The sequence below is a fragment of the Haliotis rubra genome, unplaced genomic scaffold, assembly GCF_003918875.1.
Source record: "Haliotis rubra isolate DU_JTF1 unplaced genomic scaffold, ASM391887v1 Scf309, whole genome shotgun sequence".
NCBI lineage: Eukaryota > Metazoa > Mollusca > Gastropoda > Lepetellida > Haliotidae > Haliotis > Haliotis rubra.
In genome coordinates, this window is record NW_025766979.1 from 1 (window position 1) to 72,089 (window position 72,089).

At 39.5% G+C, this 72,089-nt stretch overlaps 1 long non-coding RNA gene across 1 annotated transcript; it reads left to right on the top strand.

Annotated features, from left to right (window-relative positions):
* The first annotated feature begins 15,996 nt into the window (after positions 1-15,996).
* On the top strand, positions 15,997-33,064 carry LOC124283065. The gene is made up of 3 exons (XR_006900296.1): positions 15,997-16,007; positions 25,331-25,455; positions 33,053-33,064. It is a non-coding gene; the product is annotated as an uncharacterized LOC124283065 (long non-coding RNA).
* The last annotated feature ends 39,025 nt before the right edge of the window (positions 33,065-72,089 follow it).

Here is a 72,089-nt window from a genome sequence, read left to right on the forward strand (position 1 = left end):
GAGAACGATGTGAACCATATAACAAAACCAGTGGAGTATTGGCTACGATTCTTGGTGATAGGAAGCACCTAATCAGACACCAATCAAATTGAACCATTTGCGGTTGCAAAGTTATTTATGGAAGGATTGCGGGTGCTTGATGTCAAAACTATCAAACGTTTGAGGGACTGGTTCTATTTTAATTGAATGTACTTGAAAGCGACATCAAAGCCACAAACCTAATGTCAGTAGAGGAATTTGTTGGAATTTCTGTGTCCGGTATCTCCTCACAGATCCTTGAACACCAGCAAAGGCATCATAAGAGATCGTGATCGACTGCTTTGATGACATGTCAGAGTTGGATATAGTTTCAGAAATGCATGATCAAGGGGTTACATTTGTGAAAAGATTTACCAGGCGACAAGGCATTGAAACGTTCGAAACAAACACATATTTATTTTCCTTTTCATCTCAACGGCACCAAAATCCAGTTAAAGGCAGGGTATTTACAGCGGCGTACATGTTACGAATGTACATACCTAACCCATTGAGATGCTTTAAATAATCTGAAGTTTGGTCATGGATCTAATTCCTGCAAAATAGAGATCACGTGTGGTACATCAGTGAAGCTAAACTTCTCACGTTACAGAAGATTGTAACGAGCTGATGTTAAAAAAGTGCCAGAATTGTTCCGGAGCACACTCGTCATCCAGTAAAGAGCCTGCCCAGTATGGAAAAAGAAATGGAAATAAGTAAAAATAAAATGGTACAAAAGAATGGTTTCTTTTACTGGAAACTTAAAGAAATTGTGGTATCTACAGATCAGACTGAAACGTATGCTTCTGTTACCAAAACTCCGACAGTTTCCTCAGCAACAGTTCAGTGTCAAACAGATTTGACATGGATTAATTCTGTTAATCCTGAACCCCACTGTCCATCTGATTCTTTTACTCAGACTGCGGATCCCTTCCCAGCTGAACAGATTTCTTCACAAACTACTTCTGTGACACCATCTCAAAGGTCAGGATCACAATATGACTCCTCAACAAAATTACAATCTAGGAAAGAAAGGAATAGTTGAGCAAGGCAAAACTAGACTCATTGTCTCATCAAAAGGATTCCTAAAGGATCAAATGATCTATACAACTTCACAAGAAGTTTGGATCACTGGAAGAGATGGACGTTTCGGAAAGCATCCATCGCAGGACAACAAGTTTATCGCCTAAAAGAAATGGGCGAACCAGATCTCAGTCAATCCGCCAAAGAGATGAATAGTTCACAACGTTTGATTCAGTGGAATTGCAGAGGGATTTAAAACGAATTTTTAATGATTTTACAATTGCTGACCTAAGACTACAAACCATCAGCTTTCTGTCTCCAGGAAACATATCTAAAGCAGACAGACAAACTTAACTTACCTCAGTACAACTCCATATCATTGTTTTCTCCTCCCTGGCGATAAGGCCACTGGAGGTTCTTCTATCTTGGTGAGGGAGGGGAGTGATACACAGCCCTGTCAAACTGAACAGTAATCTTCAGGCTGTTGCCATTCGAATTACATTAAATATGGTGTTTACATTGCATTGCTCTTTGTATGTTCCACCTTCTTTTCCTTCTTCGGCAGTCTGATCTTCAGTCATTATATGATCAATTACCTAAACCATGTGTCATCATGGGTGATCTGAATGGCCACAATCCGCTCTGGGGTGGTCTCCACACAAACTCTAAGGGCAAGGTCCTAGAGGATTTTATTACCAATAATGATTTATGTATTTCTAATGATGATTCACATACATATTTACACCCTGCAACAGGCACATACTCCTCACTTGATTTGTCGCTGACAGATTCTGGACTGCTCAATGAGTTCGAATGGTCAGTTCATCATGACCTTTGTGGAAGTGACCATTTTCCAACTTTACTTTCACTCGTTCATCCAGCTGATACCCCACCCCACCTTCATCCAGATATTATTTTACAAAGGCAAATTGGTCTTTATGTGAGACATTATTTCAACGGACAATTACACCTGAATTAATTTTAATACTTCTGACCCGGATTCAGATCTTTTCAGAAGGATTACTGAAAATTACAAATGAAACTATTCCTAAATCCTCTACAAATCCACATATACGAAAACCATGGTATACTGACGTATGTAAACAAGCTTTTAGAAAAGCAAGGAAGAAAGGCAGAAAAATATTTTCGCAATCACCCACCGTCCACAACTGAAACAAATTTAAGATATCAAATTCTAAAGCCCGACGCACCTTCAAACAATCTAAACGCCAATCCTGGGACAAATATGTATCTAAAATCAATTCCAGAACTCCAATGTCCAAGGTTTGGAATATGATACAAAAATTAAAGGAAAAGGTTCCGGATCTCGTGTTCACCATCTAAAGGAGGGTAACACATTACTTACAGATACAGCAGATATCGCAAAACAAACTTTGGAATCTTTAGCCAAACATTCCTCCTCATCAAATTACACACCATAATTTCAGAAATTTAAAGACCAGGAAGAAAGAAAGAAACTTAATTTTAATTCTGCTAACGGTGAGGACTATAATGAGCCTTTCTCCTTACATGAATTGCACACTGCTTTAGGGCAAGCACACACGATACAGCAACAGGGGGTGATACTATTCATTATCAACTGTTAAAACATTTACCTGATACTCATGTCTTGAAGTGCTACTTCATGTATGTTTGACAATATATGGACTACTGGGAATTTCCTTCTTCATGGCGGAATGCTGTCGTCATTCTATATACCTAAACTCCGGCCGGGATCAATACAGATCCTTCTAATTATATAGGCCAATATCTCTTACCAGCCTGTTTATGTAAACCATGGAGAGAATGGTCAATAACCGACTGGTATGGTACCTGGAAACAAATAATCATATAACAAATATTCAGTGTGGTTTTGAAAAATCGAAATTACCATAGACCATTTAGTTAGACTGGAAACGTTCGTAAAGGGATGCTATCATCCAAAAATAACATGCTGTATCAATATTTTTCGATTTAGAAAGCGTATGATACGACCTGGAAGTATGGAATTTTAAAAGATCTTCATGAAATGGGATTGAGAGGCCGTTTGTCTCTTAATTTATATCTCAGTTTTTAACAGATCGGCAGTTCCAGGTACGTGTGGGTTCCACCATGTCTGATATGTATGATCAAGACCAAGGTGTACCACAAGGTAGCATATTATCTGTAACGTTATTCAGTATCGAAAATAAACGACAACTTTATCTAAGAGTTTTAAATGAATCCATTGATGGTTCATTATTTGTTGATGATTTTAATGTGTCATCGGTCGAGGTAAAATATGACACGATTGAGAGAGACAATTGCGAGTTATGCCTTAATAAAAATTAATGATTGGTCAGGAACAGAAATGGTTTTAAGTTTTCAAAACTAAAACTAATTGCATTCATTTCTGTCCGGAAATATAAGCTGCACAGAGACCAGAATTGCATCTAGCAGGCTCTCAACCAAAAATTGTAAAGGAGGCTAAATTTCTGGGAATAATATTTGACCAACATCTTACTTTCTTACCACATATTAAATCTCTGAGAGCCAAATGTCTGAGGGCACCTCGATTTACAATAAGAAGGTAGTTTCAAACTCCAAGTGGGGAGGGGACCAGTCAACCCTTCTTCACTTATACAGATAACTCGTCCGTTCTAGAAACTCGATTATGGTTCCATCATTTATGGTGGGCGCTTGCAAAGCTTCAATCTTAAATTATTAGATTCTGTTCATCACCAAGGTCTCAGACTTTCTTGTGTTGGATCTTTCCGAACTTCTCCTAATGGGGAAAGCAGTCTTTCCGTAGAGGCTGATGAGCCATCTCAAACAACGCCGTATAAAATTATCGTTACAATATATCACAAAACTATATTCTAGTGAGTCTAACCCGGCATATAACTGTGTTTTTAATCCTCTTTATGAGGATCTGTATAACAAAAAGTCTTCGCTAGTTCCGCCTCTTGGGCACAGAATTAAGCCATTTATTTCTGCTGCCGGCATTGCGCTGGAAAATATAGCTCCTTCGCGTCTTCTTTCTTCTCCTCCTTGGCAACTGGTGAGGCCTGAAGTTGACCTAACTCTGACAAATTTTAAGAAATCAGAAACTAATGAATTACAATATAAACAGGAATATATTCAAATAAAAAGTAAATATAATACATACAAGTCCTTATTTACAGATGGGTCCAAGGATGGTGGCGCAGTGGCTTGTGCCACTGTTATTGGATCAAAAACAATATCTTCTAGATTACCTGACAACAGCTCTATTTTCACAGCGGAAGCTAATGCAATACTAACAGCTCTTAAATATATGAATAAAAAACGTCAATATAAACAATACATAATATTTTCAGATTCTCTTTCTTGCCTTCAGGCTATTAAAAATGTGTCTTCTCAACATCCACTTTTAATTGAAATCGTTGAATTATATAATGATCTTGCTACTGGCCAATGCGACATTGTCTTTTGTTGGTTACCCAGTCATGTAGGAATCTCTGGTAACACAATGGCCGATTTTGCTGCTAAGGCAGCACTCAAGAGTGAGTTAAGATTTAACGTCACATCGGCAATATTTCAGCCATATCGTGACGAGAACATTTGATATTGAAACAAAATATATCTATATCATAAAAACCTGCCGACGAAGGACAGTAAAACAACTAGAATATCACAGTTAGACATGTAAAACTAGTAATTAAATCTAAAATATTTGAACTATAGGTGACAACACAATATAAAAATAGGCTATATATCGCCAACAGCTGAAGGTAGATCACCATACTAGAGACCATGGGGACTTACAGTACATTTGCTTCCTGCATGGACCCTAGCTGGATTTACACCATCCCTTCAGCTATTAGCAATTTTAGAAAATCTAGCCACAAATTAAACGAACAGACATTCTACGATTAAAATGGTAGTAGGTTTAAATCCACTTCGAATGTATTGGGACTTACGTACCCTCTCCGGAGGACAATAATTTTACAATACTTTAACCCCCTTTGAGGGTACAGCCACTGACAATCTAAGTTGCTAATCTAAACTACGTAGCTTTAAAATACATCTATCTACAGAACATATTAATCAAAATTCATTAATAAAATCAATTTCTTTTAAAAAACCAAGAATTAAATGAACATGAACAGTGTTAAAAAGATCCTTAACAGTTTTAACATTGAAATAGGTATCCCTTTATGATGGAGATTTCGACACAGTCAAGCAGGATATGCTTGACTGTGACTCTCTCATCACAAGGGATACAAAACGGAGGATCTTCACCTTCAACAAGTATTTGTGAGTATACCTTTGTATGGCCAATGCGACATCGTCGCATAATGACCTCCTCAAATCTGGACTGACAACCCAAATGAGTGTAACCAATATAAGGTTTTATTTCATGTAATTTGTTAATACCTACTTGGGTGTCCCACTTCTTCTGCATCAGATCACGGATGTAAGTTCTAATGCTAGCTTTGTAATCAGAGTAGGGAATAAGAAGTGGTGTCACAGATTTGTTGAGTGCTGCCTTAGCAGCAAGATCAGCCATAGTATTCCCAGAAATGCCAACGTGGCTTGGTAACCAACAAAAGACGATGTCGCATTGGCCAGTAGCAAGCTCATTGTACAATTCAATAATTTCTAATAAAAGTGGATGTTTACAAGAAAGATTTTAATAGCCTGAAGACACGAAAGAGAATCAGAAAAGATGATGTATTGTTTATATTTACGGTGGTTATTGATATATCTAAGAGCTGTTAATATAGCGTGAGCTTCTGCTGTGAAAATTGAACTGTTATTTGGTAATCGAGAAGATATTGTTCTGGATCCAATGACAGTGGCACAAGCAACCGCGCCACCATCCTTGGACCCATCTGTAAATAAGGATTTGTAGGTATTATATTTAGCTTTTAATTGATTATATTCTTGATTATATTGTAATTCGTTTGTTTCCGATTTTTAAATGTTGTTAGTGTAAGGTCAACTTCTGGTCTAACTAACTGCCAAGGAGGAGAAGAAAACAGACGGGAAGAAGATATCTTGTCTAGCTCAATACCAGCAGCAGAAATGAAAGGTTTGACTCTTAGTCCCAGAGGCGGAACAAGAGAAGTCTTTTATTGTAGAGATCCTCATAAAGAGGATGAAAACACAGTTAAATGCAGGGTTAGACTCGTGAGAATATAATTTGGTTATATACTGTAAGGATAATTTTATACGGCGTTGGCTAAGAGATGGTTCATCAGCCTCAACGTACAGACTGTCAATAGGAGAAGTTCTGAAAGACCCAAGACATAGTCTCAGACCCTGGTGATGAATTGAATCAAGTATTTTGAGATTAAAGCTTTTACAGGCTCCACCATAAACGATGGAGCCATAATCAAGTTTCGACCGGATGAGAGATCTGTATAGGTGCAGTAGGGTAGTTTGATCCCCACCCCCACTTACAATTTGAAACGACTTTTAACAGATCAAGTGCCTTTAGGCATTTGGCTTTAAGTGATTTAATGTGTGGCAGAAAAGAATGTGAGTCGAAAATGAGACCCAAGAACTTGGCCTCCTTTACGACTTTGATAGGGGTGCCATTTAAAAATAATTCTGGATCTTTATGCGGTTTATATTTTCTGCAGAAATGTATACAATTAGTTTTTGCTATAGAAAATTTAAACCCGTTTTCAAGTGACCATTTGTCGATTTTATTGAGACAAAGTTGTAATTGTCTCTATTGTATGCATATTTCTACCTCTACAAGAAACATTAAAATCATCCACAAATAGTGATCCATCAACTGAATCACTTAAAACCTGTGAAAGGCTATTTATCTTAATGCTAAATAAAGTCACAGACAAAATACTGCCCTGTGGAACACCTTGGTCTTGATTAAAGAAGTCTGACAAGGTTGATCCCACACGAACTTGAAACTGTCTGTCGGATAAAAAATTAGTTATAAATTGAGGCAAGCGACCTCTCAACCCAAAAGCATGTAAATCTTGTAAAATACCATGCTTCCAAGTGGTGTCATAAGCTTTTTCCAGATCAAAAAAGATGGATACAGCATGTTGTTTTTTAATAAAAGAATTTTTAACAAATGATTCCAAACGAACCAAGTGGTCAACAGTACTTCGGTTTCTACGGAAACCACATTGTATATCAGTGATTAGATTGTTGGTTTCTAAAAACCAAACTAAGCGATTATTGACCATTCGCTCCATGGTTTTACAAACACAGCTAGTTAAGGAAATAGGTCGATAATTAGATGGATCTGTATGATCCCTGCCAGGCTTTGGGATAGGAACAACTATGGCGTTTCGCCATGAAGGAGGAAAATTTTCCGTTGTCCAAATATGGTCAAAAATGTTAAGTAAAGTTTCAAGACAAGATTCAGGCAAGTGTTTTAAGAGTTGGTAGTGGATATTATCAGGTCCTGTTGCAGTATCATGAGCTTGTGATAAAGCAGTGTGAAGTTCATGTAGTGAAAATACCTCATTATAATCTTCACCATTATCAGATTGAAAATTTATTTTTTTCTTTTCTTGTTGTGTTTGATAAACCTGAAATTTTGGATTATAATTTGAGGAGGACGAATGTTTAGCCAAAGTTTCACCTAACATGTTTGCAATATCAGATTTTTCAGTTAGTATGTCAGTATCATCTTTGAGATGCTGAATACTACTAGATTTGGAACCCTTGCCTTTGATTTTGGATCATATTCCATACCCTTGACATAGGAGTACGGGAATTTATTTTGGAAACGTATTTTTCCAAGTATGACGCTTAATGTGCTTGAACGTTCGGCGAGCCTTAGCATAACTGATTTTTACATTTATTTAAGTTATGTACTGTAGGATGGCTGCGAAAATATTTCTCGGCTTTCTTCCTACTTTTCCTAGCCTGTTTGCATTCGTCATTAAACCATGGCTTACGTATGTGTGGGTTTACAGAGGACTTAGGAATAGTATCATCAGCTATATGTCTTAGTTTGTCAGAGAACAATTGAATTGGATCAAAACATCCATGAAAAGGTCTGATTTCAGTTCTTCGAGGCAGGTGGCCTGAAATAAGGGCCAATTGGCCTTAGAAAAGTTCCATCTTGTGAAAGGTGGATCATCGGTAGGGTTAATTGCTGTAAGTACTGTGGGAAAATGGTCACTCCCACAAAGATCATCATGGACTGACCATTCGAATTCATTATAAACGTTTGAATCAGTGAGTGACAGATCTAAAGAGGAATATCTTCCAGTTGCAGGATGTAGATATGTTTTAGAGCCGTCATTGAATATGCATAAATGATTACTAGAGATAAAATCTTCAAGAATTTTCCCTTTAGCATTGGTATCAGTACTTCCCCATAATGGGTTATGTCCATTGAGATCACCCATTATGATACAGGGTTTGGGAAGTTGATCAAATACATCTTGAAGATCAGACTGGTGAAGTGTTGAAGATGGCGATATATATAAAGAACAGAGGGTAATGGTTATTTGTAAAGAAAGACGAACAGCAACAGCCTGAAGATTGGTTTTGAGAGGAACAGGGCTATGTATAATGCCGTGTCTCACCAAAATGGAAGATCCACCAGTGGCTTTGTCACCAGGATGTGAAAAAGAATGATAAGAATGGAACTGACGCAACTCAAATTTATCATTTTGTTTCAAATATGTTTCTTGTAAACTGAATGCTGATGGTTGAAAGTCTTGAGCTAGTAATTGTAATTCATTAAAATTCTTCCTAAGTCCCTCTGCAATTCCATTGAATTAGGGAGGTAGAATTCATGTTATAGCGGGTGGAAGTACGGGAGATCTACTTTTCCCTTCCGGGGCGAACTGCTCCTAGTACGAGCACGGGGATGAGGGAGACGTCCATGTCTTCCAGAAGTTGAAATTTATTGTACATCTGTACAGGGTCACGTGAGCCCTTTGATACTCTATCAGATTTTTGCTGTGATCTATCTTATGGCATGGATTTTTCACTGCAGGCGATATTGATTGTGGTATGTCAGTCTGACAGCTTGATGATTGATTTAGTCTGGTCAACAGTTGAGCTGATGTGATGACTGTATGTTTGTCTGTTTTAGTCCAGGTGATATCCGTTTGACATGCAACAGACGTAACAGAGTGAGCAGGAGGTCGAGAAACCACTGAAGAGTATAACCCACCCGATGTTTGAGGGGAGGTTGCATTTAATATAAGTTTGGCTTCATGGTATGATATATTTTTTGAAGTTTGATTTTGATTATTTCGTATTCGCGTTTCCAGATGGGACATGTCTTAGATGAAGACATATGCTCTCCAAGACAATTGACACATTTTGGAGTAGACTGACAGTCTGAACCTTCGTGAGCTGTTTCACCACATCTGTAGCAGGTAGTGCGATTTCTGCAAGATTGGGCTCCATGGCCAAACTTTTGACATTTGTAACACCGAAGCGGATTTGGAATATACTGTTCCACTTCGATATTACAATATCCTGCTTTGATGGATTTTGGGTGTTGTGGCTGCGAAAACGAAATCAAGTACGTGTTTGTTTTAAGCGTTTCACCATTTCTTTGAATGTAAATCGTTTCACATGAGTGACACCTTGATTGTGTAATTCTTCCTCTATCTCAGATTCACTCATATCAGCAAGCCAGCGATCTCTGTCTCTCAGGATTCCTTTACTACTGTTGAGACTTGTGTGGCGAAACTGAAACTGCAGTATTTACAAGCTGTGTTGTAGCCAAGAGGGTAGCCGATTGTTTGGCTGTTTTACAGTCAATGAGTAGAAAGCCAGATCGAATTTTCTTGACGGCTTTAACATCACCAACAATGCCATAAATAGCCTTTGATGTCGCAAACGGATTTAATTTCAACGGTTCACCATCAGTTGAAGATACAACCAAAAATCTGCTCCATGTATCCGAAGATCTAATTGTGATGCTATCCTCATCAGAGGACAAACACTCATCCAATGCTCGTTTGTGTTTTTTGTGTTGTGCCATGGTTAATTAGAAAAGGTTCGCCATCTCAGCTCCCCACCCTCCACGGAGTATCACAAGGACAATGCTATATACCAGTGGGTCTCCGACTGGCAGCACCGGGGATACTGAAATGGTATACTCCAGCAGACGACTAATTGAAATTAATCGATCAATCCACCAGATTGGCCCATGAGCCACCGCCTTCTGGGCATAGGACTCTAGGCATATTTAACATATGTTGACATTTTAAACAAATATATATTTTTTGAAATTATTTTACCAATACCCAAAACAAGATCATTTACAAAATTCAAATTTGTGCAATATCAAATACAAAGCACAGGGCATGGCATGACCAGCCGATTGGTTGAACTGGGCCCATTCAACCACCCGTCTAGGTGAAGTAAGGGTCGAAGTGGTGTATTGGGCAAAGGAACACTGTTCCTGGAACCAGTGCCCTCAACCACCAGAATCCCGTCCTCCACCGACACAGGGGCGCAACCCACGGCCAACAGGTTGGTGGACCAAAATATCCCCCCCGGGTCCACAACGGGGGGTTGAAGGGCGCTTAGCGTGACCCAGCACCCACCACGAGGAGGTGGCCCTTCATGGGTGCCGGCTGAAATATTGCCGATGTGACTTAAAATGTTAACTCACTCACTCACTCATTAGAACTGCCTATAGTACCTTCCTACATTAATAAACTATCAAGTTCTGATAAGGGTAGTAAGTTGTTTTCCATTACTCTTCTCCCATCAATATTTAAGAACTCAGCCTCGAATTTAAAATGCGAAACCATACTTGAATCCAACATTGATGAATCGGATTGGAAAACTTACAACATTATACCATTTAGATGTACACTGAGTTCAGAATTAAGATGGTTGCAAATGAAAATGATTAACCATATTTTAGGCACAAATTATTTCTGACATAAAATAAAAGTCAGTGACTCATCACTGTGTAGCTATTGTAATAATTCTAGTGAAACCACTTTTTAGCTATTTTGGGATTTTAATGTGATTTTTTGGAGAAAAATTGAAGAGTAGCTCATGTCTGATGCTGGAATAAGGATTAAACTTACTCCTCAAATTATGCTATTTGGATCCAAGGAAAAGCGAAATAATCCTTTGAATATAATGTTCCTTCTGATTAAACAAACAATCTTTCACAACCGAAGATATGGGTGAGTGAGTGAGTGAGTTAAAATTTATCGTCACATCGGCAGTATTTCAGCCATATCGTGACGAGAACAATTAATTTTATACATATTAAATAATGGTAAATTGTAAAAACCTGTTAACGAAGGACAGTAAAATAACTAGATTATCACAGATTCGAAATTAAAACTAGTAATTAAATCTAAAACAGTTTAACTATAGATGACAATACAAGGTAAAACAGGCTATGTATTGCCAACAACTGAAGGAAGATCACCATACTGGGGACCATGGGGACTTACAGTACATTTACTTCCTGCATGGACCCTACCTGGATTTACCTCATCCCTACAGCATTTAGCAATTTAAGATAATCTAGCCACAAATTAGACGAACATATATTCTACGATTAAAATGGTAGTAGGTTTACATTTACTTTGAGTGTTTTAGGACTTACGTACCCTCTCAGGAGGACAATTATTTTACAGTACTTTAACCCCCTTTGTGGGCACAGCAACTGACAATCTAAGTTACTAATCTAATCTACATATCATTAAAATACATCTATCTACAGAACATATTCATCTAATTTCTTTAATTAAATCAATTTCTTTTCAAAAAGCAAGAATTTAATGAAAATGAACAGTATTAAAAGATCCACAGTTTTAACATTGAAATATTTATCCCTTATGATGGAGAATTCAACACAGTCAAGCAGGAGATGCCTGACTGTGACTCTCTCTCATCACAATTGATACAAAACGGAGGATCTTCACCTTTTAACAGGTCGCATAATGACCTCCTCAAATCTGACAACCCAAGTAGGTGAAACCAATATAAGGTTTTATTTCATGTAATTTGTTAATCAGTCATTCCACAAAAATGGTGCCAATTGATGTGTATCCATATCGCCAGCATACACACGGTTATAGACATCTAAAAAATAAACAAGAAACTGTATTGGGGGGACTCTAACTTTTGCTAGAAAACAAATACAATCTGCTTCACTACTGTTTGCTATCGGTGCCAGACAGTAGTCGTAATATGTTCAAGACACTAAAATGCAATGTCGCCAGTCAATTTCTATATGTAAATAAGGTGTGGTGCAATGCTGTTGTTGGAATTGTCAAAAATTAATGTTATTTCTTGGAGATAAATATGTTAAATTTCTTCGAGAAAAAGTTTAACCACATTGTACCAAATCAAAATTTTCTCGATGTTTTCATGTCGCCAAAACTCGTCTAACCTACGTAACGTTTTGATTATCACTAATGACTTCAACATACAACCAGAAATAATTGCATTTTTCATTCAGAAGGGTCAATAAATAGTCACTGAATAGACATTGTTACCATTAATGTCAACATCACAAATTATATATCTTTAGCATCGTGTTAGAACTGGATTTTGTGAATGTCGCATTTAAGGACCTATCCTCCATAACATGTATTTCTTCCTGTAAACATTCATCAGGGTTCCCACAGGCATGGCAGACCAAAATTCCCTGACAAGTATAGATTTTTCCCTGACCATTTAAATGTAAAAACTGGCTTCCTTCCTCCCCTTCAGCCAGTCTGAACCACCCCTTTTAAGATATTTCCTTCACACATATCATAAATACATGCATTTGTTTTGTAAATATATCACACTTACCAAAACATTTATGTTTGTAACAAAGAAATTTTTCTTTGACTCTCCTGCCACAATGCCACATAACACTAGGAGATACATTTGAGTATAACCATCATATATTCTTAGACAATGTCAGTAATGTATTATCTTAAAACTTTGTGTTTTATATTAAAGGCTTTTGACAAAGAGCATAGATTTGAAAGTAATGATTTAACTGAATTGTTTCATTTAGGAACACACTTCTTCATTATCACAAAATCACGTAATATTACCACTTCAATTTTGTATTTTGGACTCAAAGTAACCTTTTCTTAACAAAACCTCTTTTCAAACAACTGTAACTTAAACACATAATACACACGAAATGCAGCAAATATGATTTAAAGAAAAAGGCATCCAATACAACTTTATAAACAATAACTGCAGCAATTACAGCCTTGTGACATTACCAGGTATGCTGACACTGTAAGTTTGGACAATAAAAGGTAAATGCTGCAGCAGACAGATTTGAAATATCACATTAGTATTCTTCTTTCAACTTTTTTTTTCTAGGTTCTCAATATCCTCACGAAGATGAATAATTTCTGTTTTGATCTACCCAACCTTTGTTCTGTAAGCATTTGATTTGGTTCAAGTTTATTTTTCTTTTCAGCATTCAATGCCAGTTCATCAGCATCTTTCAGCAACAGAATCACTTCATTTTCAAGGGGGTGTTTTCTTTTCTTTTTCGCCACAGCTTCTTCCTTTTTCTGTTTCAGCTCTGTTTGCTTTCTGAGCATCCAAGTATGTTTAGTAACGATGCCTGGCTTGCCTGCAGTACTGCATCATTTTCTTTGGTATAGGCATGTCATGTAAGTTGACCTTGAATTCACTTAAAGCATCAAAAACTCTGCGCATGGCTATGATTGACATTTCACTCCTATTTGTCTCCATGATATCCTGGTTGACAGAGAATCCTCTTTCAATACATGCCTGCCCATGTGATAAAGCAAGAAGCATGACTACTACATTCCACAACTCCAAAAAAGTCTTTGTCTTCTCCAATATGTTTATAGAAGAATGTATCAAGTCAGTCAGACTTGGGCTTGAAAGACAGAAAACTTTCTTTGTCATGATTTGCCATCTCAGTAAGCCATCTTCTGTACTTTCTCAGAACATCATCACACTTGACTGCTTCCAGCCATTTCAGCTGAAGCAACTTCTGTAGCACTGCTTCAAACTTCTTGCATGCCCTCTCAGGATTATTCACCATTAACCGTGGGTCGAGAGATGAAAGTGCACGGACCAGAGAATATTTTAAGGGACTTCCCTCCATGAGTTTTACTGACAATCCCTGCAGGAACAGAACACATTCATTGAAGAAAGTAAATATCTGAAGTTCACTTGCTTTCTTGGAAGTTTCGAGTTCAGTAATCGCTTGCTTTGCAGCGAATCCAGTTTCAACCTTCGTGGCTTGAACCAAGTTTTCCTTCTTCCTAACATCAATTTGAGTCAGCTCATAGTTAGTTTTCTCCCCAAGAACAGATTTCTTAATAAATTTGGAGAGAATAGACAGAAGAATGTTTTTCAGTTCTTGAGAGATAAATGGCATCATTGGTTTGTCAGTTTGGAAATCTTGTAGAAAAGGCTTTAAGATCCTGGCTATGGAAATGAAGAAATGTAGTTTTGCATCAATAAGAGGATCTTGTAAATATTTTATCATGTTGTGGAATGACTGACACTTTGGGATCTGGCTCTTTGGTAACATTTTCACTTTTTGAAAGTACTTTCTCAGATGTGGACTGATATCAAGAGCTCTCTCAGCTACATCTATGTCCTCCAGCCAGCGTGTGCTGCAAAATTTCTTGGGAAATTAGGCAGATCCAGTCAGTGTCTGGTAGTCCTCGCGCCTTGCAGGGCTCTCATTGAAGCAATAATACATGGATCTTAAAAGACTGTCAAGGTTCCAACTTGTCTGTTGCGCACCACATTTGAATGCTCCATGAACTACATGCAGTCCACAGGTACCAAATGACAGAAGTGATGGTATGTCTGGTGATGAGCTTTCACGTTGCTTCATCAAAGTTTCATAGAACTTCCAATTGGTGTTAGGACCATCCATTGACACCTGTAGCATTTGGGACATATCAAGTTTTGAAATCCCCTTCAAGAAGTTGTCCAACTAGTTATCTGCTCTAGTGTGTCTTAGGAATTCAGAGTCAAAATATCTGGTTACTATCATCTTCTTATCACTGTCCCAAAACCTTAGCAGCAAATCCATTTGTTCTTTCTGTAGTTGTCTATTAATACAAAGGATACAACAAATTATAAGCGATGTTCTTGCATTTTCTCCAGTAGATTATCATAGTAGTAAGGAGCAAGGCCAAAATTTTATCAAGTAGGACACCTTTGTAGAGCCACAAGAAAATATCTCCGCAATTTTGCTGTCTGGGAACATGTTTCGAAACAGTTTATCCATGTTGTTACTGGAGGAGAAAGAGTAATGGTTTACTACAGTTTTAGCAGACCAAAGGATTTCTGACCTTAGAACCTGGTCATTTGTCAAGAATGTTGATATTGCACATTTGGAAGTTCCTGAAGTTGCCTTGTCCATTGCCGCAGGTCCAGTATCTGGTGGTGGAGGTATATGAAGTGTTTCAGCAGTGTTTGTGTCTATGGCTGCTGCTGTTGATGCTGCACTTCCTGTGTCATCCTGCATCAAACATGGTCCCCAGTGCATACTTAAAGGACGGATTTCCTGTTTAATTTTTGATTCAATACCCATTTTCACTGTGTGTTTCTTTCCGGAAGCATGACTAATAAGAGCTCTTTTCCCCATGGTCCCTAATTCAAAACTCACACCACACATCATACACCGAGCCTTGTAATGATTACTTTTGTCTTTTCCAATCCAGTCATTGAACTTTGGATCTGTGAGCCAGTCTGAATTGAATTTTGTTTTCTTGCTATTCATGATTGTTTATCTTCTGTTTATCTGTTGTAGTTAAAGAGTCTATCACCAGACCAAAAGCATGCCATCGACGATCTACTGTCTCTAAAGAGAATACCATGCAATACCCAACCCGAGACTTGAGGTAATTTTGTTAGCTTCAAGAGAGCAACAAAACTCATCGATCCAGATATTAGTATCTGGTGACAGAATGAGCCTGTAAAAGGAAATACAGAAAATAAAAAAGCAGATATAGCAGATATATCTCCACCACCACATACAGCTGTAAGAGAGAGAAAGAGTACTCTTAATGGTTTCTCTGGATGCAAGAGGTGCAAATCCCTTTAAGCAGTCTTGCTTTGTGACTTTAAAAACATGAAATTCATTTTTAACAGCAAATGTCAGAACATAGTCATATTTTATAAACATAAACTGTACTTTACCAATCAAAATTATATGGGTAAGTTGACCAAAATGGGCATTCACAATTTGCAAGAAAACCACCATAGCCATCATACTACCATACCTAATTAGTGACATTCTGAGTTTTGATTTTTCTCTGACCATAACCCTACATTTCCCTGACTTAAACCCAAAATTTCCTGACTTTTCCCTGACTTCTGGAGGAAAGCTAAAAATTCCCTGACTTTTCCCTGACCTGTGGGAGTCCTGATTCATTTAACAAAGACTGAATTTACTCAATAAATAATTGATGAAAGAGGACTTAAAATATGTAACTTAAACGCGCACATGATGACAGGTTTTGTAATTAGATTTCTGTGATGAACAAAATCCTAACCTCCATAACTTATAACTTCCGTAACGGTAATCTATATCGCAAAGCGGACATTGTTTCACAGGGTTCTAGACGTGCTACACGTGTTCTATGGATACGTGGTGGATGTTACGTTTGTTTGGTTTTGATAAAACAGACAGTTTTAATATATGTTTCAAATTCAAATTCTAGTATAACCTCCGTAACGTTTTGCAAGTTACAGCATATATTGCTTTGTTGCTTTTATAAACACAGTGATATTGCATTTTCTGAATTATTACATTGGTATTAATGGTATTGTTTCATGTTTATGCTTATATTTGAAAACTTCATGTCAAATTTTAACTTCCATAACAGGGAGACATCTATGTAAATTTGGCATTACTGATCATGTCGTTTGTTTGGCAGTTAAATAAACTGTGGTCTTCTTAAAGTTCAAAAGTGAAATATTGATAAAGTTTTTGTTTTGACTGATTATGGTGTATGTTTTATATAAACACATTTGGAATGAAACATTTAATTTCCGTGTAAGTTTTTCATCAGACACGAATGTTTTCACTTAACAGTATCAGATTATAAAAGCTCGAGGTAAACAAAGTTTATTGTGCTTCAACAGAATACGTATTCCTCTTTAATTTGACAAATATGTAACTTGCTTGTCGTAATTGGGAGAGATTCAATCTGAAGTAAATAATAATTCTCACCTCCATAACAGAAGTATAAGAAGGTACATTTGAAGGTGGTATATCTCGAAAACCAAAAATATCTTGTGAGTGAAAGTTTTGATTTGAATAGGTTGGATGTTTGTTTTTAAGAAATAAATGTCATTTCATTAACAATAGATATTTCATTTTTTGGTGTATGTATAATCACAAGTGAGTCAATTTTGCTGGAATGACTGTAAAACCTACTTGGGTGTCCCACTTCTTTTGCATTAGATCACGGATGTAGGTTCTAATGCTAGCTTTGTAATCAGAGTATGGAATAAGAAGTGGTGTCACAGATTTATTGAGTGCTGCCTTGGCAGCAAAATCAGCCATTGTATTCCAATAAATGCCAACGTGGCTGGGTAACCAGCAAAAGACGATGTCGCATTGTTCAGTAGCAAGCTCATTTTACAATTCAATAATTTCTAATAAAAGTGGATGTTTACAAGAAAGATTTTTAATAGCCTGAAGACACGAAAGAGAATCGGAAAAGATTATGTATTGTTTATATGTACGGTGTTTATTAATATATTTCAGAGCTGTTAATATGGCATTAGCTTCTGCTGTGAAAATAGAGCTGTTATTTGGTAGTCGAGAAGATATTGTTCTGGATCCAACGACAGTGGCACAAGCAACAGCGCCACCATCCTTTGACCCATCTGTAAATAAGGATGTGTATGTATTATATTTACTTTTTAATTGATTAAATTCTTGTCTGTAGTGCCATTCATTAGTTTCTTACTTTTTAAAAGTTGTCAGTGTCAGGACAACTTCAGGCCTCACTAACTGCCAAGGAGGAGAAGAGAGAAGGCGGGAAGGAGAAATATTTGTAACACAATGCTAGCTGCAGAAAGGAGTTGAGTTGAGTTGGGCTTTACGTCACATCGGCATTATTCCAGCCATATAGTGACGAGAACAAGTTTCCATTCATAAACATTGACGGTAGTCTTGATGTTTTAATCCTGATACGGGAAAAAGCTGCATCTTTTGGGAATGACTGATAAAGCAAATATATATACCTACCTGTCTGCAAAGAACAGTAAAATAACTGTCTATCACAGATCTACACCTAAAACTAGCATCTGATCATAAAACGCTTTTTCTATCTTTAACAATACAACATAATAATGGGCTATAAGTCGCCAACAATTGTAGATTTCATCAGCTCACGTAGTGAGCGCCATGAAATCATAATTTTATGAGTAACCCAAGGCAAGATATGAAAGTGTTATCTCCCCGCCACCAGGTGGCGCAAACGAGCTTTTTCAAAGTCCCGCGAAAATTCGCCTTTCTCCATTACCAGCTTTCAGCTAGCAGGAGAACAGCGAGAAAACAGGGTCCAAGCTCATCAACAATAATTTTGATGCTCAACAATAGCAAAACAATGCATACATGGCATCTGGACGGAATTGAATTAGAGTATTAAAGTCACTATCAAGCCACAAAGGGCTCCACACTATCAGGCTGTCCGGACACACTGGAGATCGTCAGAACACAGGACTCCATCTTTGGCTAGGTCCTACCTGCAACAAAGGTGAAATATTTTAGTACCGAAGGCAAGCAAACGGGATGGGTGGGTGGGAACACTTTCATATCTTGCCTTCGGTTACTCATACAATTATGATTTCATGGCGCTAACTACGTGAGCTGATGAAATCTACAATTTCATTTCGCAGCCATAATCTACTTCTTGACAAATATACTTCAGTACATTCAACTACACACAAGGACCTGTCCTCCTCAAACCTAAAGATTTCTAACACATTATGTGTTTTCCCTGGCCTACAAGTTTTTGTTCTTTTTGTCAAATGAAAGGTTACCCTATCCTCTTTGATACACATATATCTTGTGTCTGACTGCTGAAGCTCTGACGCCCTTCCAGCGGAGGTTAACGCTAACAGCATAGCCAGTTTTCCTGTGAGAAGCTTATCTGAGAGATTCACATTATCCCCCCCAACCCTTGATGGCACCCAAAACCTTCTCAACATCCCAAGTTTTGGTATATCTAGGGGTTTGTATCATTGCATTAAGGATTGTCCGCATATGCTCGCAGACCACAGGCAACTGACCCACCTTAACACCCCCTAAGTGAGCATGCTTTTTGGAGATTGCTGACCGATGAGCATTAATTGTCAGGTACTTTAATCCCTTATCGTAAGGGAAAGTCAGATAATCTATAACAGCGGAAATAGGTGACTGAACGGGATCAATTTCCCGTTCGTGACACCAGCAAACCCACTGTCCCCAGGCGCTTTTGTAAGCTGCCCTTGTTCCTGACCGCCATGCTCTAGCATGAAGGTCTGCAGATCCCTCTGATATTCCAGCTGTTGAGTGGGATTCCCTGAAACCTTCCAAACTGCTAGATGCAGTGTCTTCAGCTCCACTAACGGGTGGACCTGAGCCGAAGGCGAGGTTAAGAGATCCCGAGTTAGTGGTAGCCTGATTGGGTTCGGCACTGCCATCTCCAGCAAGAGAGGGAACCAATCCTGAGCCTGCCACTGGGGTGTCACACACACACACACACACACACACACACACCTCACTTTGGCCAGACATCTCCCCACCAAAATGAACGGAGGGAACGCATATGCAGTGTTCTGATAATGTTTCCAGTTCTGGAGGAAAGCGTCCGTCGCCGAGGCACCTGGGTCTGGTTTCCAACTGACATACTGGCTCAGCTGTTTGTTCAACCGGGACGCAATCAGGTCCACTGGTAATGGTCCAAAGAGCGACAGAATCTGCTTGAACATGACTCTGTTCAACAACATCCAATCGCTGCTGTCTTGGTAATTCCGAGACTGCCAGTCTGCCACAGAATTCAGAATTCCCGGCAGATGTTCCGCTGTCAGGTTTATTGATCTTGCAGCACACCATTTCCATATGGCCTTGGAGAAGCCGTTTAACAAACGGGATTTCGCCACACACACACCACCCCTCCCCCACCTCTGACTAAGCGTGCAACTGCCGTTTGGTTGTCCAGCCTCATGTGAACACGCATTTTTTTCTTGTTCTTTGTGAATGATTTTATAGCGGCAAGGAGCTCTTTCACATTAATGTGATATGATAGCTCTATGGAACTCTACACACCCTGAGTTGTCTGACCCTGACATACTGCCCCCAGCCCTTGTTGGAGGCGTCCGAGCCCACTGTCAGATCCGGTGTGGGGGAGATAATGGCTCTACCACTGAACTGTTCCATTTGACTGATCCACCATGCAACTTCCTCTCTCGCCTCATGATCCAAAGTCAATGGGAGTTTCGAAAGACTTCCCCTGAAACAACGTTCATATTTGTATCATAGGAGGTATCTGCACTGCAAAGTTGCAGGAAGAATGGCTTGAACAGATGATAGCAGTTTTCCCCCCAGCTGAGACACCTGACGCACTGTTACAGAGAGATTGTAGTACATCTCTGCACTGATTCTTCATCTGATCCACCTTCCCCTCCGGTAGGTAGAACGTCATTTCAGTGGAGTCCATACAAAACCCCAGGAATTCTATCCTTCTTGTCGGCACTAACTGAGATTTCTCCCATTTTATTGTGAAACCGAGGGATTGGAGGAGGAAAAGAAGGGAATCCCTACACTTGAGAAGACCCTGACGACTGGTGCTCACCAGCCACACATCGTCGAGATAAATAATCATCCTCATTCCCAGGCATCCGAGAAACGCTACCACCGGTCTCAGCAAGTTTGTGAAATGGCGCGGCGCAGAGGCCAGACCGAAAGGAAGGCAATTGAATTAAAAAATCATACCATTCCATTTGAACCAGAGGTACCTTTTGTCTTTTTCTCCATTGGAACAGCAAAGTATGGGTCTTTTAGATCTACTTTGCACATGAAGTCTCCTATTCTGAGAAGATCTCGAACCATGAACAAACCCTCCATCTTGAAATGCTGGTATTTCAGATGACGGTTTAGCCTTTTTACGTTTATTACAGGACAAAAGCCTGCACCCTTCTTTGGGACCAAGAAAAGGTGGCTTAGAAACTGAGGCGGTGTCCCTTCCACCTGTGATATGGCCCCCTTCTGAAGGAGTTCTTGTATCTCCTGGTCTATTAGATTCCTTTTCTTTATTGAGAAGGATGGAGTGTTTGATGGGGATTTCTGAAAGGGAGTGGAGACCCAATCCAACTTTGCTCCCCCCACCAGTGTAAGAACTGACTGGTCGCAAGTTATCTTCTCCCAATTTTCTAGAAAGAAATGAATTCTCCCTGCCAAAGGAACGTTTGGAGCCAGCTTGGTCAAATTCAAACCTAGCACTGGGGCCACCAGATTTCCGTTTTTGTGCAGGGTATCTAAATCTAAGAACAGGTGTTCTAACTGATTTTTTGAGGGGTAAGGAACTTGCTGATACATACCTTTTGCCTCTCTTGTACTGGGACAAACCTCCACTGCTGACATGTCCACCGGTATATCCGCCCCCGGAAACCTGTGTGCCTCCCGAGAGCATAGGCCGAAAGGGCTGCTTGAACATGGGTCTGGACCCATAAACTAGCAGACTGTGGAGGGTTAGGTTGTGCTTTTGGCTTATGCACAAATTTCAGTTTCTTTTTAGGGGGCTGAAGTGCATCAGGCACTTCTCTAGCCTCCCTACGATTTTTTCCAATGTCTTTCAAGACTTGCCGAAAACCGTCGCAAAACAATTGGGCATCGGTGTCACTGAAGACGTTGGCATGTTTTCTCATCAAGGATTTACTCTTCTTGAGATCCTTTGTAAATTTGCACAAAGTAGCTAGCCTCTTTTTGTAGAGTTCAAGGCTACATTAACTTGGCCTGTGCAACATATCGTTTTCTCAACTAACTCAATCACACTCGAAGTCTAACTAAGTAGACTGATCATTACGGGCCTGTTCAAGTAGAGCATATAAAGCCCCTAAAGGACCCATAACTCTCATGAGCCTGGACTGAATGGATCTTAGACCCTTGTCAGCTCCCTTCTCATTACTTATCCCATTTTGTTCCATAAGGGATTCAATAATGCCATCCATCTGAGGGACTTCAAAAACCTTACCCTCCGGTATAGGACATTCCTCTAACACACCCTCCATAGTCTTGTCATCTATGAAAGTGGTGAAATGCTTGGTAATGTAGTCCACTTTTCCCTTAGGGAGCCTACAGCGAGGGACATTAGATGCCCCATGAGGGTCAAAACGTCTAGGTTCTGTCAGGGTGTCCCCCATATTCGAGGTACCCTGCACAGACCACGTGCTATCACCCCTTCAGGATCTCGTATCGCTCAAAAACGAACGTTTCGAGACAGCATCGTCGTCTGAGTCAGATATGTTTTGATCGACCCGAATCTACCGCGTCCGAAACCAACAGTTTCATACTCGGCAGTATTACCTGCCGGTACATTGACCACGTGTTGCCCATCGTTATTTTCCTTATTTTGACACAGCAATGGCGAACTAGACATGTTTTATAATGTCTTATGTTCGTAGAAACAATACATTAAACCAATTATGCAAGAAAAGTACTAACCTCCAGCTAAAAAGCGAAATGCAACTGTAACCTTCACGAGTCGACTTCTAGCTGAAAGCTGGTAATGGAGAAAGGCGAATTTTCGCGGGAAAAAGCTGGTTTGCGCCACCTGGTGGCGGGGAGATAACACTTGAGTATCTTGCCGAAGGTTGCGAAATGAAATTGAAGGTAGAACATCATACCATGGGGACTTACAGTGCTTTAGCTACCTGCAAGGACCACAACTTAATTTACACCATCCCTTCAGAAGCTAGCGACAGGAGACAAAACCAGCCATAAATTAAAATCACACATATTCTAAGATTAAAAAAACATCATAGGTCTAAATTGTCTTTGAATGTTTTGGTATTGATGTGCATGTACATGTATCCTCTCAAGAGGACAATAATTTTCCAATACTTTAACCCCCTTTGAGTGAGTTGAGTTAACATTTGAAGTCACAGCGGCAATATTTCAGCCAAACTGTGACTAAATCGAGTTATAGAATTGTAATCATTAAAAGTAAATTAAAGACACCTGTCAATGAATGACAGTAAAACAACTAGACTGTCACAGATATAAATTCAAAACTAGTAATTAAACCAAAAAAAGATTCATAAAACAATATCAAACCAGGCTGTAGATCGCCAACAACTGTATGTGGAGTAAAATACTAGGGACCATGGGGGTTACAGTGCCTTTGCTACCTGCATGGCCCTTAGCTGGATTTATACGATCCCTTCAGCCGCTGGCGATTGTAGGAAATATTTCGCCAAACTTTAAAAGAACAAAAATATCACGTTTTAAAAAATATTGTAAGTTTAAATTAAGCTGTGCACAACACACATTTAGCTTTGAAACGTTTGGGACTTACGTATCCTCTCAGGAGGACAATAATTTTACGATACTTTAAAGGAGAATAGGAACAAAAACAAAACTTTTGATATATTGTGAAGGATATTCTAAAAGTCACCTTCCGTGATTAAATTGAACAAAACGTCTGTAAAATAGCAATACAAATTTTTAAAAAACCGTTTTATTTCTGCCTTTTACGGAAACACCCGACAGTTAATGAGCATGACGTCATATGTGCCTGTTGCTGATGGCTTCCTCTTTGTTTCTACCCAACAACTTAACACTGTCCATGGATTCTGAAGCAGTAAAAGATGTTCATGATGTCATTTCTGAAATGAATGTTAGACCATATCAATACCATCCGAGTTTACATCTTGCAAGACAATCTTCCAGTGAAGATGAAGAAGAAGAATCAAGCGAAACGGAGGGACCGCTTGAGGTCAAAATAAATTTAAAAACAGACCATATCATTTAACAGAATACTATTTGTCAGCAAAATGTGATACAATTCTAACTAGCAGACCCACCCCTATAAATATATGACCAGTCCTAAAGAACTTTTTTAAAATGTAATTGCAGTTCTTTTGTGTCAAATGGGTGACTGTAGGGTGTCTGGGATTTCAAAACAAAATAATTATGCTTCAGACGGGGGAAATATAAATTATCTGCTACAAAAAATACACTGAAATTATTTTGTTGAAAAAAATTAGGATCCTAGTTCTCATTAATAACGTATCAAGTCTCCATACAAGATCCCAGCCTGGTAGAGCAGAGATAATATTTGCGACGCAGATAAGTTATTCCCCGAAAACTGGTGAATTATAGAATACTAGTCAGGACAATGTATGTTTTCCCAGTTGAAATAGTTATGGTACTCGGTCAAAGCCTTAGAATGAAATCTTGTCAGCCAATGAGAATACAAAACAACTTTCACGGCACACACAACTGACAAATAGCAAGTCTGATGCCGACGTGCGTAACTGGACAAAATGGAAAACAATGCAAGCAACAAGTACTTCATGATTTGCCCTGGTATTCGGCAATGTTTCGGGTAGACTGCAGCATTTAGGGCTCAAAACCGATAAGAAGGTTATAGCGAAACAACAAGCTCATGTGAAATCTCTTACTGATTTTGATAATATATATCTCATGGGGACCAGTCGAACTGCCCCAGCAAATTTGGTCATTCATTCTAATTTGGTCAAATTTATCTAAAATTATTAAATATATACCGTACATGCATAGTTTTTGTCAACTTTGATATTATGTTTAACTTTGATATTATGTTTTTCATATAAACGTTATTAGGAAGTGGGGCGGTGGGGTAGTCTAGTGGTTAAAGCGTTGGCTCGTCACGCCGAAGACCCGGGTTCGAATCCCCACATGGGTACAATGAGTGAAGCCCATTTCTGGTGTCCCCAGCCGTGATATTGCTGGAATATTGCAAAAGGCGGCGTAAAACCACTTACTCAGTCAGTATTAGGAAGTAATATTTCTGATCAATGTCGTACTGGCCATAGTCGGTTTACTCATGACTATCTGCTGAAAACGGATGGGGATGGACCTTCCATATGCGTCTCTTGCGATGAAGTGTTCACCATCAAGCATATTCTGCTTGACTGTGTGGACTTATCGACTGCAAGGGACTCACATTATGATGCGAGACATCTGAAAGATCTGTTTTCCCGCGTGAGCGGGCATCTGATTGTAAACTACCTGAGGGAAGTTGACCTGTATCATAAATTGTAACTTTGTAAATTTGAATACACAAATTGCTTGCTATTGTATTTGGTGCTATGACATTTTGTGTTTTGAAATAGAAATGTAATAAATATACAGTATATATATGTTTTTAAAATATAACACTTTTGGACCTTGGACTTAAAGTGGTAATGCATGGAAACTTGATCTCGTCATTATATGGCTGGAATAATGCCGATGTGACGTAAAGCACAACTCAACTCGTACATTTTCCATTAGTAAACTCATAACTATGTATATACTTTTAATTGAAGAACAAAACTATGCATTTATGGCCAATATTTAATCATTTTAAATAAATTGGGGCATTTTGACACACACATACACAAACACCCCGGGCAATTTGACCAACTTTGTTGGGGCAATTTGTAGCGGGGGGCAAAATCGACTGGCAATCGGACTTGATTTAATTTATGTTATAAGTAGCACTGACAGTAAGTTGTAACAGGGACTGAGGGAGTCTAAATGAATCTCGTGGGTACTTCTTCCTTCTTCAGCCTAGCTTTGGGATTTTCATACCCCATGTGTGCATGTCTCTTTCATATGCGTCCGACTCGGAATGATCGGAGCATTTTCCCCTGCCTAAATCTGCCTCTTTACTTGGAAAACGGAAGAAATGGTGGCTCTTTCCATTGTTCGATGATTCAGTGCATCCCCAGGCAATGTAATACACCATCGTACCATTTACAAAAATGACAGAAACAACACGATTTGTATTACTGTAGCGCTTGTTCTTTGGTAATATGGCAGACTCTAGTTACGTATCACGTCACGAGCGGAAAGGTCACGTGAGTTCCAGCGGATTATGCATAATGGCCGAAGCTAAGATAACAGAAACTGTTTTCGCGATAAAAACATAATAAACTGTATTTTTGAAATAAAAATTGGGTTACATGTTTCTGATGGCTTTATCGTTTACCCGGGAAATAATTGCAATTGTCTAGTATTCTCCTTTAACCCCCTTAGAGGATACAGCCACTAGCAATCACGGTTACTAATTTATGCTACCATGTATAAAATATCATTTAGCCATTTACAAAACATATTACTCAATATTTATCAAGTAATGTTATTTCCTTTAAAATTCAATTATTAAATGATAATTAACATTACATAAAAGATCCTTCAATGTTTTGACATTGAAATATTTATCCCTTGTGATGGAAAAATCAATACAGTCAAGCAGGACATGCTCGACCATGATTCTTTCATCACAAAAATGCAAAATGGAGGATCTTCGCCTTTAAACAAATACCCATGAGTATATCTGGACTCACGGTCCAAGTAGGTGTAACCGATGTGGGTTTTATGTATAGCAGAGAACACTTCCCCTCGCTTTTGGTAGAGAATGGAAGACCGAGGGAGGGGAAATCCCAAGGGACTTTAGATTTCCCTCCTCCCTCGGTTTTACATTCTCTACCAAAACCGAGGGGAAGTGTTTTCCCTAACATATCAACCGTCAATGATGGATAATTATAATGTAGATGATCATTTAATGAAGCTACAGAACAATAACAATAACTGAAGCGCAAGTGAAATCAATTTAATGACAGTAACTATAAATAGATAATTCAAGCCCAACGTCTTCTTTGGCGCGGCAGCCTTCAGGTAGAGCGTCCGCTTATTAGCCTGATAGATGCGGTTCAAATCCTGCAGTTTGAAATTGATCTCGGACGATATTTTTCAATTGATTTCAAACACTCATATATCATTTGAAAGATGATGTTCATATAGAGTTAGGGAAAAAAACCTGGGAAGAGGTCTTACTTACAAAAAGTAAAACCTTTTTTCTTTTTCCTTTTATGTATTTTTATTTCCCATCAATATGTTGTACATCATATTTCAAGATGAAATGTAATTTTTACATGTTATAATATACAGTTTTTGCATGTGTGTTACAAACCACTTTCAAGAGAGATATACATGTCACATTTTACAGTATTGGAGTCCTGCTGTAGAAGAAACATGTTATACAGCATTTGTCAGTTATATGGACAATGTATTATGTATTATAAGAATTCTACACAGTTGCAATGATCATGAGTCATATTCATTACTTAGCTGATACATAATAGGAGACGCTGTACATTGCTTGTATTAAGTTTCATTTCAATATTAAGTATACATTTCAATATACATGCACGTACCTCATATATATACCTCATGTACATATACATACGCATACATACATACTTACACATACAAAAAGTATAAAATTGTGTTTGCCTCGCATTTGAAAAGGCAATATATTTTGTGGCTTTATAATAATTTAGTATTTCCTGCTGAAAATATTGAAAGTTTGGCTTCATGTTTTTCAAACTCATTTTATATAATGTATACTTCACAATAAGAAAAACTACATGAAGTGGATTATTGTTTTTGCCTTTCAAGCCGAATAAAATATTTTCATGAAAGAGATTGATATTTCCTTCGGATAATATATCAAGCCAACTGGACACTTCCTTCCATATTTTCACAGTATATGGACGTTCACATAATAGATGTATTATTGTTTCAGGAGTGGATTCACAGAAAGAGCACAGGGGAGGATCAGTATATTTCATTAATTGTAATTTGTACTTAGTCATTAAAATATTATGAGTAATCTTAAAGTGAAACCACCTTAGCTGTACGCTCTCTGTGCATCTGTTTGCCATTAGATAAATATTAGTCCACTCATCTTTGTTGTAATGTTGTTTCAGAATATCCTCCCATTGATTTTGGCCACTAGGACTGACGTGACTTTGTGGCAAGAGAGTATTATAGAAGGCTTTACTCCTTTGTTTTTTCCAAGATATATTAAACGGTAATATTGGGTTTTGAAATTCTGAACCGGATTTTCCTATATCAGTTATGTTTGCAAAAAGTAAAACCTGGGAAGAGGTCTTACTTACAAAAAGTAAATCCTGAGAGCAAACAAAAGCTTTAAATGCGGTTATTCCGGGAAAAGAAGAGATGCTTAATATATAGTGAGAAGCATCCTTCAGGTTTATATTGTCTGTAAATAATTGATACCTACCTGGGTGTCCCACTTCTTCTGCATCGGATCTCGGATGTACGATCTAATGATAGCTTTGTAATCGGAGTATAGAATGAGAAGCGGTGTCACAGATTTGTTGAGTGTTGCTTTAGCAGCAAAATCGGCCATTTTGTTTCCAGAAATGCCAACGTGGCTAGGGTAACCATAAGAGAACGATGCCAGTAGCAAGATCATTATATAATTCAATAATGTCAATTAAAAGTGGATGTTTACAAGATATATTTCTAAGAGCTTGAAGACACGAAGGGGAATATGAAAATATTTTTCCGAGTTTGCTGGTACGGCAACACTCAACAAATCTCAGACACCACTTCTTATCCCATACTCTGATTACAAAAGCATCCGTCATCTAATGCAGAAGAAGTGGGGCACTCAAGTAGGTATCAATAAATTACATACAATTAAAACAAATATCGGTTTCACCTACTTGGGTTGTCAGTCGAGATTTGAAGAGGTCATTATGCGATCATGTCGTTTTGGCCAGGCAAGATATACACACGACTATTTATAAGGTGAAGATTTTCCATTTTGTATCCTGGTGATGACAGAATCACGGTCAAGCATGTCCTGCTTGACTGCATATATGTTTATATCACAAGGGATAAATATTTCAAATCATCACCTATAAAGGATATTTTAATTATGTTCATTTATTTTGGGTTTTTTAAAGAAGAAATTGATTCAATTGATACATTTTGGTATGTATTGTAATCAATAAATGAATTATAATTTGTGAGAATGACTAAATAAGGTTGATTGTTAGTGGCTGTACCTTCAAAGGAGGTTGACTGTTTGTCCCCCGGAGAGGGTATGTATGCCTATTTCAAGTATTTCTCATTGTCCGTGATTGTTATCGTAGAATATATGTCTTATAATATATGGCTAATTGTGCAAATATCACCAACATCTGAAGAAATTATGTCAATCCAGCTTGGGTCCATGCAGGTAGCAAAAGTACTGTAAGTCCCCATGATCCCTAGCATGGTTAACTTCAGTTACTGGTGATGTCCAGAGAGTTATTTATATTGTATTGGCTATAACGTTTGTTTAATTTCAAAGTTAGATGCCAGGTTTAATTCTCTATGTGTGATAATCTAGTAATTATTCTGTCCTTCGTTGACAGGTGTTTTTATTATAATTTTATTGCTCTCATATTTTTTTTAATTTAAAGATAGAAAATACCAGCACCTTGAGCATGTAGTTGTTGCGTGGATATGTGCGCTATATAAATATCCAATACTTATAACTTTTTTACTCACGATATGGCTGCAATATTGCCGATGTTACCATAAATCTTAACGCAGTCACTCAGTACTTTGTTTTGAGATAATTATTGAGCGATAAAACTATAAAGTGGTTATCAAAGATCACTCCCAAAGAACTATCGTAACTGGAGAACCAGCTAGATATAGGTGTGGGTATATATCAAACAAAAATAATTGTAATTTAATTTTGACCAGAAAACCTATTATCATATACAAAGAAAGACCCGGCAACAGTGCCATTTGAAACTTTCAATAAAATATATATTTAAATTATTACAACGTCCTTGATATTAAGCTGCGCAGATCATATGATCGATTAAATATGTTATGATTATCTTGTCCCAGGAGATGAGTACCATGATGTCAGTCAGAAAGATTCATTTCAATTGCGTCACATTATATAGAGTAAAACCAAAGATGGGACAGTTCCACCCTGTACTGGTTACAATATTACAGTCTCTTATGGTTGGGTAATACATTTTCCTGTAATATTGGGATGGTGTAAATCCAGCCTGGGTCCATGCAGGAAGCAAATATACTGTTAGTCCCCTGGGTCCCTAGTATGGTGATCTGCCTTCAGTTGTTGGCAATCTGTAGCCTGTATTTCATATTATTTATTGTCTTTCACAGTAAAGATGTTTTAGATTTTCATACTAGTTTTACATTTATTTTTGTGATATTCTAGTTATTTTACTGTCCTTTGCAGACAGGTAAGTATGATATCTAAATTTGGTTTTATTCATTTATAAATTTCAAACTTTCATAGTCACGATATGGCTGAAATACTGCCAATGTGACTTACAGTTTCACTCACTCACTCACTCACTCACTCACTCACTCAAAGACTGTGTTTGTATTGTATACCGGAGGGTTTAGTCCTTATTAAGGATGGAATGCATGTACTTTCTCTCTGTGAATCATACGCAACACTATGAGACAAAAATATTACTGAGTATATTAAACTGCTTGCACTTTGGTATCTTCAGAACAATAACCCTGATATCATGTTGCTATTTACTTATATCATGTCAGGAATATTTCAAGTTACAGAAATTAGGTAAATAATCTTGCCCAATGAAATAAATCATCAATTTATATTTTCTGGGCCGGAGTTCTGTTGCTGAAATAAGCCTGTCTGTCTGGTAAAGTATTTTCATAATTCATCAATATTATGTTTTCGTTTTGTTTTTGCTGGCCACCCAGCTATTTTAAATGACATACATACTGGGATTTACAATAAATTGATGTTACTCGCATAAAAGGATGTTACAGTATTGATATTGAGGTCGACTGGTGGGAATAATGATTTAATCTAAAATATGCCTGGTTTGTAACTTGTGAACTCTACCTCAGGTTTGGCGAGCTGCAACGTACATATAATCGGTATTCGGTTTGATGAGAAAATATTAAAATCAATAACAGCTACCGTCATATGTGTTTTCATTCACATCACTGGAGATTTCGATTTAGGCATGTATTGAAAGGAAGGGAAAAGGGGACTAGAAATACCAACAGTTTCTATTTGGTTCTTCTTCACACATAATTATCTCCTCCCAGGAGAAGAGTCAGTCGGAATAATTCCCTTCGATTTTGTCACATTGAAGTGAGCACTACGGGAGATTTCGATTTAGTGATGTATTGAAAGAAAGGAATAAAAAACGTTGTTGAATAGGCAATATTTCAGCCATATGGTGACGAGATCAAATTTTGTAAATATCCACCTAGAGACTGGAGAGGTCATCTGGAGGGGTACAAAATGTTACACAACAGCTTAGACTCTAATACTGCATTGGTCTAGCAAATATTTCTGGCTTCACTTTAATGAACCATAACCCACTTTTTACTAATGAAATGTATATCTTACAATGTCTTGACCCATTGACTTTTTTAGATTGAACACGATTGATACCAGTTGTTGTATATTTACAAAAGGTATTTACACAACATATACTATTGCAAATAATCGATAATGATTCGATATTTTCCTAAGCACATTAAACACTTGTGATATTGATCTCCAAAAAGAAATCTAATGTATCGTTAACCATTCTTTCTCTGGTTTAGAAACACATATGGTTCAAGATATCTTGAACTGTCATGACAGTACTACATGACCAGTACACTTAAAATGTGGCATCACCCCAGTCTAGAAAGGATGCTATCAGTGGCAACATAGCAGTTATAAGAACAATCCCGCAAACTAGAATAGACTGAATCTTACTTTTTACAAATCGTTAAAAATGTGTGCAAAGGATATGGCCAGCAGCTCTGCGGGATCCATTGATTGAGATCGATTTTTAACAGCACAGACAGGCGGCCTACTCTTAAAACCCCGTTGCCATGACAACGACAAAGATCGATAGTCTATTTCTGTGTTGAATGAAAGGTCATGGAAGGGGAAAGGCATGTGCGTCTTATGCGATCATGCTTCAACACGCAGTTGTATCATTAAACCGATCAATTCAAGCATGTTCGCCATGTTTTAATTAGGTCATTAGTTGTTTTATGTCACAGTCTGTAATATTCCAGCTATGTCGAGGTAGCCTAAGCATAAAACACGCCTGGGTCAGACAGACCAGTAGTCTGTTTATATGTGCAATCGTCCTAGGACGTTGAGAACAATGACGTCAACAATGTCATCACGTTCTGTCACCATCCTTATTTCGTCGCTTTTTTTAAGAAAAGAGTTATGAGGACGTATTCCATTCTTAGTTCAAACGGTAAAGACTCTACCGTTCTTTAATGGGATTACGTGCACCCGTTATTTTTACCATCTCCTTTGTCTGTTAATAAATGTGAAAAAGCCCTTACCATATTCGATATCTCTGCTATCAGTAGAATCGATTGTACGAGTGAGTGAGTGAGTTAATATTTAGTTCAACGGTAAAGACTCTACCGTTCTTTATTGTACGAGTGAGTGAGTGAGTTAATATTTAACGTCACATCGGCAATATTTCAGCCATATCGTGACGAGAACATTTTTGTCATTCATATGTAATATGTGTATATTATAAAAAACCTGTCAGTAAGGACAGTAAAACAACTAGAATATCACAATTACAACTAAAACTAGTGTGGAAGTTAAAACTATTTTAATAGCACTATATGGACAATACAATATACAAACTGGCTATAGAAGGTAGATCACCAAACTAGGGACCATGGGGACTTACAATCCTTTTGCTGCCTGCATGGACCCTAGCTGGATTTATATCATCCCTTCAAGTGCTGGCGATTGAAGTCAAATTTAGCCAAAATTAAAATGACAAAAATACTACATTTAAAACAGCTGGTAAATATATATTTCCTTTGAATGTTTCAGGACTTACGCACCCTCTCAGGAGGACAATAATTTTACGCTACTTAAACCCCCTTTGAGGGTACAGTCACTAACAATCTCAGTTACTAATCTAAACTGCCAATAATAAAGTATGTATCTATTTACAAATCATTTAACAAATCTAATTGTTTTTAAAAATGCAATAATTAAATGAGAACTTATATTATTAAAAAGATCCTTCATAGTTCGTGATTTGAAATAGATACGGAGGATCCTCACCTTTCAATAGGTACTCATGAGTATATCTTGTGTGGCCAATACGACATCGTCGAATGATGACCTCTTCAAATCTGGACTGACAACCCAAGTAGGTGTAACCGATATAGGGTTTTATAGTATGTAATTTATTTATACCTACTTGGGTGTCCCACTTCTTTTGCATCAGATCACGCATGTAGGTTCTAATGCTAGCTTTGTAATCAGAGTATGGGATCAGAAGTGGTGTCACAGATTTGTTGAGTGCTGCCTTAGCAGCAAGATCGGCACACATCCAAGAAATGCCAACGTTGCTGGGTAACCAATGTCGCATTGGCCAGTAGCAAGCTCATTAACAATTCAATAATTTCTAATAAAAGTGGATGTTTAAAAGAAAGATTTTTAATAGCCTGAAGACACGAAAGAGAATCGGAAAAGATTATGTATTGTTTATATTTACGGTGTTTATTAATATATTTAAGAGCTGTTAATATGGCGTTAGCTTCTGCTGTGAAAAAAGAGCTGTTATTTGGTAGTCGAGAAGATATTGTTCGGGATCCAATGACAGTGGCACATGCCACCGCGCCACCATCCTTGGACCCATCTGTAAATAAGGATTTGTATGTATTATATTTATTTTTTAATTGATTATATTCTTGTTTATATTGTAATTCATTAGTTTCAGAGATAAATATTTTCTAGCTCAATTCCAACTGCAGAAATGAATGGTTTAATTCTTAGCCCAAGAGGCGTAACAAGAGAAGACTTTTTGTTGTATAAATCCTCATAAAGAGGATTGAAAACAGTTAAATGCAGGATTAGACTCGTTAGAATAGAGTTTTGTTATATACTGTAATGATAATTTGATACGACGTTGGTTAAGGGATAGCTCACCAGCCTCAACATAGAGGCTATCAATAGGAGAGGTTCTCAAGGACCCAAGACAAAGTCTTAGGCCTTGGTGGTGGACAGAATCAAGTAGTTTTAGCTTGCTTTTGCAGGCTCCACCATATACGATGGAGCCATAATCAAGTTTCGAGCGGACCAATGATCGATATAGGTGGAGGAGGGTATCTACTTTGAGTTTGAAACAACTTTCAACAAATCAAGGGCCTTCAGGCATTTAGCTTTAAGGGATTTAATATGCGACAAGAACGTTAAATTCAGAGTCGAAAATTAGACCCAAAAACTTGGCCTCCTTTACAGCTTTGATCGGAATGCCATTTAAAGATAGTTCTGGGTCTTTATGCGGCTTATATTTTCTACAAAAGTGTACACAATTAGTTTTGGGCTTGGAAAATTTAAAGCCGTTTTCAAGACACCATTTATTTATTTTATTTAAACACAACTGCAATTGCCGTTCAATAGTATGCATATTTTGTACCTCGACAAGAAATATTAAAATCATCCACAAAAAGGGATCAATCATCTGAATCGTTTAAAACCTTGGATAAACTGTTGATCTTGATACTAAATAAAGTGACAGACAAAATACTGCCTTGAGGGACACCCTGATCCTCATTGTAATGATCAAACAGGGTTAAACCCACTCGAACTTGAAATTGCCTGTCTTTTAAAAACTGTGATATAAAAAGAGGTAAACGACCCCTCAAACCAAACTCATGTAAAAAAATTTAAATGCCATGCTTCCAGGTCGTATCATAAGCTTTCACAAGATCAAAGAAAATTGATACTGCATGTTGTTTATTTACTATAGCATTTTTAACAAAGGATTCTAAGCGTACCAAATGATCAATGATACTACGATTTTTCCTGAAACCACAATGAATATTTGTTATAAGGTTATTGGTTTCAAAATACCAAGTTAATCTATTATTCACCATGCGTTCCAGGCTTTTACAGACACAGCTGGTTAGAGATATCGGTCTGTAATTCGACGGATCTGTATGATTCTTGCCAGGTTTTGGTATTGGGACTACAATGGCATTACGCCACGAAGGAGGAAAATTTCCGGACGTCCTTATTTTGTCAAATATATCTAACAGTGTTACCAGACATGGTTGAGGTAACTGTTTCAGTAGCTGGTAATGTATATTGTCATCACCCGCTGCATTGTCATGGGCATCTGGAGAGCAGTATGTAGCTCATGTAATGAAAACACTTCATTATAATCTTCACCGTTATTTCATTCGAAATTGAGTTTTCCTGTTGTTTCTGATATCTCTGAAACTCAGTGACATAATTTGCCGATGATGAATTTTTGGCAAGACTTTCGCAAATTTTATTTGCAATTTGAGATTTTGTCAGTAATTAAATTTCACCATCTTTAAGATGGTGAACAGCAGATTTTGAACCTTGTTCCATGCCTTGGACATTGGCGTACGTGAATTAATTTTGGAGACATAGTTCCTCCAAGATTGCCGTTTGTTTTGTTAAAAGGTATGACGTGCCTTCGCATTGAGTATTTTAAATTTATTTACGTTGTGGACAGTTGGGTGATGGTGGAAATAATTCTCTGCCTTTTTCCTCGCTTTGCTGGCTTGCCTACAATCGGTATTAAACCATGGTTTCAGAACATGTGAAGTTGTAGAGGACTTTGGTATACACTCATCAGCGGACTTTGGTATACACTCATCAGCAATTTAATTTAAAACGTCAGAATAAAACCTGAATAGGATCAGTTATATCACTGAAACATTCGGGTCTTAGTTTAGATGTGCATAAAGTTTGAAATAAGGACCAGTCTGCCTTGGAAAAATTCCATCTCGTATATACGATGGGGAGTCAGATGGATTAATTTCTGATAAGATAGTTGGAAAGTGGTCACTTCCACAGGGGTTACTGTGGACTGACCAATCAAATTCATTTAGTAGATTGGAGTCTGCAAGAGACAAATCTAGAGAAAAGTAGGTGCCGGTTGCAGGGTGCAGATAAGTGCTTGAATCGTCATTGTATATACACAAATCATTATTGGAGATAAAATCTTCCAATATTTTACCTTTAGAGTTTGTGTATGTACCACCCCAGATCGGGTTATGGCCATTGAGATCACCCATTATAATACAAGGTTTGGGAAGTTGGTCATAGACAGCTTGAAGATCAGACTGCTGGTGTGTTGAAGAAGGCTGAATATACAGAGAGTATAGTGTAAAGGTAACTTGAAGAGTAAGTCTCACTGCAACGGCTTGGAGATTAGTTGTGAGGGTTAGCGGACTATGGATAACATCCTGCTTAACAAGTATTGAAGACCCTCCAGTGGCTCTGTCACCCGGAGGTGAATAAGAATTATATGCAACGAACTGACGTAAATTAAAAATATCTGTCTGCTTCAGATAAGTTTCCTGCAGACAGAAAGCTGATGGTGCAAAATCTTGGACTAATAGCTGTTACTCATTAAAATTGGTCCTTAATCCTCCACAATTCCACTGTACTATATTTTTGGAATGGACTATCGTTTAGGTGGGTTGATTGGGGATCTACCCCGCACTTTCTTTGAGGGCGACAAGCTATGTGCCCTTGGATTGGTGTGATCAGATACATCCATTTCCTCCAGTGATCCAAACTTGTTAATCAATTTGATTTGATTATCTGCCCCTTTAGGTGTTCGATTTGATTTGGACGTTTCTGTTCTTGTCTTGAATTTCGATTTTGCACTTTGTTTTTCATTTCTATCAGACTGAGGAGTGTTGGTTGTAGAGGACCAACTCTCTCTGATCAGTGACAAATTCTCAACACCATACTTTTCCTATGCAGATGATAACCAACTCCTGCCAAAGTTCAAACAAAATGATGCCAAATCAACGTTGAAACAGATTGAGAACTGTACTTTGGAAATCAAGACATGGATGACGGGCAGAAAACTAAAATTGAATGACACTAAAACAGAGGTTCTCGTTGTTGGGAAACCAGAGAGCTTGGAGAAATTGAACATCGATGGTGTTAAGATTGGTTCAGCTAACATCACACCGTCAGCTGTGATAAAAGATCTTGGTGTCTATATTGATTCAGGCCTGTCTCTAGATTCGCATGTGGATAAGTTGTGTCATACCTGCTATTTCCACCTCAGACTCAGACTCAGACGATCAGGAAGCACATCACAATGGAAAGTGCCCACACTCTTGTGAGATGCCTTGTAACATCCAGATTGGATTACTGTAATAGCCTTCTATACAGACTCACCAACGGACATCTCAATAAACTACAAAAAAGTGCAAAATACAGCAGCACGTATTATATCCTTACCACTAAACGAGACTATATCACCCCTGTACTCTCATCATTACACTGGCTTCCAATCAAGTTCCGGATAGACCTTCTTTGCATAAATGTTTGCAGAATCAAGCTCCATATCTCTATGAACTTCTCACTGTGTATTCAACTACCGTAACTCTCAGATACCAAGACCAATGTCTCCTCTCCATTCCCAAAGTTCTCCTTTCTTCCTTTGGCAAGAGGTCTTTCCAGTATGCTGGTCCTTCTCTGTGGAATTCTCTCCCTTTCAAAATTAAGTTGAAGACTTTCTTTTTTTCCAAAGCCTAAAATCAGGGCACCCTTGAAGAGCAACCTCCTGGTGGTGGGTGCTGGGTAAAGCCAATGGCTTTTCGCCCCCGTGTGGACCTGGGCTCGATTAGGTCCACAGCACCCCACTGCTGGTTGTAAGAGGCGATCAAATTGGGCAACCCGTGGGTTTGCCGTGGGTTGCGTCCCTGCGTCCCTGTGTCGGCAGAGGAAGGCAGTCTGGTGGTTGAGGATGACAGAACCGGCAATAGTGTTCAATAATCCAACACACCACTTCGACCCTAACTTTGCCTAGACGGGTGGTAGAATAGGCCCGATTCTACCAATCGTCTGGTCACGCCTTGCCCTGTGCATGGAATGTCTATACCAAATTTGGTATTACATAACACTTTTGGCCATGTTCAAAATGTTAACTGATATTCTGCCAAAACAAATTAGCCTCGGAGACACATGCACAGAAGGCGGTGGCTCATGGGCCGATACGGTTATGCTGACCTGCGACTTCTGTACGTCTTCAATTGATTGTCATGGGCCAAACCATCCTGACCTTAATCTGGTAGATAGCTACAGCATTTCATGTCAAATTCGCTGGAGTATAACACCCCCTTATCCCCGGTCTTTGCAGCTTCGAGATCCGCTGCAATATAAGATCGACCTTGTAGACACTCCATGGAGGGTGGGGAGAGAGGGTGCCGAACCACATTACTTACGACATGGCTTCCCAACACCCCGGTTCTAAACGAAGACACATGGATTCCGACAATTCCTCGTCTGACCGATGCGGTGACAAGCATGAGGGCAATGACGGTACTAAGGAAGTGAAGTGCACAAACTGTGGTGGTAACAATATGGCCTCTTCCAAGTTTTGTCCAGTGTGGCAACGCGAATCGGAGATCCTAAAGATCAAACACAAAGAAAATGTCTCCTTTCATGAAGCTAAGAAGAGGGTTGCAAGTTTAACTGCAGCCCCTTCAACCATCACCTATACCTCTGCTGTCTCCCGTCCTTCTATCACTACTGCAACTATCTCATGTCAGACTGACCTGACATGGGTCATATCTTCTCAGCCAACTCAACTCAACACAACTCAGCCACTCCATCTCCAAAGCCAAAAGCCAAAACTTCTGAATCACAAACACCAGAACAAATGCCAAAACCAGAAACAGAAACTGTGCGCCACAAAAGGGAATAAAGAAGCTACAGAGACTAAAGCAGCTTGACCAACTGCATAACCAAGAAAACCAAAGGCCACCTCTCCTTTAGAGGTCCCCGTCGAGGTCCATAACTCCTTTGGCCCTCTGGATATGGAGGTCACTCCATCTCCATCTGACACCAATAGGAGCTCTTTAAACGCTTCCTCACGGTCACGTGACATGTCACCAGTGGAAGCGCCATGAATCCATAAAATATGATTCAATGGAATTGCAGAGGACTTAAGAATAATTATAACGAATTACAGTTATTGATTCAAGACTTCCAACCATTCGCATTTTGTCTCCAAGAAACCTACCTAAAAGGACTGATAAATTTGACATCCGTCGGTACAGTTCCTACCACTCCTTTTCTCCTTCCGGTGTTAAAGCTACAGGAGGCACTTCTATCCTGGTGAGGCAGGGCATCCTCCATAGCCCTGTTCCACTTAACACCAATCTACAAACTGTTGCTGTCCGCATGACTCTGAACATAGGGTTTACAATATGTTCACTCTATTTTCCTCCCTCCTCAACTGTCCTTCGAGATCCGCTGCAATATAAGATCGACCTTGTAGACACTCCATGGAGGGTGGGGAGAGAGGGTGCCGAACCACATTACTTACGACATGGCTTCCCAACACCCCGGTTCTAAACGAAGACACATGGATTCCGACAATTCCTCGTCTGACCGATGCGGTGACAAGCATGAGGGCAATGACGGTACTAAGGAAGTGAAGTGCACAAACTGTGGTGGTAACAATATGGCCTCTTCCAAGTTTTGTCCAGTGTGGCAACGCGAATCGGAGATCCTAAAGATCAAACACAAAGAAAATGTCTCCTTTCATGAAGCTTAGAAGAGGGTTGCAAGTTTAACTGTAGCCCCTTCAACAATCACCTACTGTTCTGCTGTCTCCCGTCCTTCTATCGCTACTGCAACTATCGCGTGTCAGACCGATCTGACATGGGTCACATCTTCTCAGCCAACTCAATTCAACACAACTCACCCACTCCATCTCCAAAACCAAAAGCCAAAACTTCTGAATCACAAACACCAGAACAAATGCCAAAACCAGAAACAGAAACTGTGTGCCACAAAAGGGAATAAAGAAGCTACAGAGACTAAAGCAGCTTGACCAACTGCATAACCAAGAAAACCAAAGGCCACCTCTCCTTTAGAGGTCCCCGTCGAGGTCCATAACTCCTTTGGCCCTCTGGATATGGAGGTCACTCCATCTCCATCTGACACCAATAGGAGCTCTTTAAACGCTTCCTCACGGTCACGTGACATGTCACCAGTGGAAGCGCCATGAATCCACAAAACATGATTCAATGGAATTGCAGAGGACATAAGAATAATTTTAACGAATTACAGTTATTGATTCAAGACTTCCAACCATCCGCGTTTTGTCTCCAAGAAACCTACCTAAAAAGGACTGATAAATCTGACATCCGTCGGTACAGTTCCTACCACACCTTTTGTCCTCCCGGTGTTAAAGCTACTGGAGGCACTTCTATCCTGGTGAGGCAGGGCATCCTCCATAGCCCTGTTCCACTTAACACCAATCTACAATCTGTTGCTGTCCGCATAACGCTGAACATAGGATTTACACTATGTTCACTCTATCTTCCTCCTTGCTCAACTATCCGCCTAGCAGATCTTCAGAACTTGTATTATCATCTTCCAAAGCCCTGCATAATCATGGGCGACTTGAACGGCCACAACCCCCTATGGGGGAGTTCCGATGCAAACAAGGGGAAAGTTCTGGAAGATTGTCTCTCAAATAATGATCTATGCATCTTCAACGATGGATCAAATACTTATCTCCATCCTGCCACTGGAACATACTCTGCTTTTGATGTATCACTTACAGATTCTAATCTTTTAAACGAGTTTGAATGGTCGGTCCATGACGACCTTTGTGGAAGTGACCACTTTCCAACAATTCTTACTCCTATCAATCCTGCGGATGAACCACCTTCAACAAGGTGGAATTTTACTGAGGCCAATTGGCCATCATTTCTAACCCAATGTTCTGAAAACCTTAAACCTGACAATTAGGAATGTTCCTACATGACATTGGAGACAAAACAATTCCTAAGTCCTCTGCAAACGCGCACATACGCAAACCATTGTTTGATGCAAACTGCAAACAAGCTAGAAAAAATAGGAAGAAGGCGGAAAAATATTTCCGACAACATCCTACTGTGCATAACCTGAATGCTGTTAAAATGACAAATGCCAGGGCAAAACGTACCTTTAAGCAAACTAAACGCAGATCATGGAGTGTCAAAAATCAACTCCCGCACACCCATGTCATAGGTGTGGAACATGATTCAAAAGAGTAAGGGCAAAGGATCCAAATCTGGTGTTCGCCATCTCAAAGATGGTGACTCCCTCTTAACCAATAAAGTTGAAATTGCAAACAAACTTGGCAAAACTTTGCCAAACCACTCCTCGTCAAATTATAACCCTCAGTTCCAGAAATACCAAACCCAACAAGAAAAGAAATCAGTCAATTTTAACTCTGATAATGGTGAGGATTACAATGAAACGTTTTCTCTCCATGAACTACGTACTCACGTGACTCACGACATTGCAGCAGGAACTGATGATATTCATTATCATCTTCTGAAACACCTTCCTGATTCAAGTTTGGAAACCCTACTCAATATATTTGATGACATTTGGACAACCGGCAAATTTCCTCCTTCGTGGCACAACGCCATTATCATCCCTATACCAAAACCTGGCCGGGATCATACCGATCCTTCAAACTACCGTCCTATATCACTAACTAGCTGTGTTTGTAAAACCATGGAGCGCATGGTCAACAATCGAATAATCTGGTACTTGGAGACCAATAACCTCCTTAGTGACCTCCAATGTGGTTTCCAATAGAAACCAAAGTACCATTGACCATCTGGTGAGACTGGAATCTTTTATAAAAATTTCCATTGTCAACAAACAGCATCCAGTATCTATCTTTTTTGATTTAGAAAAAGCATACGATAAAACGTGGAAACATGGTATCTTAAAAGATTGACATGAATTTGGATTGAGGGGCAGAATACCTCAGTTCATATCTCAGTTTTTAAACAACAGACAATTTCAAGTACGGGTAGGTTCCACATTGTCTGATTACTTCCACCAAGATCAGGGCATCTCTTAAGGCAGCATTCTGTCTGTCACCCTTCTTAGCATACAAATTAACTGCCTCACTTACGTCTTGAACAGTTGTGTTGATGGGTCCCTTTTTGTGGACGATTTCAATATTTCATGTCGTGGTAAGAACATGCACGCAATAGAAAGGCAGCTGCAACTCTGTCTTAACAAAATCCAAAAATGGGCCAATGAAAATGGCTTTAAGTTTTCAAAATCCAAAACAAATTGTATTCACTTTTGTCGTAAATACAAACCACACAAGGATCCAGACCTATCTTTAGATGGTACTCCCATCAAGGTAGTAGAAGAGGCCAAATTCCTGGGACTCATGTTCGATCGTCACCTGACATTCTTACCACACATAAAATATCTGAAAACCAAGTGCTTGTAGGCTCTGGACTTACTAAAAGTCGTTTCAAATACAGAGTGGGTAGGGGATCAGACTACTCTCTCCTTCACTTGTACAGATCTTTGGTTCACTCTAAACTAGACTACGGCTTCATTGTTTATGGCGGAGCCTGCAAAGCAATTTATAAAAATTCTATCCACCACCAAGGCCTGAGGCTCTGCTTGGGAGCTTTTAGGACCTCTCGGGTAGGTAGTCTATCTGCAGAGGCTAACGAACCTTCCCTTGAACAACGCCGCATTAAACTTTCACTGCAGTATATCACTAAATTACATCTAAATCAGTCCAATCCAGCATACAATTGTGTTTTCAACCTGTTTTTTGAAAACCTGTTTCCTAAACTGCCAAGCCTGGTTCCACCACTTGGAATCAGACTTCAACCACACATATCTGCAGCTTAAATTAATCTCAGTATCGTAGCACCTTACCGGCTTCTGTGTTATTATTGGTATCAGTACTCCTCCATAGAGGGTTATGGCCGTTCAGGTCGCCCATGATTATGCCGGGCTTTGGGAGTTGATCATGCAAGATCTGATATGTGGACAGTTGAGGAGGGAGGAAAATAGAGTGAACATATTGTAAACCCTATGTTCAGAGTCATACGGACAGCAACAGTTTGTAGATTGGTGTTAAGTGGAACAGGGCTATGGAGGATGCCCTGCCTCACCAGGATAGAAGTGCCTCCTGTAGCTTTAACACCGGAAGGAGAAAAGGAGTGGTAGGAACTGTACCGACGGATGTCAAATTTATCAGTCCTTTTAGGTAGGTTTCTTGGAGACAAAATGCGAATGGTTGGAAGTCTTGAATCAATAACTGTAATTCGTTATAATTATTCTTAAGTCCTCTGCAATTCCATTGAATCATATTTTATGGATTCATGGGGCTTCCACTGGTGACATGTCACGTGAACGTGAGAAAGCGTTTGATGAACTCCTATTGGTGTCAGGTGGAGATGGAGTGACCTCCATATCCAGAGGGCCAAAGGAGTTATGGACCTCGACGGGGACCTCTGAAGGAGAGGTGGCCTTTGGTTTTGTGTTTGGCAGTTGTTCAAGTTGTTTTAGTCTCTCTAGCCTCTTTTTTTCTCTTTTGTGGCGCGCAGTTTCTGTTTCTGGTTTTGGCATTTGTTCTGGTGTTTGTGATTCAGAAGTTTTGACTTTTGGCTTTGGAGATGGAGTGGCTGAGTTGTGTTGAGTTGAGCTGGCTGAGAAGACATGACCCATGTCAGGTCAGTCTGACATGAGATAGTTGCAGTAGTGATAGAAGGACGGGAGACAGCAGAGGTATAGGTGATGGTTGAAGGGGCTGCAGTTAAACTTGCAACCCTCTTCTTAGCTTCATGAAAGGATACATATTCTTTGTGTTTGATCTTTAGGATCTCCGATTCGTGTTGCCACACTGGACAAAACTTGCAACCTCTCTGCAGATACCAGCGATACCTTTGGAAATTGCAAATGGGTTCAGTTGCAAAGGTTGCTTGTCACAAGCTTCAATGATCAGGAAGCGTGGCCAGTAGTCAGGTCGGAAGGGCGTACTCTCGTCAGACGAGGAATTGTCGGAATCCATGTGTCTTCGTTTTGAACCGGGGTGTTAGGAAGCCATGTCGTAAGTAATGTGGTACGGCACCCCATCTCCCCACCCACCATGGATCATATGCTGCAGTGGAGCTCCAAGCTGCAAAGACGGGTTGTTGTTATACTCCAGCGGATTTGACACAAAATGCTGTAGCTTAAAGGTCATGATGGTTCGGCCCATGATAATCAATTGGAGACGTACAGAAATCGGAGGTTAGCATCACCAGATTGGCGCATGAGCCGCCGCCTTCTGTGTATGGGTCTCCGAGGCTAATTTGTTTTGGCAGAATATCAGTTAACATTTTGAACATGGCCAAAAGTGTTATGTGATACCAAAGTTTGTATAAATATTCGATGCACAGGGCAAGGCGTGACCAGACGATTGGTAGAATCGGGCCTATTCTACCACCCGTCTAGGCAAAGTTAGGGTCGAAGTGGTGTGTTGGATTATTGAACACTATTGCCGGTTCCGTCATCCTCAACCACCAGACTCTCTTCCCCTGTCGACATACGGACGCAACCCACGGCAATCGGGTTGCCCAATTTGATCGCCTCTTACAACCAGCAATGGGGTGCTGTGGACCTATTCGACCCCGGGTCCACACGGGGGCAAAGAGCCATTGGCGTTACCCAGCACCCACCACGAAGAGGGTTGCTCTTCAGGGGTGCCTAATTTTAAGGTATCTCTGGACGATACTTTGTAGAACGAACATATTATCAATGGTTGTGTTGCCTTGTCTAAAACCTGCCTGGCATTTAGTTAACTTATCCATTGTTTCCCCCGGAATAGTAACCTTTTATTGATAATTGAGTGAAAATGTTTCTGAAAATGCTGAGAAGTGTTTAATTATTCACGTTGTTTAAGTCGCCAGTTTTGTGCAAAGGAACTATTATTCCCATTGACCATTCTTTAGATAAGTTACCTTTTTCAAGTATCAGGTTGAATAATAAATCTAAGTATGGGGGTAGAAGGTCAGCCGAATATTTACACAATTCAGGTATCATATTGTCTATTCCTGGGGATTTGTTAAGCTTAAGATTCTGGATGCTGTCTAATATTTCTTTCCTAGTTATAGGCGAATGTACTATCTGTTCTGTGAGTTCGCAATTTACATCAGAGTTTACGGGATTATTATCATTTTCACATTCGTATATTTCACCATCTGTTAAGTTTTCGAACGAAAACAATTTTTTAAAGTGATCAAACCAATGTTTTGTATCAATTTTCAAAATCTACAAATTGGTTTCTAATGAGTACTGTAAACTCCCAGAGAGCCTCCCGCAATTTGCTCTTTTATCTGCTTGTTTGTTAATTGAAACATAATCTGTAATCTTTAAAGTCAGTGTCATTACATTATTTGAGGTCTCCCTTGTGATGAGCGAGTCACTGTCAAGCATATCATCCATCATAAGGGATTTCAATATCAAAACAGTAAATGACCTTTTTAATAGTGTTAATTTAATCACTGATTTTTTAAAAGAGATAGATTTGTTAAATGAATTTTGATATATGTTTTGTAAATAGATAAGGTTTTATAATCTGTAGTTTAGATTATCAACTTCGATTGTTAGTGGTTGTATCCTCTAAGTGGGTTAAAGAATATTAAAAGTATTGTCCTCCTGAGAGGGTATGTATGTCCCAAAACTTTCAAGGTCAATTTCGCTCTACCGAACTTTAATCGTAGCATATTCGTTGTTTTAAATTATGGCTTAACTTTCCTACCATCGCCAGCGGCTGAAGGGATGGTGTAAATCCAACTAGGGTCCATGTAGGTAGCAAAAGCACTGTAAGTCCCCATGGTCCCTGGTATGGTGATCTACGTTCAGTTGTTGGCGATCTATAGCCACTTTTTATACTGTATTGTCCTAATTTAAAATCCAGTTTTAGAGAGAGATGCTAGTTTTATTTCTTGATACTGTGATAATCCAGCCGGTTTTACTGTCCTTCAATGACAGCTTTTTATAATTTACATGTATTTATGGGGAATTCTAAACTTGTTTTAGTCACGATATGGCTGAAAATTTGCCGATGTGACTTTAAATTTTAACTCACTCGTGCATTACAGGGTGTTGTGCTTTGGGCACCGTAACGAGGGAAAAACTATGTGCGAGTTGAGTCCCTGGTAAAAATCCTAGGATTTGTGTGTGTGATGAAAGCGAGGTGGAAAGTCATGCCCCTTGTGCGGAGTGTTGTATCCATGGTGATGAAAGAGCAAAGGTCCATCAAAAGGTCTGTTGATATGTTGTTTACCTGTTCATTATGGAATGACAGATCTAAGTTTCAAGTGATGAGTTGAGTTGAGTTGGGCTTTACGTCACATCGGCATTTTTCCAGCCAGATAGTGACGAGAACAAGTCTGCAATAATAAACATTTCAAATGCAAAATCCAAATGAGTTTTATTTCAAAGACATATATATTCATTTCACTGCAATTTAAAAGCAGAAAGTGTAACAGTACTAATAACTTCAAAATCACGCAATTTGTTATTCAAATTACACGGTTACAATTCATGACAGATCAACTTCCCTTAGGTAGTTAACAATCAGATGCCTGCTCACGAGGGTCTTTCAGATTTCTCGCATCCTAATGTGAATCCCTTGCAGTCGAAAAGTCCACACAGTCAAGCAGAATATGCTTGATTGTGAACACCTCATTGCAAGAGACACAGATGGGAGGTCCATCCCCATAGGTTTTCAACAGATAGTCCTGTGTAAACCGACTGTGGCCAATACGACATCGTCGTAAAATTACCTCATCACGTCTTGACTGACAACCCAAGTAGGTATAACCAATTGTTGGTTTCAATTCATACAGTTTATTTCTTCCTACTTGGGTGTCCCACCTTTTTTGCATGAGGTCCCGAGTATAACTTTTAATAGTGGGCTTGAAATCACTGTACGGGATCAGGAGTGGAGATAAGGGTTTGTCAAGAGCTGCTTTAGCTTCAGCATCGGCCTTTGTGTTACCTGCTATGCCGACGTGACCCAGCAACCTGCAGAGGACGATGTCAAGTTTTTGGAATGGTTCTGCTGTTTAATATAGGTCAGAGCTGTGCAGATAGCTTTGGCCTCAGCAGTGAAAATGGAACTATTGTAGGAGATTCTGGAGGAGACAGTCTTGGATCCAATGACTGTAGCACTGGCAACTTGGCCATCATCCTTGGATCCGTCTGTGAAAATGATCTATGGGTGTCATACTTAGAACGTAACTGGTTGTATTCCTGTTTGAACACCAAAGGATTTGTTTCAGACTTTTTGAGTTTAGTGAGGGTAAGATCCACCTGTGGTTTCACCATCTGCCAGGGTGGCGAAGACAGGGGTCGGTAAGGTGCTATGATATTGAGATCAATTTTAGCTGCAGACATGTGTGGTTGAATTCTGATTCCAAGTGGTGAAACCAGGCTTGGCAGTTTAGGAAACAGGTTTTCATAGAGAGGGTTGAAAACACAATTGTATGCTGGATTGGACTGATTTGAACGTAATTTAGTGATATACTGCAGTGAAAGTTTAATGCGGCGTTGTTCAAGGGAAGGTTCGTTAGCCTCTGCATATAGACTGTCTACCGGAGAGGTCCTAAAAGCTCCCCAGACCTTCCTGGAGGATAGAATGAAATTTTTCTAAATTGCTTTTGCAGGCTCCACCATAGACAATGGAGCCGTACTCTAGTTTAGAGCGAACCAAAGATCTGAACAAGTGAAGGAGGGTAGTCCACGACTTTTAGTAAGTCCAGAGCCTTCAAGCACTTTGTTTTCAAATATTTTATGTGTGGTAAGAATGTCAAGTAACGGTCCCAGGAATTTGGCCTCTTCTACTACCTTGATGGGAGTACCATCTAAAGATAGGTCTGGATCCTTGTGTGGTTTGTATTTACGACAAAAGTGAATACAATTTGTTTTGGATTTTGAAAACTTAAAGCCATTTTCATTGGCCCATTTTTGGATTTTGTTAAGACAGAGTTGCAGCTGCCTTTCTATTGCGTGCATGTTCTTGCCACGACATGAAATATTAAAATCGTCCACGAAAAGGGACCCATCAACACAACTGTTCAAAACGTAAGTGAGACTGTTAATTTTGATGCTAAAAAGTGACAAACAGGATGCTGCCTTGAGGGAGGCCCTGATCTTGGTGGAAATAATCAGATAATGTGGAACCTACCCGTACTTGAAATTGTCATCTGCCCCTCAATCCAAATTCACTTAAATCTTTTAAGAAACCATGTTTCCACGTTGTATCATACGCTTTTTTCTAAATCAAAAAAGATAGATACTGGATGCTGTTTGTTGACAATGGAATTTTTTATAAAAGATTCCAGTCGCACCAGATGGTCAATGGTACTTTGGTTCTTTCCGAAACCACATTGGAGGTCACTAAGGAAATTATCGGTCTCAAAATACCAGATTAATCGATTGTTGACCATGCGCTCCATGGTTTTACAAACACAGCTAGTTAGTGATATAGGACGGTAGTTTTAGGGATCAGTATGATCCCGGCCAGGTTTTGGTATGGGGATGATAATGGCATTGTGCCACAAAGGAGGAAATTTGCCGGTTGTCCAAATGTCGTCAAATATATTGAGTAGTGTTTCCAAAATTGAATCAGTGAGGTGTTTCAGAAGCTGATAATGAATATCATCAGCTCCTGCAGCCTGCTCTCATGGAGAAAAAACGTTTCATTGTGATCCTCACCATTATCAGAGTTAAAATTGACTGATTTCTTTTCTTGTTGGGTTTAGTATTTCTGGACCTGAGGGTTATAATTTGACGAGGAGGAGTGGTTTACCGATGATTCGCCAAGTTTGTTTGCAATTTCAAATTTATTTGTTAAAAGAGAGTCACTATCTTTGAGATGGCATACACCAGATTTGGATCCTTTGCCCTTAATCTTTTGAATCATTTTCCACACCTTTGACACTGGTGTGCGGGAGTTGATTTTGGACACATATTTCCTCCATGACAGGCGTTTAGTTTGTTTGAAGGTACGTCTTGCCCTGGCATTTGTCATTTTAACTGCATTCAGGTTATGCGCAGTAGGATGTTGTCGGAAGTATTTTTCCGCCTTCTTCCTATTTTTCCTAGCTTGTTTGCAGTTTCTATCAAATCATGGTTTGCGTATGTGCAGGTTTGCAGAGGACTTAGGAATTGTTTTCTCTCCAATGGCATTTAGGACGTCTGAAAATAATTCCATGGGATCAGGAACATTCCTGAAATTTTTAGGTTAACGTTTTTCAGAGCAGAAAGTTTAGAATAATGGCCAATTGGCCTTAGCAAAATTCCACCTTGTTGAAGGTGGTTCATCGGTGGGATTGATGGGAGTAAGAACAAGTTGCTCTCTCCATATATGCATATAAATAATAATATATACTATACTGAGTCAAAAAAGAAACTTCACAAAATGTAATTTGAAAAATAATGAATAATTTTTCTCTGATGATACATCTATGTATCCGAAATGGGATCCCTATCTTTTGACTCAAGAAAAACGTTACCAAAACCCACTCAAACCCATCCATTCATTGTGCAAATGAAGTTTGTGCCAAATCAGGTTTTGCACGTGCAGTCGATCACGTGATCTTCGCATCGAAGTTTTCTACATATGCACTTGTTTGCATTGGCCTCAAGAATTGAAAATACACTTTTAAACCACAGTTCTAACGGTACTTGAAATGCCACGATTGTCAAATGTGCAACGTGAACGTGCCGTTGGCATGTTGCAAGCGGGAAGATCAGTTATTGACGTCGCAAGAGCAATGGGATGCAGCCGTCGTACTGTGTATGACTTGCGAGGTCGTACTGGCACCACTTCTGATCGCCCAAGGTCGGGTCGTCCACGTGTGACGTCACGAGCAGAAGACCGTCAAATCGTCCCAAGTCACCTGCGTGACAGATTTCTGCCAGCTACGCGAACCAGGGCTGAGATGTTTAGAGGTCGACTGTCCTCACAGACCATTCGAAATTGGTTGCAGGCTGCCAATCCCTATCTCGACGTCCATATCGTTGGCCAAAATTGACGCCGTTTCATCAACGTCAACGTCTGCTGTGGGCCCAACGTCACCTCCGATGGACCCAGAGAGACTGGAATCGAGTCGTCTTTAGCGATGAATCCAGGTTTACCCTCAGATTTGCGGACGGCAGGCATACAGTCTGGAGACAACGTCGTGAACGGTATGCCCAATGTTGTGTACAGGAAGTCGACAGATTCGGGGGCGGAAGTTGCATGGTGTGGGGTGCTTTCTGTGGGAACAACCGTTCCCGACTTCTTGTCATCCTTGGAAACCTCACAGCTGCTGCTTACCGCGACCAGGTGCTCACCCCTGAACTCGTTCCTTTCATGGCGGCTCATGGCCCAGGTCTACAGTTCCAGCATGATAATGCTCGGCCGCATACCGCGATGTTGACACGAAATTTTCTTCAAAATGCTTGAATCAACGTCATGGACTGGCCATCGAGGTCCCCTGACCTTAATCCAATAGAGCACGTTTGGGATGCACTTGGGAGAAGGCTTCGTGGTCTTAGGAACCAACCTCAGAATTTGCAGGAACTTGGCACTGCCTTGCAAGAGCAATGGCGCATAATCCCCAACCACGTGTTCACAAGCATCAGGCAGTGGATGGGGAGACGGTGTTTGGCAGTGGTGAATGCGCGGGGCGGCCATACACGATATTGAACTGAGAAATTTCGCATTTTTATTCTTGTGACTTGACATTCTGTATACCCATGTTTTGGAACGGCGATGTAGCCTAATGGAACTGATTATGGCACTGTCAGTGTATCGAGTACATCACACAGATCTCAGCAATGAAATAATAACAATTTAACCATCTTACCATCTCTTGTTCTTTTATAGTGCCCTGAAGAAAGAATGTGAAGTTTCTTTTTTGACTCAGTATATATGGACGCCACTAGAAAAGTGGAACAATATAAGTGGTGTGGCAACACGCCAGCACGTGCATTTCATGATCTCTATACACGTGGTCTAGTTGTTGATAACGCGCTCAGTCCCTCTCTGTGTTTTTGTGAGATCTATATCTGTGTTTTTTTGTTTCTTTCGTGGACTTCTACTGGATTTATGTTATTATTTTGTGTTCGAGGAGCTTCTCTTTCTGGGCATCATAATGTGAGTATAGTTTAATCCCTGTATATATGCCTTTTTTGTGATCACATGGGGAAAAATGTTTTCATATTTCATTGTACTTTCAAACAACTGTTAATGCAGCCTAACTACAGTACTCCTTTTTTCTCGCCAAAACGTTTCCCTGGCCATTTACTTTCCCGCCAAAAGAGCGGTATAACCTACTTACTTTTGCGGGAGACAAGTTGTTCTGTCCATATATGCACGTAAACATTAATATCCTGGTATACGATATGGACGCCACTAGACAAATGGACAATAAAAGTGGTGTGGCAACATGTGGGGCTACAGGCCAACACGTGCTTTTTATGATCTCTATACACGTGGTCTACTAATTGTGGAGGACTATGTTCAGTTCTTCTGTGCTTTTGTGAGATCTGTGTCCATGTTTTGTCCGTAGACTCCCATTGGACTTGTCACTATTTTGCGTTCGAGGAGTTTTTTCATACTGGACACAATAATGTTAGTATAGTTTTGTAACTGTGTAATGTGACTAACGAATTGCCTGCTTTTAAATTTGGAGCTATTTTTCTGTTTTTAAATGACAATGTAATGAATATATGTTGTTGAAATAAAACTCATTTAGACTCTGTACTTACAATGTTTATTAATGCAAACTTGTTCTCGTCACTATATGGCTGGAATAATGCCGATGTGGGGCAAAGCCCAACTCAACTCAACTTTCAGTTATGTCTCCATTGTCCCTAGTATGGTGATCTACCTTCTGTTGTTGGCGATCTATAGCCTGTTTATATATTGTATTGTCCCAAAAGTGCTATTAGTTTTAACTTTCCACGCTAGTTTTAATTCTAATTGTGATATTCTAGTGGTTTTACTGTCCTTCGTCGACAGGCTTCTATACATATATTCCATTTCAATGTCAAATGTTCTCGTCACGATATGGCTGCTATATTGCCGATGTGACGTTAAACAATAACTCACTCACTTTCAGTTATTATATATCATCCGTGGGTACCCAAAATATGAGTGCAAACCGTCAGGGTCTCGTTTTAGTTTTAATTTTATTACTTTACACCATACATTCTTCACAGCTTTTTTCACTTTGGTCTAAGTATAGACATGGCGCTTCTGTAAACCATAATGAATATACACTCCAATAACAGTATGTGGCTTTGCAAAATGTTACATGAATTGTGCTGCTTATACATCCTTGTTTACTCCTTGGACAGAAATCATCATCATGACAAATGACTAATTTTAAGATAACATCACTAAATTGTGGAGGGTTACATGATAAATTAAAGGGAAAAGAAATGTTTAGATTTCTAAAAACAAAGCGTGCTTCAATCTACTGTCTACAAGATGTTCATTTTACTAAGGAATTTGAAAGCAAGTTATGGATGATTTGGATTGTAAAAACTGCTATTTCAGCTCATTCAAGAGCAATTCTAGAGGCGTAGCAATCTTGTTCTCCAAGTATGTGGACTATTCACTTGATGATGTCCAAAGAGCTAACGAAGGTAATGTTTTGACCGTAGAACTGACTGTTGATAGTTATAAACTAGCCATCATCAATCTGTATGGTCCAAACACTGACAACCCTAGCTTCTATGACAATCTTGATTCAATAATACGGTCCCTTCAAAGTGACCATTTAATTGTCTGTGGGGATTGGGACGTAGTGCAAAATCACTCTATAGATACGTATAATTACAAACAAACAAAAAATGGAAAGGCTAGAGATAGAATCCTACAATTGAAAGATGAACTTGACCTTCTAGACCCCTGGCGAGAATAATATCCTAATGAAAAAAGATATACTTGGAGACAACCATCCCCTTTGAAACAACGAGACTTGATTATTTCTTAGTATCTCACAATATGATTCACTCTATAAACGATACAAAAATAGAAGCTAGCTTCAAATCTGACCACTCTTCTATATCGATTTCCTTTACTTTGAACGATCCAGAGAGAGGTAGATGATTTTGGAAATTTAATAATTCCCTTTTAAAAGATATCAAATATGTTAAACTAGTTAAGAAATTTGTATCAGAAACCTGACTCAGATACAAAAAACACAGCTGAAAATGACAGCAAATTTGTTATAGACGATCAACTCTTTATTGAAACGTTGCTGTTAATTATTCGGAGAGAAACTATTAAATATTCTTCAAATAAGAGAAGCCAGAGACAAAAGGAAGAAAGATTAAATACATCCCTTGAAGAGCAACCTCCTCGTGGTGGGTGCTGGGTAACGCCAATGGCTCTTCGCCCCGTGTGGACCGGGGTCGAATAGGTCCACAACACCCCATTGCTGGTTGTAAGAGGCGACCAAATTGGGCAACCCGTTTGCCGTGGGTTGCACCCCTGTGTCGGCAGAGGAAGGGAGTCTGGTGGTTGAGGATGACGGAACCGGCAATAGTGTTCAATAATCCAACACACCACTTCGACCCTAACTTTGCCTAGACGGGTGGTAGAATAGGCCCGATTCTACCAATCGGCTGGTCACGCCTTGCCCTGTGCATGGAATGTCTATACAAAACGTGGTATCACATAACACTTTTGACCATGTTCAAAATGTTAACAAATATTCCACCAAAACAAACTAGCTTCGCAGACCCATGCACAGAAGGCGGTGGCTCATGGGCCAATCTGGTGATGCTGACCTCCGATTTCTGTACGTCTCCAATTGATTGTCACGGACAGAACCATCCTGACCTTTAATCTGGTAGGCAGCTACAGCATTTCATGTCAAATTCGCTGGAGTATAACACCCCCTTATCCCTGGTCTTTGCAGCTTGGAAACCCGCTGCAGTATAAGATCGTCCTTGTTGACACTCCACGGTGGGTGGGGAGAGGGGATGCTGAACCACATTACTAACGACATGGCTTCTCAATACCCCGGTTCAAAACGAAGACACATGGATGATGACAACTCCTCGTCTGACGAGAGTACGCCCCCCGACCTGACTACTGGCCACGTTTCCTGATCATTGAGGCTTGTGACAAGCAACCTTTGCAATTGAACCCTTTTGCAATCTCCAAAGGTATCGCTGGTATCTGCGGAGAGGTTGCCAATGTTACAAAGCTCCGATCTGGCTCTCTCCTGATAGAATGCACCCGGAAACACCAATCCTTGAATCTCCTCAAAATAAAAGAATTTGTAAACATCAAGGTCGCTGTCTCAGCTCACAAAACCCTTAATTCGTGTAGAGGCATTGTACGGGACAGAGCTCGATGCCTGTCTGACATGACTGAAGAACAAATTGTCAAGGAACTCTCTCAGCAATCCGTCACAGCCGTCAAACGATTTACCTTCAAAAAGGATGGTGTTGTTCAACAAACGAACACCTATCTCTTCACGTTCGCGCGAGCAAACATTCCTGACTCGATTAGAGCTGGTTATTGTAGCATTGGTGTGGAGGTGTATGTCCCCAATCCACTCCGGTGCTACAACTGCCAAAAGTTTGGACATGGATCCAAGTCCTGTCGTTCCTCTGCTGTCTGTTACCGCTGTGGTGACAAGCATGAGGGCAACGACTGTACTAAGGAAGTGAAGTGCACAAACTGCGGTGGTAACCATATGGCCTCTTCCAAGTTCTGCCCAGTATGGAAACGCGAATCCGAGATACTGAAGATTAAACACAAAGAAAATATCTCCTTTCACGAAGCAAAGAAGAGGGTTGCAAGTTTAACTGCAGCCCCTTCAAGCCATCACCTACTCTGCTGCTGTCTCCCGTCCTACCATCACTACTGCAACCATCTCATGTCAGACCGACCTGACATGGGTCACGTCTTCTCAACCAAGTGAACTCAACACAACTCAGCCTATCTCAGCCACTCCATCTCCAACGCCAAAGTCAAAACTTCTGAATCACAAACACCAGAACAAATGCCAAAACCAGAAACAGAATCTACGCGCAGAGAAAAGGAAAGAAAGAGGCTAGAGACTAAAACAACTTGAACTGCCAAACACAAAACCAAAGGCCACCTCTCCTTCAGAGGCCCCATCGAGGTCCATAACTCCTTTGGCCCTCTGGATATGGAGGTAACTCCAACTCCACCTGACACCAATAAGAGTTCATCAAACGCTTCCTCACGCTCACGTGACATGTCACCAGTGGAAGCACCATGAACCCACAAAACATGATCAATGGAATTGCAGAGGACTTAAGAATAATTATAATGAATTACAGTTATTGATCCAAGACTTCAAACCATCTGCGTTTTGTCTCCAAGAAACCTACCTAAAAGGACCGATAAATTTGACATTCGTCGGTACAGTTCCTACCACTCCTTTTCTCCTCCCGGTGTAAAAGCTACAGGAGGCGCTTCTATCCTGGTGAGGCAGGGCATCCTCCATAGCCCTGTTCCACTAAACACCAACCTACAAACTGTTGCTGTCCGCATAACTCTGAACATAGGGTTTACACTATGTTCCCTCTATCTCCCTCCTACCTCAACTGTCCGCCTATCAGATCTTCAGAACTTATACGATCAACTCCCAAAGCCCTGCATAATCATGGGCGACTTCAGCAGCCATAACCCCTATGGGGTAGTAATGATACAAATAGTAAGGGGAAGATCCTTGAAGAGTTTCTCTCAATAATGATGTATGCATCTTCAACGATGGATCAAACACCTACCTCCATCCTGCCACTCGATCATACTCTGCTCTCGATCTATCCCTTACAGATTCTAATCTTTTAAATGAGTTTGAATGGTCGGTCCATGACGACCTTTGTGGAAGCGACCACTTCCCAACAATTCTTACTCCTATCAACCCCACGGATGAACCACCATCAACAAGATGGAATTTTACTAAGGCCAACTGGCCTTTATTCCAAACCCTATGTTCAGAAAAACTTAAGCCGGACAACTTCAGAAATGTTCCTGACCCCATGGAACTATTTTCAGACGCCCTAAATGCCATCGGAGACAAAACTATTCCTAAGTCCTCTGCAAACCCGCACATACGCAAACCATGGTTTGATACAAACTGCAAACAAGCTAGGAAAAATAGGAAGAAGGCGGAAAAATATTTCCGACAACATCCTACAGTGCATAACCTGAATGCTGTTAAAATGACAAATGCCAGGGCAAAACGTACCTTCAAACAAACTAAACGCCGCTCATGGAGGAAATATGTGTCCAAAATCAACTCCCGCACACCCATGTCCAAGGTGTGGAACATGATTCAAAGATCAAGGGCAAAGGGTCAAAATCAGGAGTCCACCACCTGAAGATGGTGACTCCTTCTAACAAATAAATCAGAAATTGCAAACAAACTCGGCGAAACTTTGGCAAACCACTCCTCCTCATCAAATTATAACCCTCAGTTCCAGAAATATCAAACCCAACAAGAAAAGAAACCAGTCAATTTTAACTCTGATAATGGGAGGATTACAGCGAAACGTTTTCCCTCCATGAATTACGTACTGCCCTAGGACAGGCTCACGACACTGCGGCAGGAGCTGATGAAATCCATTATCAGCTTCTGAAACACCTCCCTGACATAGGCCTGGAAACACTCCTAAATATATTTGATGACATCTGGACATCCGGACACTTCCCCCCTTCGTGGCACAATGCCATCATCATCCCTATACCAAAACCCGGTCGCGACCATACTGATCCCTCAAACTACCGTCCTATATCACTAACTAGCTGCGTTTGCAAAACCATGGAGCGCATGGTCAACAATCGATTAATCTGGTACCTGGAGACCAATAACCTCCTCAGTGACCTCCAATGTGGTTTCAAGAAAAAACGAAGTACCATTGACCATCTGGTGCGTCTGGAATCATTTATCAAAAACTCCATTGTCAACAAACAACATGCAGTATCTATCTTTTTCGACTTAGAAAAAGCATATGATACAACATGGAAACATGGTATCCTAAAAGATTTACACGAGTTTGGATTGAGGGGTAGATTACCTCAATTCATATCTCGGTTTTTAAATAACAGACAATTTCAAGTTCGGGTGGGTTCCACACTGTCTGACTATTTCCACCAAGATCAGGGCGTCCCCCAAGGCAGCATCCTGTCTGTCACACTTTTTAGCATCAAAATTAACAGCCTCACTAACGTCCTGAACAGTTGCGTTGATGGGTCCCTTTTCGTGGATGACTTCAATATCTCATGTCGTGGTAAGAACATGCATGCAATAGAAAGGCAGCTACAACTCTGCCTTAACAAAATCCAAAAATGGGCCAATGAAAATGGTTTTAAGTTTTCAAAATCCAAAACAAATTGTATTCACTTTTGTCGTAAATACAAACCACACAAGGATCAGACCTAACTTTAGATGGTACTCCCATCAAGGTAGTAGAAGAGGCCAAATTCCTTGGACTCATATTCGACCGCCACCTGACATTCTTACCACACATAAAATATTTGAAAACAAAGTGCTTGAAGGCTCTAGACTTGCTAAAAGTAGTTTCAAATACAGAGTGGGGAGGGGATCAGACCACCCTCCTTCACTTGTACAGATCATTAGTTCGCAGTAAACTAGATTATGGCTCCATTGTCTACGGTGGAGCCTGCAAAAGCAATTTAGAAAAATTAGACTCTATCCACCACCAAGGACTGAGGCTCTGCCTGGGAGCTTTTAGGACCTCTCCGGTAGACAGTCTATATGCAGAGGCCAATGAACCTTCCCTTGAACAACGCCGCATTAAACTCTCACTGCAGTATATCACTAAATTACGTTCAAATGAGTCCAATCCAGCATACAATTGTGTTTTCAACCCTCTCTATGAAAACTTATTTCCTAAACTGCCAAGCCTGGTTCCACCACTTGGAATCAGGATCAAACCCACATAACTGCAGCTAAAATTGATCTCGACATCATTGCACCATACCGACTTCTATCCTCACCACCATGGCAAATGGGTGAAACCACAGGTCGATCTTACCCTCACCAAACTCAAAAGTCGGAAACAAATCCCTGGTGTTCCAACAGGAATACAACCAGTTACGTTCTAAGTATAACACTCACAGATCCATTTTCACAGACGGATCCAAGGACGATGGCCAAGTTGCCAGCGCTACAGTCGTGGAGCCAAGACTGTCTCCTCTAGGATCCCCGACAACAGTTCCATTTTCACCGCTGAAGCCAAAGCTATCTTCTCAGCTTTGACCTACATTCAACAGCAAAATCAGTCCAAAAACTTCATCGTATTTACAGATTCATTATCCTGCCTTCAAGCACTTCTAAATGTGACTTCAAGTCACCCAATCATCCTGGACATATTAGAACTGTACAACGACCTTTCTACTGGCCAATATGACATCATCCTCTGCTGGTTGCCGGGTCACGTCGGCATAGCAGGTAACACTAAGGCCGATGCTGCAGCAAAGCAGCTCTCGAAAAGCCCTATCTCCACTGCTAATCCCATACAGTGACTTCAAACCCACTATCAAAAGCTATACTCGGGACCTGATGCAAAAGGTGGGACACTCAAGTAGGAAGAAACAAACTCCATGAATTGAAGCCAACAATCGGTTATACCTACTTGGGTTGTCAGTCAAGACGCGATGAGGTAATTTTACGACGATGTCGTATTGGCCACAGTCGATTTACACATGACTATCTGCTGAAAACGGATGGAGATGGACCCCCCATGTGTGTCTCTTGCGATGAGGTGTTCACCGTCAAGCATATCCTGCTTGAATGCGTGGACTTATCGCCTGCAAAGGGACTCACATTATGATACAACAAACCTAAAGATCTGTTCTCACGCGTGAGCGCCATCTGATACTGAACTACCTGAGGGAAGTTGATCTGTATCATAAATTGTAACTGTGAAATGTAACAACCATAAATTGTAACTATGAAATGTAACAATCCGCCTGCTTTTAATTTGATGCTATGACTTTTTTCTGCTTTTGAATGAAAATGTAATCAATAAATGTCTTTGAAATAAAACTCATTCCGAGTATGTACTTACAATATTTACTAATGCAAACTTGTTCTCGTCACTATATGGCTGGAAAAATGCCGATGTGACGTAAAGCTCAACTCAACTCAACTATGGAACGGATATGTTTGATATCAAAGAGGTTGTAGACAAGGAGATCCACTCTTCCCCTATATGTTTATCTTATGTGCGGAAATATTAGCAATGATACGAAACAATAAAAATATCAATGGTATTTCAATTGGAAGCATTGAATATTTACTGAATCAATTCGCTGACGACACAACATGTACCTTGGATGGTTCAGAACGTATTTAATGTGCTTAGTTTCTTCGCCAGTTTTTCTGATTTAAAGGTTAACATCGACAAAACACTTCTCATTTGGATAGGATCAAAGAAAAGATCGAAAATGAAACTATGTTCGGAGCTAAATCCTAATTGGGACCAAGGTGACTTAAGTCTTCTTGGAATCACATTTACTCAAGACCTAGATGATATGGTAGAGATAAATTACAAAGAAATAATATGAAGTTGTGAAACGTTAATGTCCATATGGTCCGCACGTAATATCACTCCCCTTGGAAGAAATAGTGTTTTAAAATCTTTGATCATCCCAAAGTTAAATCATTTATTTAGTGTACTTCCTGACCCAGATAATGAAACTACAAATAAATTTCAACAGAAATGTTTTAAATTTATCTGGAACAATAAACCTGATAAAATTAAGAGAAGCCAAATTATCTGTGACAAACAAGATGGAGGCTTTAACATGCTAAATATAAACTATCAAAGGTCAGAAGGTTTTTCAGACATAAGTCCAGTTGGTGCTATCTATGTATTTCAAATTTCCCAAAGTTTGGCGCTGGTTATGTATTCGATTATAACTGCCAATATCTGGCAGAAGAATGTCTCCCATTGATCCACAATACATTTTATAGGGATGTTTTATGTGCCTGGTGGCAATTTATATCTCGGAATGAAACTGACTATGACGTAAATGATATACTTGCCGAAAATCTCTGGTACAACAAAATATATGTGTAGGATGTAAACCATTCTTTTACAAACAATGGTATGATAAAGGAGGTCGGTGTATCAACGATTTACTTGACTTAAATGATAACATATACTGCTTTGAAAGCTTTGTAAAACATTATAATGTAAAAACTGATTTTCTAACATTTACTGGCCTCATTAGATCAGTAAAGTCATATTTGAAAACACTTAACATAGATTTTAAGACTTTGTCAAAAATACCATACCCAACCTTACCAGCAAACATAAAACAACTCCTCAAGGATGCAAAGGGGACACAACGGTTTTACAGAACATTGTTGTTAGATGTCACTACAAAAAATTTACATTGCCCAAAATGGTACCAAATTATCTTAAACAACAAAGTCTTCGTTTGAGTGGCATTTTAGAAGTTGAGACGTACAATATGGAACAAGTTTTTATGGATAACAACTTCTTTATTTCGTGAGTGCGGCGTTTCGATACAGATTCTTGTACCGTTGTCAAGCAAGAGTGATACATGAAGTGGAGGAGCTGCATATTTATACTGTGTATAACAATGAAACTACATACATTGTAATTGACAAAGGAAACAACATAATTGCCATAATTGGTTAAGCAGTAAGCTGATAAAGCCAGTGAGTACACAAAGGATAGTGAATGGAAGCCAGAGATGTATAAATACAGGAGTGGTACAACGAAGGAGATGTTTATACAATAGGTGCGATGTTTATACAATAGATTGGGCTTGGTGGAGGAGTTAAATCATAAGCTGATGGAATGAAGTATCCTTGGTCACGGTTGATGGTGGGCTTATGGCGTTTGATGTGAATGGCTTCAGTGAGCTTGCGTTTAGTGAAGTCCGTTTGGTTGTTGGGGAGAATGGTGAAGCTTGCACCAACTACCCACAACACAGTCGTCAACCTCAGCAAGGAACAACTCACCAACCAACAGGTCAGTGCCCTTGCCAAAGGTCTCAAATTTGCCCCTACACCACCCAAAATCAACTCGGACATGTTTATCGCCATGTCAACAACAACAACAACCGTCAACAACAACAACCCGAAATGTGTTATTTATAAAATAAACTGTGATTGTGGACAAAGCTACATAGGTGAAACATCCCGACCAATCAACACCCGAGTCAAAGAACATCGCACCTCTGTTGCCAACTCCGACACCAAATCAGCTATCTCTGACCACATCAAAGCAAACCCCAATCATCAAATAGAGTGGTCCGACTTCACCATTCTCCCCAACAACCAAACGGACTTCACTAAACGCAAGCTCACTGAAGCCATTCATATCAAACGCCATAAGCCCACCATCAACCGTGACCAAGGATACTTCATTCCATCAGCTTATGATCAACTCCTCCACCAAGCCCAATCTATTGTATAAACATCGCACCTATTGTATAAACATCTCCTTCATTGTACCACTCCTGTATTCCATATTGTACGTCTCAACTTCTAAAATGCCACTTGTTCCATGTCAACGAAGTCTTATCTGACAACTGGAAAAATTATAACAAAATGCCATTTAGATGCACCAATGACAATAAACTACAATGGTTCCAATATAGAATATAACATCACATCTTACCGACAAATATAATTGAGTTGAGTTGAGTTGAGTTGGGTTTTGCGTCACATCGGCATTATTCCAGCCATATAGTGACGAGAACAAGTTTGCATTAATAAACATTGTAAGTACATACTCGGAATGAGTTTTATTTCAAAAACATATACTCATTACATTGTCATTTAAAAGCAGAAAAAGTCATAGCATCAAATTTAAAGGCAGGCAATTTGTTAGTCACATTTCACAGTTATAATTTATAATAATTACATTTCACAGTTACAATTTATGATAGTTACATTTCACAGTTACAATTTATGATACAGATCAACTTCCCTCAGGTAGTTCACTATCAGATGAGCGCTCACGCGGGGGAACAGATCTTTTAGGTTTGTTGCATCATAATGCAAGTCCCTTGCAGACAATAAGTCCACGCATTCAAGCAGAATATGCTTGATGGTGAAAACCCCTTCGCAAGAGACACACATGGGGGGTCCATCCCCATCCGTTTTCAACAGATAGTCATGAGTTAATCGGTGGAATGACAAAAACGAGTTAATAGCTTGCTTGCCGTGTACCCGTAGCTTGCCGCAGCACGTTGGCCAGACTTGGGGCTCTTGTTAACCTGTGTCGTCATGATGACGTCACAATGTGGCGGTCTTCCCGTGGGGTGGTAGAACGAGGCCTTCCTGACCTTGGTCGGTCTCTAACTTGGCCAGTTTGTTGGACCCGTTGCAGCAGACGAATAATTGTAATGTAATGCACTTGGAAGTGCCTGGCGACGTCTCTTACTTGCTGGCCAGCACGTAGTCGTCAGAGGGCTTCATTGCGTTGATTTTTCTGGCATTCCAGGCCGACGACCCATGCTTCAACTGAACAATTCTTTGCGGTTTCTGTACACTGATACTCCAGTATGTCATGTAAACCATTTTATACACCCCAGTTTGCATGATTTTTCTGCCGATGGGCATAAACACGATATGCACGTGCACCATCCTGGTTTTTACAACGGTCCAACAGTCGAGTAAAGTTTGATTGCACTCAAGTGTGTCATCATGTGTTCACGTTTGGGCAAAATTTCAGTATTTCATCTCATATCATTCTTTTGTATATAAATGTTACCAAAATGTGCCAAACTTCTGTTGTTCAGTATATATTCAGTCATAAACTTAGAACAGAAAGAGAGAGATCAAGTTGTGAACTTGGGCCCTGTGCTATTTTAAGAAGTTGGAATGTGTATTTATTGTTTCCTTAGCAATATGTTTGACTTTGTCCATGGTAGTATACTTGCAACGGCTATATCCAAAGCCAATAGGAGTTCAATTAAGAAACTAAGTGGTGCCTTTGCTCTCCAGGTATTTATCCATGACAGTAGGTTTAGGTCTATTAAAAGAAGAGTGTATTTATTGCTAAAGACTGAAATCCACATCAATATTTTTCTGCTGTAACCTAATGGAACCAATTGAAGTACAGGGGACCATGTCAACATATGGGTGACAAATTCTCACAGTAAATCCATTACAATGTCCTATGTGAGATATTATCTGTCAAATACAACCAACTGCCTTCCACGTGAATATGAATCTGTGTAGATCACTTGACACTGGTTAACCTAATATATGTGGCTTGTCGAAATGTGTATCGACATTGTACGTCTTTGTCTTGACCGCTCACAAACACATAAGTTGAGTAAATACAGCTTTGAGTCTGAGATTCAGGTTGATCACAGGCACGAAGGTGACATAACTCAATACTGAGAATGATACAATCTAGTGATTCATTTTATATTCTACTTGAATTGTTCAAGACATTAAGCAAGTTGAACCCATCCCTTTTAGCGCATCAACACCTCAGCATTCTTGGCAAACAGTCACCTACTTGGCAGAAACGCCATCGGTATGCGTTAATCCATGTTCTCATATTGATCTGCATTGTCTGTTGCAAATTGAATGAACTGACCCTGTGTACACCCATTTGCGGAAGCGTTGCACTTAGCTCCTTCTGTAACTAGAGATTGTAATAATGTACAAGATATTAATTAACATACCGGTTGGCTTGAACTATAGTAATGGTGACCCTGAACACCAAGGGCTTGACAGAGATACCCTTGGTCTCATAGTCTGTATATTTGAATTAATTTTGAGTATCATGCTTGGTGACAATGCTATTCCAAGCAAAACTTAACAGTAAAAGATGATATTCTGAGAAAGGGAAGTCCAATAATTTGAAGGGTTGTGTTCAGACTAACTTGAATATTTGAGATGTGGTTGGGTGAGGTGATTTGATTCAACGGTGCTTGCAATAGTTTTTCACTTACCGGTACATGATTTCATGAAGATCCAGTTTAGAATTGATCTTCAGTAACCCATGCTTGTCGTAAGAGGCGACTAATGGGATTGGGTGGTCAGGCTCGCTGACTTGGTTGACACGTGTCAGCGTATCCCATTTGTGTAGATCGATGCTCATGCTGTTGATCACTGGAGTGTCTGGTCCAGACTCCATTATTTACAGACCGCCGCCATAGCTGGAATATTGCTGAGTGCGGCGTAAAACTAAACTCACTCACTACAAGCTATAAGGGGCACACGTGAAGAGCCACCTCCTCGTGCTGGGTGCTGGGTAACGCAAAGCGCTCTTCAACCCCCCGTTGTGGACCCGTGGGTATATTTGGTCCGCCAACCTGTTAGCCGTGGGTTGCGCCCCTGTGTCGGTGGAGGACGGGAGTCTGGTGGTTGAGGGCACTGGGAGCCTGGAACCGTGTTCCTTTTGCCCAACACACCACTTCGCCCCTTACTTCACCTAGACGGGTGGTAGAACTGGCCCGGTTCCATCGATCGGCTGGTCTCGCCATGCCCTGTCCATAGTGAATATTTTTGCACATTTAACTCTTTTGGGGTTTTGGCCATTCTGATTTTGTATTTATAAATTATTGATCTATTTTATTGCCTAGAGTCCTATGCCAGAAGGCGGTGGTTCATGGGCCAATCTGGCACGATTGACCTCCGGGTTCTGTTTGTCTTCAGTTAAATGTCTAGGGCGGAACCAGCCTTACTTTTATTCTGTTTGACTATTGTAGCTACTCGTGTCTCTTTTGCTGGAGTATAGCATCCCTGTAACCTTGGTGTTCGTAGTCAGTTTCCACTTCGACACCGTCCTTGTTGACACTCCATAGTGGGTAGGGAACAGGGATGTTAAATGATTTTCCTTATCATGGCAACCTTACAATCCACTGGTTCTCGATCGAAAACTAAAAGAAGGCATCTAGACACAGAAATTATTTCTTATGATGACGAAAGTGCTTCACAAGGTAATGCTGAATCGCGGCCACGGTTTCTGGTGGTCGATGGAATTAATGGGACACCTGTTAAGATTAATCCTTTTGTTGTGTCCAACGCTGTTGAAGGGATTTGTGGAGACGTCAAGAACGTAACGCGTCTACGAAACGGATCCCTGCTAGTCGAATGCTCAAGGCGACAACAGTCTATGAATTTACCCAAAGCTAGCCATTTTGGAACCACTGAAATTTCTGTCTCCGTTCACAAATATCTAAATTCTTGTAGAGGTGTAATCCGTGATCGTGCCATATGTCTGTCTGACATGTCCGAGGATGAGATAGCGCTAGAGCTAAAGTCTGTGAAAAGATTTACCAGGAAGGAGCAAGACAGGGTTGTTCAAACGACCACTTATGTTATTACATTTGCCCTACCTAAAGTACCATCTTCAATCAAGGCTGGTTATTTCAACATTGGAGTGGATAGACAGACAGACAGACAGACAGAATCCACTCCGTTGTTATAACTGTCAGAAGTTTGGGCATAGGGCCAGGTCCTGCAATAAATCGACAATATGCTCCCGTTGCAGTAAAAGTCATGATATTGATGCCTGTACAGATGATATCAGGTGTGCTAACTGCAACGGTGAACACTTCTCTTCTTCAAAATCCTATCCATTCTTTCAGAAACAATCACAGATTATCAAAATAAAGTACACAAATAACATTTCCTTTTCAGACGCAATTAAATTACTGACAACCGCAACGCCACTTTCTCACTCTTACTCTGCTGCCGTTACTTCCTCACAGAACAAAGTTGACACAGCATGTCAGACAGACATCTGCTTGGTCACTGACAAGCAATCAGTTATTACCGAAGGCAACAAATCATCAACGTCGGCATCACAGACTGAGATTCATTCTGAACCTCAGACTGCACCCGAACCAGAAACTGAGATTGAAACCGAGGCAGTGAAAAGAATCACAAAATAATGTAAAACTTGCAAGCAAAGAGTGAGTGAGTTAAGATTTAAAGTCACATCGGCAATATTTCAGCCATATCGAGACTAAAACTAGTCCCTAAATATATAATACATACATATAATATATAAAACCCTGTCAACGAAGGACAGTAAAACCACTAGATTATCACAGATTGAGTTAAAACTAGCTAGCATATATCTTTAAAAGTAGAAAATTATTTCTGGACAATACAATGGTAAATTGGGCTATAGATCGCCAACAACTGAAGGTAGATCAACATACTAGGGACCATGGGGACTTACAGTGCCTTTCCTACCTGCATGGACCCTAGTTGGATTTACACCATTCCTTCAGCCGCTGGCGATTGTAGGACAAGTTTAGCCGAAATTTAAAGGAACAAATATACTACGTTTAAAAATCGGGTAAGCAATAATTTAACTTTGAAAGTTTTGGGACTTATATGTATTATATTTATTTCTTAATTGACTAAATTCTTGTTTATACTGTAAATCATTAGTTTTGGATATTTTAAATGTGGTTAATGTTAAGTCAACGTCTGTCCTCACCAATTGCCAAGGAGGAGGACGAGAAGGAGATATATTCTCCAGCTCAATTTCGGCAGCAGCAATGAATGGTTTAATTCTGTGTCCAAGAAGCGGAACAAGAGAAGGCTTTTTTGTTATACAAATCCTCATAAAGAGGATTGAAGACACAGTTAAATGCAGGGTTAGATTCGTTAGAATATAGTTTGGTAATATATTGTAAAGATAATTTTATACGGCGGTGGGTAAGAGAAGGCTCATCTGCCTCGACGTAGAGAATAACTGGAGAAGTTCTAAATGATCCAAGACAAAGTCTGAGTCCTTGGTGGTGAACAGAATAAAGTAGCTTAAGGTTGCTTTTGCAGGCTCCGCCATATACGATCGAGCCCTAATCAAGTTTAGATCGCACCAATCATCTATATAAGTCAAGGAGGGTAGTTTGATCCCTCCCACTTTGAATTGGAGACAATCTTTAACAAATCGAGTGCCTTCGGGCATTTAGCTTTAGGGATTTAATATGTGGCAGAAATGTTAAATGGGAATCGAAAATTAGGCCCAAGAAATTGGCCTCCTTTACAACTTTGATGGGAGTGCCATTTAAAGATAGTTCTGGATTCTTATTGGGCTTATATTTTCTTCAAAAATGTATACAATTAGTTTTTGATTTAGAAAATTTAAAGCCGTTTTCAAGACACCATTTATTTATTTTCTTTAAACATAACTGCAGTTGCCGTTCAATAGTATGCATATTTTTACCACAAGAAATATTGAAATCATCCACAAATAATGATCCATCAACTGAATAATTTAAAACCGTTGATAAACTATTGATCTTGATGCTAAACAGTGTGACAGACAAAATACTGCCTTGTGGGACACCCTGATCCTGATTATAATGATCAGACAGGGTTGAACCCACTCGGCCTTCAAATTGCCTGTCTTTTAAAAACTGTGATATAAAAAGTGAGTGAGTGAGTTAATATTTAACGTCACATCGGCAATATTTCAGCCATATCGTGACTAGAACATTTTACATTGTAATGGAATAGGTATATATCATAAAACCTGTCATCGAAGGACAGTAAAACAACTAGAAGATCACAATTAGATTTAAAACTAGTGTGGAAGGTTAAAACTAATAGCACTATTAGGACAATACAAGATAAAAATAGGCTATAGATCGCCAACAACTGAAGGTCGATCACCATACTAGGGACCATGGGGACTTACAGTACCTTGGCTACCTGCATGGACCCTAGTTGGATTTACACCATCCCTTCAGCTGCTGGCGATTGGAAGAAATGGTAGCTACAATTAAAATGACAAAAATGCAACGTTTAAAAATCCTGGCAAGTTTAAATTGACTTTGAAAGTTTTGGGACTTACGTACCCTCTCAGGAGGACAATAATTTTATGCTACGTCAACCCCTTTGAGGGTACAGCCACTAACAATCTCAGTTATTAATATAAACTACCAACAATAAAATATTTAGCTATTTACAGATCAGTCAACAAATCTATTTCTTTTAAAAATCCAACTATTAAATGATAATTAGCATTATAAAAGATCCGTCAATGTTTTGACATTAAAATACTTATCTCTTGTGATGGAATATTCAACACAGTCAAGCAGGACATGCTTGACTGTGATTCTTCATTACAAGGGATACAAAACGGAGGATCTTCGCCTTTCAGTAAATATTCGTGAGTATATCTAGTGTGGCCAATGCGACATCGTCATATAATGACCTCTTCAAATCTGGACTGACAACCCAAGTAGGTGTAACCAATGTAGGGTTTTATTGCATGTAATTTATTAATACCTACTTGGGTGTCCCACTTCTTCTGCATCAGATCGCGGATGTATGTTCTAATGCTGGCTTTATAATCAGAGTATGGGATAAGAAGTGGTGTCACAGATTTGTTGAGTGCTGCCTTGGCAGCAAGATCGGCCATTGTATTCCCAGAAATGCCAACGTGGCTGGGTAACCAACAGAAGACGATGTCGCATTGGCCAGTAGAAAGATCATTATATAATTCGATTATTTCAATTAAAAGTGGATGTTTGCAAGAGAGATTTTTAATAGCTGAAGGCAAGAAAGAGAGTCAGAAAATATTATATATTGTTTATGTTTGGGATGTCTTTGAATATATTTAAGAGCTGTTAAGATGGCGTTTGCTTCTGCTGTAAATATAGAGCTGTTATCAGGTATTCTAGAAGATATTGTTCTGGATCCAATGACAGTGGCACATGCCACTGCGCCACCGTCCTTGGACCGATCTGTAAATAAGGATTTGTATGTATTATATTGGATTTTTAATTGATTATATTCTTGTTTATACTGTAAATCATTAGTTTCAGATTTCTTAAATTTTGTCAGAGTTAGGTCAACTTCAGGCCTCACCAGTTGCCAAGGAGGAGAAGAAAGAAGACGGGAAGGAGCTATATTGTCCAGCTCAATGCCGGCAGCAGACAGGAATAGTTTAATTCGGTGCCCAAGAGGCGGAACAAGAGAAGGTTTTTGTTGTATAAATCGTCATAGGGGATGAAAGACACAGTTAAATGCAGGGTTAGACTCATTAGAATATAGTTTAGTAATATATTGTAAAGATAATTTTATACGGCGTTGTGCAAGAGATGGCTCATCTGCCTCGACGTAGAGACTGTCAACAGGAGAAATTCAGAAAGGACCCAAGACAAAGTCTCAAGCCTTGGTGATGGACAGAATCTAAAAGTTGTAGGTTGTTTTTGCAGGCTCCACCATATACGATGGAGCCATAATCAAGTTTGGAGCGGACCAATAATCGATACAGATGTAAAGAGGGTAGCTTGATCCCCCCCACTTAGAATTTGAAACGACTTTCATCAAGTCAAGTGCCTTCATGCATTTAGTTTTTAGGGATTTAATATGCGGCAGAAACGTTAAATGTGAGTCAAAAATTAAACCCAAGAACTTGGCCTCCTTCACAACTTTGATAGGGGTGCCATTTAAAATAATTCTGGATCTTTATGCGGTTTTATATTTTCTGCAGAAATGTATACAATTAGTTTTGCTATAGAAATTTAAACCCGTTTTCAAGTGACCATTTGTCGATTTTATTGAGACAAAGTTGTAGTGTCTCTCTATTGTATGCATATTGCTACCTCTACAAGAAACATTAAAATCATCCACAAATAGTGAACCATCAACTGAATCACTTAAAACCTTTGAAAGGCTATTTATCTTAATCTAAATAATGTCACAGACAAAATACTGCCCTGTGGAACACCTTGGTCTTGATTAAAGAAGTCTGACAAGGTTGATCCCACACGAACTTGAAACTGTCTGTCAGATAAAAAAATTAGTTATAAATTGAGGCAAGCGACCTCTCAACCCAAAGGCTTGTAAATCTTTTAAAATACCATGCTTCCAAGTGGTGTCATAAGCTTTTCAAGATCAAAAGATGGATACAGCATGTTGTTTTTTTAATAAAAGAATTTTTAACAAATGATTCCAAACGAACCAAGTGGTCAACTGTACTACGGTTTCTACGGAAACCACATTGTATATCAGTGATTAGATTGTTGGTTTCTAAAAACCAAACTAAGCGATTATTGACCATTCGCTCCATGGTTGTACAAACACAGCTAGTTAAGGAAATAGGCCGATAATTAGATGGATCTGTATGATCCCTGCCAGGCTTTGGGATAGGAACAACTATGGCGTTTCGCCATGAAGGAGGAAAATATCCCGTTATTCAAATATGGTCAAAAATGGTAAGTAAAGTTTCCAGGCAAGATTCAGGCAAGTGTTTTAAAAGTTGGTAATGGATAGCATCAGGTCCCGTTGCAGTATCATGAGCTTGTGATAAAGCAGTGTGAAGTTCATGTAATGAAAAGACCTCATTATAATCGTCACCATTATCAGATTGAAAATTCACTTTTTTCTTTTCTTGTTGTGTTTGATAAGCCTGAAATGTTGGACTATAATTTAAGGAGGACGAATGTTTAGCCAAAGTTTCCCCAACTTATTTGCAATATCACATTTTGCAGTTAGGATGTCATTATCATCTTTGAGATGTTGAATACCGCTAGATTTGGAACCCTTGCCTTTGATTTTTTGGATCATATTCCATACTCTTGACATGAGCACGGAATTTATTTTGGAAACGTAATTTTTCCAAGTATGACGCTTAATGTGCTTAAACGTTCGTCGAGCTTTAGCATAACTGATTTTACATTATTTAAGTTGTGTACTGTAGGATGGCAGCGAAAATATTTCTCTGCTTTCTTCCTACTTTTCCTACCTTGTTTGCATTCGTCATTAAACCATGGTTTACGTATGTGTGGGTTTACAGAGGACTTAGGAATAATGTCATCAGCTATATGTTTTAGTTTGTCAGAAAACTTTTAATTGGATCAGGAACATCCATAAAAAGGTCAGGTTTGAGTTCTTCGAGGCAGGTAGCCTGAAATAAGGGCCAATTGGCCTTGGAAAAATTCCATCTTGTTAAAGGAGGATCATCGGTAGGGTTAATTGCTGTAAGTACTGTTGGAAAATGGTCACTCCCACAAAGATCATTATGGACTGACCATTCAAATTCATTATAAACATTTGAATCAGTGATTGACAAATCTAAAGAAGAATATGTACCCGTTGCAGGATGTAAATATGTGTTAGAGCCGTCGTTGAATATGCATAAATTATTATGAGAGATAAAATCTTCAAGAATTTTCCCTTTGTTGTTGGTATCAGTACTTCCCCTACAGTGGGTTATGTCCATTGAGATCACCCATTATGATACAGGGTTGAGGTAGTTGGTCAAATAAATCTTGAAGATCGGACTGGTGAAGAGTTGAAGATGGAGAGATATACAAGGAACAGAGAGAAACGGTTATATGTAAAGTAAGACGAACAGCAACAGCCTGAAGATTGGTTTTAACAGGTACAGGGCTGTGGATAATGCCATTTCTCACCAAAATGGAAGATCCACCAGTGGCTTTGTCGCCTGGAGGTGAAAAGAATGGTAAGACTGGTAATGACGCAATTCGAACTTATCATTTTGTTTTAAGTATGTTTCTTGAAAACTAAATGCTGATGGTGTAAAATCTTGTGCCAGTAATTCTACTTCATTAAAATTGGTCTTAAGTCCTCTGCACTTCCATTGGATTAGGGGGTTATAATTCATGTTATAGCGGGTGGTAATACTGGGGATCTACTTTTCCCCTTCCGAGGCGAACTGCTTCTATTTCGCGCACGTGGCTGAGGGGAGACGTCCATGTCTTCTAAAATTTGAAACTTGTTATAGATTTGTACAGGGTCACGTGAGCCCTTTTGTACTCTGTCAGATTGTTGCCTGTGATCAACTTTATGGCTTTTATGGCTAGGATTCTCCACAACAGGAGACATTGTTCGTGGTTCAGTCTGACACGCAGATGTTGCATGATTCTCGTCAACAGTAGAAGCTGATGTGATTACTGTGTATTTGTCAGCTTTAGCCCAGGTGATATCTGTCTGACATGCAACAGACATAACAGATTTAGCAGGGGGGCGAGCAACAGCTGCAGAGTATGTAATACCTGACGATGGAGGGGAGGCTGCATTTACTAAACGTTTTGCCTCCTGGTAGGTGACATTCTTTTGAACTTTGAATTTGACAATTTCATATTCACGTTTCCAGATTTGACATAACTTTGATGAAGACATATGATCTCCATGACAGTTAACACATTTTGGAGAAGACGAACAGTCAGAACCTTCATGAGCTTCTTCACCACATCTGTAACATGTC